This window comes from Zalophus californianus, chromosome 3 (genome assembly GCF_009762305.2).
Source record: "Zalophus californianus isolate mZalCal1 chromosome 3, mZalCal1.pri.v2, whole genome shotgun sequence".
NCBI lineage: Eukaryota > Metazoa > Chordata > Mammalia > Carnivora > Otariidae > Zalophus > Zalophus californianus.
The window spans coordinates 31,284,813-31,356,901 of record NC_045597.1 but is presented as its reverse complement, the minus strand read 5'-3'; positions in this window follow the sequence as shown (position 1 = coordinate 31,356,901).

Here is a 72,089-nt window from a genome sequence, read left to right as displayed (position 1 = left end):
GTCAATAAGAGCTTGAAATTATTTTCTTGAACATAGAATTTCATTACAGTGGTATTTGCGATAATGAACTACTCTGCTACAGAATAAGTTGTTTTTAATTGTTGGATGAATTTAAGAAAGAGATGTCATATAGCTTTCTACTTTATGAAGATTTTTTCATTATATTTGTATATATCACTTAAACCTCACAGTAACCCCAAAGAAGCTCTTTTTTGTTTGTTTTAATTCGCATATGGGAAAATGAAACTCAGGGAAGTGAAATGACTTCTTTATTATCATTGATTTCATAGTCATGCCAGATACTCTTCTGGGTAGGAAGAGACAACCATTGCCTTAAAAGAACTTACAGTCCTGGGGGAGTGGGGGGACAAATAAAGAGATAATTATACTACAGTGAATGGAATTGTACTTAATGCATGTGCAGGGTGCTGTGAATACGTGTGGGATGTGTCTTTCTGTCGGTTGTGCAGAAGTCTGTGGAACTTCAACCAAATGAATGGTTCCAAGGCTCGTTCTACCATAGCCGTCCTTTCTCTCCTTTATCTTTGATTCAGTCTTATCCCTAGTGGAAGTTGGTTCATAAACGTTAAGAAGGCATGTGAGAAATTAAACTTCAAAAGAAGAAAAGAGCTGGGTCTCGACAGTGTTGCATTTTGGTATTGTAGAGACTTCAACAGAAGGTTACCAAATGAAATGGGGGAGTGGCAAGGAGGGACGAGAGAGCAGGACCCCTCAGCAGCAGTACTCGTAAACAAACTGTAGGCTTCGTTGTCTTGGTCACCTGCTCAGGGAGACTCATCCAGTCTTCCAACACACACACACACACACGCACACACACAGGCGCGCACGCGCGCGCGCGCGCACGTGCGCACAATTTTGTGACTAAGAAAGGGTGAGGTGTGTACTTAATAGTTCCTCAAAACTTAAGTAGCTGATTCCGAAGACTTTTTTTCTCCTTTTTAATTCACAGCAACTCCCGGTTGAACTAGAGAGGCCTTTGCTTTCCAGGATGTCTTGACTGGAATAGAACATTCATGATAATGAAATTCTAGACAACAGAAAATGGATGTACTGTGGAGTTCTTTGGTAATGAGATTTGAAAATAGAATTTTAACTGGAGACTAATATTAGAATATCCCTGCGTAATATCTGACCTTTGTGGCTTGGAGCACCAGAGCTTCCTTCCCTTGCATATTTCCATTTCTAATATCCTGAAGTCATTTCCTGTGTGTCAATTTCATCACTGCCCCACTGTTTAAGCCCATGCATTCCCTCCAATGTGTGTTTTTTCACCGTCAACTTAGGACTGCAGAATTGAAGTCAATTTCAGGGTAATTTAAATTCCAGTGATCAAATGATCAAATTTTCTGGTTTCCTGGCCACTAGCCTTTCTTTCCTCATTTCCTTTCTTCCCTTTATTTTTTTAAGGAGCTAAAAGTTTCTTGGTACATAAATATTCTCAGCCTCACTCTGTTTATCTTGTGCCTAATTCCCCATATGGGGATGCTGCAGTGATTGTTGCCCCTTTCCATTATCTCCCTTTAAGTCATGGCTGAAGTTTTTGTCCTGTCTTAAGAATATGGATTTTCAACAAAATTGACAAATATCATATAAGATTTTCAAGTTTCATCAAATATTTACTATTTGTGAGTCTGTGGATTGTTTCTGCATGATATAAAAGTTCACCTTTCCTCATCAAAGTTACAATTTTTTGATCAATTTGTTAAAATCTATTTAACATACAAAAATATTTCATTTCCAGGGGACCTGGCTTAAGGCTAAAAAATTTTTTGGTATAATATATATTTAAAAAATATCTTTATTAAGGTCTAAGTTACATATTGTAAAATATGCACATTTTAAGAATAGAGTCAATGGGTTTTGGTAAATATATAAAGTGATGCAATTACTACCACAGTCAAAGATTTATAACACATTCATCACCCCCAAAAGTAATCCCTTTTCCCTTTGCAGTCAAAGTTCACACCCTATGCACAAACCCTGGAACCTCTGATCTACTTTTTTTTCCACTCTAATTTTGTCTTTTCTGTAATATCATATAATTGGAGTCATATAGCTTTGTCATCCTTGTAGCATGGTTTCCAAGGTTTCATTTCTCTAGTATCTCCATTTTACAGGTAAATACCTTGGAGAAAAATGGTATAAATACTACAGGAAATTTTGCTGAAGATACTGTTTTTATGTAAGTCAATAGATGTTTATCTGTATTTACAAATACATGGAACATATATAGACCTGGAAATAGAGATAATTTTGACCCACACATGTATTTGATTTATTCTTGGAATAGTCTTATCCACTCATTTCAGCAAATGCTGGTGGTGCAAAGCATTGTTCTAGTCTTGTATAGGATTAAAAGAGTAACAAAACACAGTATTTGTTCTTACAAAAATTTTGGTATAAACATAATTCTATAAAGCAGATGGGGTGGGTATAATGAGGTAGTACAAAGGAATGTATTGGTTACCTAAAAGAAGTAGGAGGAATTTGTTTGAGGTATTAGCACAGGTTTCATTAAATTGATCAGGTTTCATTAAACTGATGGTCTCTGGGTAGATGGCCTTGGTGGGAGAATAGAAGTCTGATGGGTAAAGATGGTGAAGATTGGCATGTGGGCAGAGAGAACTTCACAAAAAAAGCCAGGGAGGAATCAAAAGAGCAGAGAACACTGTGGAGACAAGCTTGGCTCAGTAAATATTTGTTGAGTGAATGAAAATTTCTTATTTATAAAGTTAAGTGCTAATAAAGCACAATTTAAACGGGTCTGTTATTAATAATCCATGTTGGTGGAGTTTGTTGAAATATAATTGTAAGAAACCTCACTTCACTGCCTGCACATGCAGCTTCTTGCTTGAATTGGGAGGGCCTCCCTGACCCATGCCTACCAACTGGCCTGATAGCCTCTTGTTTATCCTTCAAGGTTGAGTTTCGTTTCTGCCTTCCCAGGAAGCCTCCCTTGACTTTCTTCCCCAGTCAGCTGTTCTCTGTGCCTGCCTTTATCATGGTACTTATATTGAAAACATTGAATTATGTGTTGATCTCCACCACTTAACTGGTAGAAACTCAAGAGCAGAAATTTTGTTTCACTTGTCTGTGCATACGTAGTTCTTGGATCTGTCCGGTAGGTGCTCAACACATTCTACCTGCAGGACTGTGACGTGCTAAACTGAGCATTGAGTTGATCGCTTTCTTTCCTGCCTTTATATTATTCCTTCTTTCAATCTCTGTATAGAATTCTTAATTTTTAGCTGGGAACTGAACTGCCTGTACTCATTTCACAACTCTGCTTTTCTGTGTCCTCTCAGCCCATTATGGCCTTAGCCTATGTCTCCACAGACCCAAATTCAAAAAATATCTTTTCTTTTTTTTTTTTTTCTTTTTTTTTTATCTTCTTTTTTTTTTTTTTTTTTTTTTTAATTTTTTATTGTTATGTTAATCACCATATATTACATCATTAGTTTTTGGTGCAGTGTTCCATGATTCATTGTTTGTTCATAACACCCAGTGCTCCATGCAGAACGTGCCCTCCTCAATACCCATCACCAGGCTAACCCATCCCCCTACCCCCCTCCCCTCTAGAACCCTCAGTTTGTTTTTCAGAGTCCATCATCTCTCATGGTTCGTCTCCCCCTCTGACATACTCCCCTTTTCTTCCTCTCCTGTTATCTTCTTCTTTTTCTTTTTTCTTAAAATATGTTGCATTATTTGTTTCAGAAGTACAGATCTGTGATTCAACAGTCTTGCACAATTCACAGCGCTCACCATTCAAGCTCAAAGGCCTCCTTTGTTAGAGTGCGTCTCTGATACCCCACCAGAGAGTGTTCTGCCTACTCTGAATTTACATGATAATTTCCTATACCATTTTCATGATATTTTTATATTTTCTAAACCTGATCTAGAGGTGGAACTTGCATTTCATATACTTTCTATCTCCAAAGGGTTACAGGGTGCCCTCAGAATATACACATATTCCAGATGCATTCAGTGTTTTTTATTTTTTTTTATTGAGTGCTATTTGTCAGATACTACATTGGCTGCTAGCTCTTCAATAAGCATTTACTAAACAAATGGTTCACTCATCACTTGCTTTGGGGGAGAAACTGCAGAGCAACAAGTATAAATGAAAATGTAATTGGGAAGCAGAAAAATAAAAAGGAACAAATCAGAAATATATCCTCTAACAAATTATAGAATTTCACAAAATAATTTGAAACCTTGCTTTGTTTATGAAAATCTCCATGAAAATCTAGCAAGCCTGAAAGCAGTTTGAAAAAAATGATACCCCAGAAGAAATAATGTTTTCTAGGCATGGAAGGAGTTTTAGAGAGTTTTGTAGTTTCCTTTATGGTTATGAACATGTCTTTTGAGTAATTACATAGTGACTAATTTTATATTAAAGCTAACTACTTAACTTTAAATGTATTTGGTTCTATAGAACAAGTATAGACTAGGAGGCTTTGAATAGAAAGCTAAATGTGGGTTATAACAATAAGAAAAAAAATGAATTGTACTTGAAGTTCTTTCCTTTTATCTAAACAAATAATTAGCTTTTATGATTTCAGTGGCATTCAGTCTTCTTTCTTTCCTTACAAAGGCATTCACTCTGGTCACAGTTTTTCTGCTTTCTCTCTTGATCGCCTTGGAGACTCAAGCTGACACACCAGCTCTTAATCTGATTCTTCCTCTTTCTCTATCCCTGCAAAGCTGAATGTGGTCAAGGACCTTGTTGGAGCACATCTGAATGGGTTCTGCTTCCATAGTAAAGGGCTTTCATGTTAAATTTCACCAGGGTTTTAAAAAAAAATAAAATATAAGTATTTCATTTTAAAATTATTAAATGTTAACTGAATGTTTTGAGAAATAACATCATCTCGTTTGCCCCAGAGTGGGTCAGTCACCCTGAAGTATTCAGACTACCCACCCTTCAGGTTAAGGTACCTGAGCTGAAGCTACTCCCAGGATGGATAGGCAAGGCTCTGGAGAAAATGATCAGTTGGGGGCCGGTTCAGTTTGGTACAGCAATAATGATGCTTTTATCCATAGTTGTTGGAGGAATGGTGATACTTGGCTGGCAGAGTCTTTACTTACTGACTTATTTCCTCCTCTTTTCTAGGAGACACTGCAAAAGCTCAGACTGTCTGTATAATGCTTCCCCAGGCACAGTGAGTAGATTCATTACTATTTTCTCATTAACTTGTCTAACATTTTTTTGTCCCTTTAGCCAATGCCTACTTCCTCTGCTTTCCTCACTGAGGCCTCTTTCTTCTAACAATTCCTCTCAAAAATGGAAACAGTTTCCTATGTCAAATATCTACTATTTTCCTTTTTTTTTTTTTTTGATTGCTCGTGTTTGCTCTACTCTCTAAGCTCATTTTTAAAAGGCAGAGAACATGGGAAATATTCTTTGAGCTCTTCAATATTGACAAAGTCAGCACCTTGTAAATAGTTTTATCTTATGTACATTTGGAAAACTTCTGCCCAGGCATAGGAGCCCACTATATGTCCTGGGAAAATTCCAGAACGTGCTTGCCTTGTGCTGTGGATGTGCTTCCTAGAATGTATGTGCCCAAATGGGAATGATCGGTTAATGTTTGTTGAATGAATGAATGAGTGAATAAAGAATGAGAATGAGAGCTAGCCCTACTGAACACACAGGAAGGCCATTCATGTTTTATAACAGAATCTAGGATTGTAAATACTATTACCATCTGGCAGGCTATGTCCTGGTTATGTTAATATAGTTTTAGCAGCGGTAGTTTGAAGATAGAGCTTGCTCTGAACATGTGGTCAGCTGGGAATATGATTCTTAATGAAAGGCTATTCTGTGATTTTTGGGTCTCCTCTACAGTCTTTCTTTAAGAAAATCCTATTTTATGTGTTTTATTATTGTAAACTTCTTTATTTTTTTCATAACTAGGTTAGAAATATATTGTAAATAAAAAAGACACAGGAAGACTAAAGAAACACCACCTTTTACATAGTGAAATGATTACTATAATCAAGCTAATTAATATACCATCTCCTGACTTTAGTTACCATTTTTTTGTGTTATGAAAGCATCTGAAATCTATTGTATTAGTAGATTTTCAATATTTAATAAGTATTATTAACTGTAGTCCTTGTGCTGTGTATCGAATCTCTACACTTAGTCATCCTGCATAGATGCAGCTTTGACCAACATCTCCCCATTTCCCCCTCTCTCCAGTAATCATGTTTCTACTCTCTGCTTCTATGTATTCAACTCTTTTAGATTCCACATACAAGTGCGATCAGGTAGTTTTTTTTTTTTTTCTTTCTGTGTCTGGCTTATTTCACTTAGCACACCGTAGTAGTTATTTCACTGTGTGTGTACATGTGTGTGCTCATCATGTTCTAAGGCTTAAATATATGCAGTTTTCATTTTAAAAAGGTATATTTTATGATTCTATTTATATAAAACATTAGAAAAGGTAAAACTGTAATGATAGAAAGTAGATTGCTTGTCACCGGGTCCAGGGAGTGAAGGAAGAGATTGACTACAAAGAATATGAATGGACTTTTGGGGTGATGGAAATGTTCGATACTATGATGGCAGTGGTGACAGCATGCATATTTAAGGCTGTACACATAAAATTAGTGAATTTTATTATGTGTTATCTAACCCCAACAGAGCTGATTAAAAAAGTGAAAAAGCAAATAAATAAATACATCTCTGTTGTTTGAAGAAAAAATAAACATTGCCTTTGGAGGTTGGCACTGGAAGAGAATCTCATGGTACGGCTGCACTCTGAGGCTGTCACCATCCCCTTGAGATTAGTTGCTATCCCCGTGATAGCCTCCAGGGGCAAGTTTGTCCTTCAACTTTCCGGTCCCAATTTAGAGAAAGGACCTTGCTCTTGCTTTACTATAGCTTAGCTGAGACATGGTAGAATATTTTTTTAATATTGATTATGAAAAAAAATCGGGAACAAAAAGGAAAACAACCCTAGAACAACACTATGAATCTTCTGGATAACAACACGTTGCATCTTCTCTACATCAGAGATTGGCAAACTTTTTCTGTAAAGGACTAGGTAGTGAATACATTAGGCTTGTGGACCCTACTGTCTCTTTTGCAACTGTTTAACTTTGCAGTTGTAGTGAAAGCAGCTATAGACAGTGTATCAATAAATGGACTGTATTCCAACAAAGCATTAAGAAATCAGGCAGGGCCATATTTTGCCTGCAGGCTGTAGTTTTCTGACCCTTGCTCTGGATTGTTAGACCTGGTCCATTGCCATGGACAAAATAAGCTCTTGACAAGTTCTGCACCTCACTAGCTCCATCCCATGAGAGTTCCCCTTTGGATATATGCATTCCTCAACTTCCAAATGAATGAGAGAGGGTAAGGATGATAATCTCTTGATTGATTGGTTGATTTATCTGAGGTTCTGTCTCTTCCATGGTTCAATGACGTCAAACATTCAGGAGCTACTCACTCTCTACAGTCTGAAGTGGGCCCTACCTTTGTAACTCCTCCCCAAAACTTATAATTTTGTGAAAAAAATGATGCAAGAATTGCAACATCATTGTAAGATGTGAACACATCTAGTTAAGAATCAGAGACTCATTTCCTCATGAAATTTTTAGAAAAATAATACAATTATCCTTGTTACTATTAGATCTTTTGTTTATTCAAGGCAGAGCATGCACATATGGGCACATATTTGCTTTGGGTTTCTCAGTCAATCTTACATAATGTAGAAATAGTTTACTACCGAGGTCAGAAGCATGTATGGTACAGAGGGCTGAAAGGGGCTGGATTAAGGTTTGGGAAACTGGGGCTTATACATCACCTCTATATGTGTTCCACCTATATTTCCCACACTGGCTGGCTGTTATTAGGATTTTTCTCCACAAAGTTAGTCCTAAAAAGATCAGTTCTTTAGTAGAACAAACCAGGAAGCCAAATTGCCTCTGCTATCATTCTGAGCTGTCACTCCAAGTCAAAAGCTTGGGTCAGTTTGGGATGAAAGTCTCTGACTCCTCTCTGTGCTTTTTGAAGTTAAAACCAACTTAACAATGGTGGTGTCCTGACAGATTTTGGGACAGTGTCTGCAGCTGGTGCGTGTACCCATCTTATTCCAGACAAGCAGTAATTAGGTTAGCTCCCTGGAGGTTGTATGCCCACTTCATTTCTTAGATCTGCACGTCAGGTGTGGTCTCATGCATCTGTGTGTCCTGTCATTGCCTGGTTCTGCACATCTAATGCCTCCATGTGTCCCTTTGACATAGCTCCTTCATTGTGATTATTATTATTGGGGGGGAGGGCACTTTCTTGCTCTCTGGCACTGTAAGATGGCTTCAGGCTCATCTTGTATATTTACTGTCCCAGTCTCTGAAAGAGTTATTTCCTTTCCATTCCAAGGAGCACTGGTTCCTTGTATTGGAGAATACGGATGCATTTCGCAAGCTCCGGATGCAAGGTGTGACAAATATTTTTCACTTAGGATTAAAAATGTAGGGAGGGGGTCCCTCCTGAAACCTTCTGTTGAGCACTGTCTTTCCAATACCTTTGTTTAGGATGGAGGTTGGTGGTGGGAGGAAGATATGTACTCATAAGTTTTAAGGAGTTTTCCAAGAGGCACCACTGGTGTTGAGGAAAAGTCCTGCCCTTTGAAATTTCTCATTGCTGTCTATAGATGAAAAAGAAGGAAGGACAGTAACCCTGCAATCTCTGCCATCTTCTCCTTCCACTGACCTCTGAGTTTAGTAGGGTCACAAGTGTGGCAGTGGATGATGAGAGCTGTTTCATGAGATCACTTGGACTGAGTGTTTAAACTGAGATGCTGTGTGCAGCCTGCCAGGGTTTTATATATGAGTATCTGTCATGTGCATTTTGTACTTGAGAGGGTGTAGACTGGGGCTGATGATTGGATTCAGCCTCCTGATTTGGTGCTTAGTGTTGTGATTCCTTACAGGAATAAGGGGTGTAATAATATTATGGAAAAGGACTTGATGACTTACTATGTGGGATAAATGGAAAGAGAAGGAATGAAAAACAGTTTTCTGGCTAAATGTGGTTAGTGATACTTCAATAAAAAGTGGGACAGTAGGCATCGGTGCAAGTGTCTACAAGAAGGTTGGAAATGTGCATTTGAAACTCAGAAGAGATCTGGGTGAATGGATTCAGGAGGCATTTTTACAGGCATCATAATGAATTATTTTCTTCCAGGGGTCTGACATGTGCCTTGAAAATTTTAGTATGTGTGCTGGAAATAGTAATATATGGATGGATTTTACTTCAAAAGGGATACATGAGTTGAATATGAAGATACCTTAAAGAATAAAACTCAATTTATTCACTCATGTCCTTTTAGAATATATGAGCGTTAAAATCAAGATGTAAATTGCAGCAACAACAACAAAAAGATTGGTTCAGTGAACTGCCAGACTACAAAGTTATGAGCATGTGCTCTATGCTCATGTGAGAATTACTGTGATTGTGGGAGCTGTTAGTAAATTGCATATTTTAAAAAGTACAAATTACTTTTTCTTGATAAATGTGAAAGTTATTTCAGGGTTAGATTTGTATTTCACTTATAAGTTATTTTTCTTGAGAGATATAACTCTTACTTTGGGATTTTATCTTTGTTTCACTGAACAGTTTATAACTTAACTAGTAGTGCTTCTGGTAAGGGGAATGGATTAACTAATGTAATTATAACTATGCTGATTGTTCATGCCAGATGAACTCACTGTGAACTGGAGAGGGCCAAGCAAAGCCTTTTTGGCATCATATATACAAAATGTGGGAGGACAGTTTTGACATAAATCTATAAAAGAAATAACTAAAAAGTTAAATTAGAAATTGCACTTCTTTTATCCAGTCTTTGCTAACAAAGGATATGATTCTTCTTTATCCTTAAGCTTAGAGATGAAAAATAACATCACGTGGTTATTTTAATCTTCATTTTGTTGGTTAATGCTGAGATTAAACCTCTATATATTTTTATTCTTTTTGAAAAAAAATTGTACTTCTTTTAAAGGAGATTTAAAAATAAGTCCTATATTCCTGGGAAGGAATCTTCAAGATGGCTTTTATTTTTCTGTAAGGTCTCCCTGAACAGGATCAGGATGTGGTATGTAGTTCAATAAGCCTACTAAACCCACAGTGCAGGGAAACTGGTTGGTCTCTACTCTTTTTGTGCCCATCAACACCATTTCCTGATTAGTGGTGACAACACAGAGATGTGACCAATATGTGGTTATTGCTCTCTTCTTCTGAACAGATGGCAGACATAGCCTAATGATCATTGTAACTCTCATGTTTCCTATTGTTGACTCACAATTCTTTTATGTACAGTAATTCAGATGATTTGGATGGAAACATATAATATAACCTATTAGCTATCTTTGTACAAGAAGAAACACAAACTCATAAGAATACCAGTAGATTTGGAAACCACAGTTGGATTTATTAAAGCAGGAATATTCGAGAACCAGGTAGGTTCCCAGTATAAGCATTTGCTGATTGTGCCCTTGATTCAATTATTATAATTTATCTCTCTGCTATTAAGAACTCCTCTTTAAATATCAGCTCATTAGAGTTGAAAGTTCATTGGGGTTTTGCCAAAATCTTTTTAATCAGCTTTGTATCATCACCATTTTAGACAGTGTCCCATTCAAATCAGTTTTTGTCATGCTGCCTTCTGGTACAATGAGTTGGCCAAATCTTAAGCCCTAGGACAAAATCAAGCAGAATCTCTCAGTACATTAGTTATGCTTTGCACATCAATGAAGTCTTATACGCAAAGAAGAGAGGGGAAAAAATGGCAATTTGGTAGTGTTCTCTACTCCATGGATTCAACACCCTTTTCCCCCCTACCCAAATCAATAATATTCTCTGGCTCTTGACTGGGTAAGGCCTGAGGCACAGTGCCAAAGCGATCTAGAAGATTCTGTCTTTCCAAATGTGAGCTAATATTAATCTGAGGTCCAGTGGCCTGGGTTTTAATCTTTAGTCTTGGTCACACCATTAACCAGCTTTTACATGCCTGAATTTATTTATCTGTAAAATAAAAGAATATTTTTAAAAAGGATCTTAAATATATAATTTTACATGTGAGTTCCTTCTAGCTTCCTTTTCCTGTTCTCTCTTTTAAATAGAACATAAGCTTTGAACTACACAGAAATGCCTAGGCTTTAAACTGAGGGACAGTATGAGCATCTTCATGCCCTTCCTTCATGTTCATTGCAATATAACTGAATTGTTTTTATTTTTTTTCCACCTTTAAGTGGTACAGAAAAAGTTGGATATCCAGAGGTAAAGAAAAGACAAACATGAGAAAGCAAATATCCTAAAGACTAAGGAAAGGGCATGAACAAAAACATTTATAGAAGAATAAATACACATGGGCAGACATGTGGGAATGTGTTGAAGCTCAGTGGTAATACCAATTCATAAAATAATTTTTCAAGTACCAAAGTAACATGTATTTTAAAAAATAATAGTATGCTTAATGCTGATGAGATATGGGTGAGATTTATATTGCCAGTCAGTGTAATTTATTAGAATCCATATGGAAAATAATTTAGTAATATGTAACAAGGGTCTTTTGGGCCCATTGTTTTCCCCATTTAGGGTTTATATTAAGAGTCCATTCAGAAAGTTGAATGAATCTTTCTGTAAAAATATGTTATTAGTAAGAGTGAAATACTGAAAGCAACATAAATCAGTAGCAACAGAGAATTAAAGAAATTGTGTCAGTGGGATGCTATATGACATGGTTATTTGAAATGACATTAAAGAATAGTTAATGTTAACTGAACAAAAAATAGTTATGTCCATCCAAAGCATATCATGATTTTAATTTTATATATATATATATAATATATATAAATGGAAGACAATACATCAACATCAATCACTGTTAAGTGATTTTCTCTGAGGGCTGGGTGTAGAAATGTTTTCACATTTCTCCTTTAACTTCATTCTGTGTTCTTTAGTGTAGAAATGAAAATGAATTTCTTCAACAAGAATACTAAAATACACAAAAAGTAGTATTTAGGATTTTTAAATACAATTTCTAAATTTTTAAATTCATAATATGTCAAATTATGATGTGCCTAACAATTTCATTAAACATATTCTGTCTTGGGGTGCCTGGGTGGCTCAGTCGTTAAGCGTCTGCCTTCGGCTCAGGTCAGGATCCCGGGGTCCTGGGATCGAGCCCCGCATCGGACTCTCCGCTCCTTGGGAAGCCTGCTTCTCCCTCTCCCACTCCCCCTGCTTGTGTTCCCTCTCTCGCTGTGTCTCTCTCTGTCAAATAAATAAATAGAATCTTAAAAAAAAAATAAAATAAAATAAACATATTCTGTCAGATAATTTCCCAATTTCAAACTGCACTGACACAGAATGTGGTTTGTTACTACCAATTATATTGAGTTAAGAAAAGATATTCTGGGGAAAGGAGGAAATTTAAAATGTAAACAAAAAATTGCTATTTCTACTCAGAAAATAAATGAAAAGATCACAAAAGATGCTCTGTGTATTTTCCCAGTTATGGTTTTCTCTCTGGGAGTGAATGAATCATTTTGTCAGCAGGCATTAATTCTCTAAATCAGTTGGGATGACCTTTCATTGTCCTTTAGTGAAATACTGGTTCAGTGATCTAAAAGAGATAAAGTAGTATCCAGTGTGCCTGACATACTCACTAAGGTTTGATACTCCCTTATATAGTTTTTTAGGAGGAGCAGGAATATTATTTTGGGCCTGTCAACTTTTCCTTATTGCATGTTATTTTTTTTTAAGATTTTATTTATTAATTTGAGAGAGAGAGCATGAGCGGGAGGGGCAGAGGAGAGGGGGGAATAGGCTCCCCGCTGAGCGGGGAGCCTGATGTGGGGCTCAATCCCAGGACCCTGAGATCATGACCTGAGCCAAAGGCAGATGCTTAACAGACTGAGTCACCCAGGTGGCCCTGCCTATTTTTTTTTATTTTTATTTTTATTTTATTTTATTATTTTTTTAAGATTTTATTTATTTATTCATGAGAGACAGAAGAGAGAGAGAGAGAGAGAGGCAGAGGGAGAAGCAGGATCCCCTCTGAGCAGGGAGCCCGATGTGGGACCCGATCCCAGGACGCTGGGATCATGACCTGAGCTGAAGGCAGACGCTTAACCATCTGAGCCACCCAGGCGCCCTGCATATTATTTTTTTAAAGTTTTATTTATTTAAGTAATCTCTATCCCCAACATGGAGCTTGAGCTCATGACTGTGAGATTAAGAATTGCACACTCTTCTGACTGAGCCAGCTAGGTGACCCAGCTTTTCCTTGTTTTTAAAAACTATTTAAATAAATTTTGTATTTTTTAAACTAATATTTTCAATCAAAGCTGCCCCAATATTGTAAAATTTCACAAGTAGTCAAATTCTTAAAGCAAAAGTTTTGTCACTTTGTGTTGATTTCCAATTAAGCTCGTATTTGAGATATAAATGTTGTTTTTAAGGACATTACAAGTTAATTGAGGGTTTTCACCTCACTTCCCTTTCAATCATATGGAGTTGCTGCTTCTGGTTTTACAGTGACTCATTTTAACCACAACTAAATAAAACCAAGAACACTGTAGATCTGAACTATTACAATCTAATCTTGAGATTATTAAAAATACATGAACCAGATGGCAACCCTCCAGGGTACCTCATCTGATGCAGATATCAGATTAGAAGTTTTCTTTCATAAGCAGACTGTTTAATACCACACTTTATTTAGACCTCCATTAAAAAACTGTGCATTGCATATGAAATTGTCTAGAGGCCAATTACTTAAGGGCCTGCCCCAAAGTATAGGAAATAAAAAATGTATTAGCCAATCTGTAACAAACAGAAGTGCTCATTAAACTAATAATAGTACAAAAACAATACACAGTACCACCCATAAAATATGCATTGGCTTATGAAGACATCATTTCACCTCAGTGGAAGGCTTTTAATCACAATGCATTTTGAGCAGTTGTATTTTGGATGTGAATATTTCAGCCTAACAAGCTTATTAAGGATCTCATGTGTTGTAACAAATCCGTAAAGTAGCTAGAGGATATTTCAAGAGATTTGGGCTCTGTTTGAGTAGTTTTGTAGGGTTGAGGGGAGAGAGGGATCCAAGGCTACAAACTGAGTCCTTTGCAAAAATCAACACAGATCCTAGCAGAGTGGCAGGGAAAACTTGCCTCCTGACTTAATTCTTTTCTAACACACTAAATTATCCCAACTAAAACTGAAGTTCCTCTTTGTGAATGAGCAGCAGTCATGTTAGTCAGGGAGCCTTGGATTCAATCTGAGGATTATTTGTTTTACCTCATGTTTGTTAGTCTGCTTCCCATTGTGGGTCTGTTGTTGTTCAATAGGTTTCTTTTGGCCCTAATATAAAGAACTGTGATGGAAACTACTTGTCTCCTGTCTGTTGCTGTTGCCAGAACACAATGAGAACACATAGCCTTCCTTTCACTCACTGCCCAGACACTTAAAAAAAAAAAAATCAATTTGAACTGCGTCCGTGATGTCAGGTTTACATACACTTAAGAGAAGCAAAGCTTGCTCAAATTTCTCTAATTTTTACACTTAGTTAGGAAGTACCTTTTCAGTTAGTGTTTGAGTTGTTTCTTTAATATTTTATAAAATGAATGTTTATTGTAAAAAAACGTGAAAAAGTCCATGTCACACCACTGTTAACCCTTAGATAAATTTCATTTCATCCTTTAAGTATGTATATGTACTTATTGGCCTGGTCTATTCACTGATTAAAAAACATGTATTAATCATGGACAACGTGCTGTACATTTTGAAAAAGACTGAATAATGTGCGTGTGCGTGTGTGGGTATGCATGCTATCCTCAAGTGACTTACAGTTTGGTGCCTGGCTGGCTCAGTCCGTTGAGCACGTGACTCGAACTTGGGGTTATGAATTTGAGCCCCGTGTTGGGTGTAGAGATTGCTTAAAAATAAAATCTTTAAAAAAAAAGGAAAAAAGAAAATTCTATTTGAGTACTAACACTATATATATAACATATAGTTTATATAATATATATCTTAATTTCTTATTTCACAGTACAACACAATGAGCATTTTCCCCACTTCATTACAATTTTTGTGCCATTATCATTTAAAGTATTTCAGGGGTGACTGGGTGGCTTAGTTGGTTAAGCATCTGACTTCAGCTTAGGTCATGATCTCAGCATCTGGGATCGAGCCTCACGTCGAGCCCCATGTGGGGCTCCATGCTCAGCAGGGAATCTGCTTGTCCCTCTGCCCCTCCCTCTGCTTGTGCTCTCTCTCTTTTTTTCTCTCTCAAATAAATAAACAGATGGATAAAATCTTTTTAAAAAGGGTTCATAATATTTCATACTATGGGTGTTCTTTGTTTTATTTAGACATTTCCCTGATAATAAATATATGGGTTCTTTATTTTTAGTAATTATTAAATTGGTAGTTATATTGTTCTTTGTATTTTAGGATAAATTTCTAAGGGGAACTTTATGGATCAAAGCTCGTAAAATTTCAAGATTCAACACAGCTGATTATTTTCCAGAAAGTCTGTGGAAACTTATGCTATAGTCACAAAGTATATCAGAGTGACAATCATACTACTCACCCACCAACTTTGTTATTTAAAAAAAAAATTATTGCTAACATTTTTGGTTGAAAATAGTAAAACCTTGGGGTGCTTGGGTGGCTCAGTCAGTTAAGTATCTGCCTTCGGCTCAGGTTAAGATCCCAGAGTCCTGGGACTGGGCCCCGCATCCAGCTCCCTGCTCCACCGGGAGTCTGTTTCTCCCTCTCTTTGCCCCTCTGCCTGCTTGTGCGTGCTCTCTCTCTCTCTCTCAAATAAATAAATAAAATCTTTAAAAAAAGTAAACAGTAAATCCTTATAATAATTTACATCTTTTAGAAAGTTTATTTAAAATGTGTACATACATATAAAAGTGTGTAAATTTACATTTTGCATATATGTGTATATAAAATTTGTGTTAAATTTTAAGTAATTATTGTTGCTTTTGCTTAATATTTTTTTGGAATCCATGACATTGCAAGATTTCGTTCTTTTTTGTGGCTGAATAATATTCTTCTTCTTTAGCTATTCATCCATCAATGAACACTTGGTGTGCTTCCATATCTTGGCTATTGTAAACAATGCTGCTGTAAACATAAGGGTGCATGTATCCCTTTGAATTAGTGTTTTTGTATTCTTTGGGTAAACAACCCAGTTGTCTGATTGCTGGATGGTAGGTTAGTTCTATTTTTAACTTTCTGAGGAATCTCCATACTGCTTCCCGGAGTGGCTGCGTCAGTTTGCATCCCCACCAACAGTACACGAATGTTTTTTTCTCCACACTCACCAACATCTGTTGTTTCTTGCATTTTTGATTTTAGCCATTCTGACAGGTGAGGCGATATCTCATTGTAGTTTTAATTTGCATTTACCTGATGATAAGTGATGATGAGCATGTTTTCATGTGTCTGTTGGCCTCTGTATGTCTTCTCTGGAGGAACATAGTTCATGTCTTCTGCCCATTTTTAAATTGGTTACTTAGGGGGTTTTTTGGTGTTGAGTTTTATAAATTCTTTAGATATTTTGCATACTAACTCTTTATTGGATATGCCATTTGCAAATATCTTCTCCCAGTCCATATATTGCCTTTTAGTTTTGTTGATTGTTTCCTTTGCTGTGCAGAAGCTTTTTATTTTGATGAAGTCCCAATAGTTTATTTTTGCTTTTGTTTCCCTTGCCTTAGGAGACAAATCTAGGAAGAAGTTGCTACAGCCAGTGTCAAGGAAGTTAGTACCTATATTCTCTCCTAGGATTTTTATGGTTTCAGGTCTCACATGTAGGTCTTTAATCCATTTTGAATTTATTTTTGTATATGGTATAAAAAAGTGATCCAGTTTCATTCTTTCACATGTTGCTGTCCAGTTTTTCCACTACCATTTATTGAAGAGACTGGCCTTTTTCCACTGGCCCAATTTCCAGGATATTCTTTCCTGCTTTGTCAATAATTGTGGGTTTATTTCAGATTTTCTGTACTATCTCATTGATCTATGTGTCTGTTTTTGTGCCAATACTGTACTAATTTGATGACTGCAGCTTTTAATATAACTTGAAGTCCAGAATTATGATGCCTCCAGCTTTGCTTTTCTTTTTCAAGATTGCATTGGCTCTTTGGGGTCATTTAGGATTGTTCTAGTTCTGTGAAAACTGCTGTTAGTATTTTGATAGGGCTTGCATTATAAATGTGTAGCTTGCTTTAGGTAGTACAGACATTTTAGCAGTATTTGTTCTAATCCATGAGCATGGAATATCTTCCCATTTCTTTGTGTTGTCTTCAGTTTCTTCCATCAGTGGCATGTAGTTTTCAGAGTTAAGATCTTTTACCTCTTTGGTTAGGTTTATTCCTAGGTATTTTATTATTTTTGGATGCAATTATAAATGGGATATGTAGAGGCTGCTTTTAGGCAGTCAACTTGAACAATGGAAACCTGAGTCAGGTAGAAGACCCCACAACAATCTCCTGTCTCAATACAAATAGGCCTATTAGGCGACCCACCTCGAAATATCCATAAGCCCTAGCTGACCAATGGGTTACTTACACCCAGAAATTCCATTTGTTCTCATACTTCTTCACCTTCCCCCTTTTAACTAAAGCCCCCCACCAATGTCTCATGGCAGACAGTCTCTACTTTGCTGTCCTGCCCGCTGCTTCCTTGTAGTGTATTCAATAAACTTCTATCTCCTTTGTCTGCCTTGGGTGAATTCTTAAATCACCCACACCGCTGGCTTCCACCTGATTGGGGTGTCCCCGATCTGATTGGGAGCCCCCCACAGGATTGTTTTCTTAATTTCTCTGCTGCTTTATTATTGCTGTATAGAATTGCAAGAGATTTTTGCACATTGATTTTGTACCCTGCCACCCTTACTGAATTCGTTTATCAGTTTTGGCAGTTTTTTGGTGGAGCCTTTAGGGTTTTCTATAGTATCATATTGTCTGCAAATTGTGAAAGTTTTATTTCTTCCTTACTGATCTGGTTGCCCTTTATTGCTTTTTGTTGTCTGATTGCTATGGCTAGGACTTCCAGTACTATGTTGAATAAAAGTGGTGAGTGTGGACACCCTTATCTTGTTCCTGACCTTAATGGAAAGGCTCTCAGTTTTTCCCATTGAGGATGATGTTGGCTGGGTGGGTTTTCATATATGGCCTTTATTATGTTGATATATGATCCCTCTAAACCTACTTTGTTAAGGGTTTTTATCATGAACAAATGTATTTTGTCAAATGCTTTTCCTGCATCTATTGAAATGATCATATGATTCTTATCCTTTCTCTTATTGATGTGATGTATCACATTGATTTGTGAATATTGAACCACCTTGCAACCCAGGAATAAATCCCACTTGATCGTGGTGAATGATTTTTTTAATGTAATGTTGGATTTTGTTTGCTAGTGTTTTATGGAGGATTTTTGCATTTATATTCATCGGAGATACTGACCTATATAGCTTTTGTGTGTGTGTGTGGTGTCTTTATCTGGTTTTGGTATCAGGACAATGCTGGCCTTAGAATAAATTTGGAAGTTTTCCTTCATTTTCTGTTTTTTGGAAGAGTTTGAGGAGAATAGGAATTAACTCTTCTTTTTTATTTCTTTTTGCATATTTTAAATTTTATTATGTTAATCACCATATATTATAGTGTTCCATGATTCATTGTTTGCATATAACACCCAGTGCTCCATGCAGTATGTGCCCTCTTTAATACCCATCACCAGGCTAACCCATCTCCCCACCCCACCTCCCCTCTAGAACCCTCAGTTTGTTTCTCAGAGTGCATAGTCTCTCATGGTTCATCTTTAAATGTTTGGTAGAATTCCCCTGTGAAGCCATCTTGTCCTGGATTTTTGTTTGATGGAATTTATTTGATTCAGTTTCTTTGCTCTTAATTGATCTGTTCAATACATTAAATGAAACAATAACTTTTTTTTATGTTAGTCACCATATAGTACATCATTAGTTTTTGATGTAGTGTTCCATGATTCATTGTTTGCGTATAACACCCAGTGCTCCATGCAGTATGTGCCCTCTTTAATACCCATCACCAGGCTAACCCATCCCCCTGCCCCCTCCCCTCTAAAACCCTCAATTTGTTTCTCAAAGTCCATAGTCTCTCATGATTCATCTCCCCCTCCAATTCCCCCCCCCTTCATTTTTCCCTTCCTGCTATCTTCTTTTTTTTTTTTTTAACATAAAATGTATTATTTGTTTCAGAGGTACAGGTCTGTGATTCAACAGTCTTACACAATTGACAGCGCTCACCATAGCACATACCCTCCCCAATGTCTATCACCCAGCCACCCCATCCCTCCCTCCCCCCCACCACATGTTCTTTATCCATTCATCTGTCGATGGACATCTTGGCTCTTTCCATAGTTTGGCTATTGTGGACATTGCTGCTATAAACATTGGGATGCGTATACCCCTTTGGATCCCTACATTTGTATCTTTGGGGTAAATACCCAGTAATGCAATTGCTGGGTCACATGGTAGCTCTATTTTCAACTATTTGAGGAACCTCCATACTGTTTTCCAGAGGGACTGCACCAGCTTGCATTCCCACCAGCAGTGTAGGAGGGTTCCCCTTTCTCTGCATCCCTACCAACATCTGTCGTTTCCTGACTTGTTAATTTTAGCCATTCTGACTGGTGTGAGGTGATATCTCATTGAGGTTTTGATTTGGATTTCCCTGATGCCGAGCGATGTTGAGCACTTTTTCATGTGTCTGTTGGCCATTTGAATGTCTTCTTTGGAAAATTATCTGTTCATGTCTTCTGCCCATTTCTTGATTGGATCATTTGTTCTTTGGGTTGTTGAGTTTAATAAGTTCTTTATAGATTTTGGATACTAGTCCTTTATCTGATATGTCATTTGGAAATATCTTCTCCCATTCTGTCGGTTGTCTTTTGGTTTTGTTGACTGTTTCTTTGCTGTGCAAAAGCTTTTTATCTTGATGAAGTCCCAATAGTTCATTTTTGCCCTTGCTTCCCTTGCCTTTGGTGATGTTTCTAGGAAGAAGTTGCTGTGGGTGAGGTCGAAGAGGTTGCTGCCTGTGTTCTCCTTTAGGATTTTGATGGACTCCTGTCTCACATTTAGGTCTTTCAACCATTTTGAGTCTATTTTTGTGTGTGGTGTAAGGAAATGGTCCAGTGAAACAATAACTTTTGATATTCAGTGGTTTTCTAATATCTAATTTTCATTTTTTTGGATTGAAGAAATATCTCATGTTGCTGTCAGTTTCCTTATGACTTCAAACAAATAAATGAACTTTCTTTTGTAATGATACTTAAATGAAAAGACAATATACTTTTCTAGTTGTTGACATTTCATTATTACCACTGTTCACATATTATATTTTAGAAACCATTTTTCTTCTTTTTTCTTTTTGATACTTAAGAGAAATTGCATTTGCCCACATTCCCACATTGTGGCCAAAAAGAGGAGAAACAAATATAAAAATTTTATTCTAAGCTCAATTTTGGAGAAAGTAATTTCTTAAAGACAAACAAAGATTTTCTTCACTGATTAATATTATACAGGGTGGGCTAATTCTGTAAAAGTTTTGGCAATATATTAATAATGTGGTTTTTACTTACTTTTCTAGCACAAAATCCTGTAGATTGTTTAACCAAACAAAAAGAATTGTCTTCAATGGAGCATAATTTTTCTTTTTCTGTCTATCTTTTCTCTCACTGCCTATCTCTGTCTCTCTCTCTCTCTCTCCAAGGATTCTCTTGTTCTTCAGAAATTCAGCCAGAAGAACAGGTTTCAGGTGGTAAGAGCTAAAGTCTGTACTACCAAGCACAGCAATAATGTATCCTTAATATTCTGAAAAAATAAGCCATTTGCCCTATGTTGTCAATTCTATGGCAGCAAATAAAATGATATGGTAATTGTTATTATAACATTCTTGAATTTTTCTAAGGATCATGATAGCTTATTATTAAAGTAAACTGTACATTAATGTTAAATGGTTCCATAAGGGATGCATCAATCAAAATAGAGATTATACCTTTTTATTTATTCATTTTAAAGAGAGGTGGGGGGAGGAGTAGAGGGAGAGGGAAAAGCAGACACCATATTGAGTGTGGAGTCCAACATGGGGCTTGATCCCATGATCCTGAGATTATGATCTGAGCTGAAATCAAGAGTTGGATGCTCAACTGACTGAGCCACTTAGGTGCCCCAATATATTTCTATGTTTAAATACAAATTTGTTAAACAAATTCAAACAATACTTACATATAAAGTAAAAAGGCAGTATTATTTTAAGTTTCAACCTCACCTTCAATCACTCCCTTCCCTATATGTAACCACTGTTAAAATTTAGCATGTATCCTTCTACAACTTTTTCATAGAATATAGATATAGGTAAAGAGGAAGATACAGATATAACTATATAGTTCTAGGATTTTAAAAGAATGTGAGGTCATACCATATCTGTTTTTCTATAAATTGTTTTTTACTTAAAATATGTCTTTTTTAAAAATTTAATTTAATTTTATTATGTTATGTTAGTCACCATACAGTACATCATTAGTTTTTGATGCAGTGTTCCATGATTCATTGTTTGCATATAACACCCAGTGCTCCATGCAGAACGTGCCCTCCTTAATACCCGTCACCAGGCTAACCCACCCCCCCACCCCCCTCCCTCTAAAACCCTCAGTTTGTTTCTCAGAGTCCATAGTCTCTCATGGTTCATCTTCCCCTCTGATTTCCCCCCCTTCATTTTTCCCTTCCTTCTCCTAATGTCCTCCGTGCTGTTCCTTATGTTCCACAAATAAGTGAAACCATAGGATAATTGACTTTCTCTGCTTGACTTATTTCACTTAGCATCATCTCCTCCAGTCCCATCCATGTTGATGTAAAAGTTGGGTATTCATCCTTTCTGATGGCTGAGTAATATTCCACTGTATATATGGACCACATCTTCTTTATCCATTCCTCTGTTGAAGGGTATCTCAGCTCTTTCCACAGTTTGGCTATTGTGGACATTGCCGCTATGAACATTGGGGTGCATATGGCCCTTCTTTTCACTACATCTGTGTCTTTGGGGTAAATACCCAGGAGTGCAATTGCTGGGTCATAGGGTAGCTCTGTTTTTAATTTTTTGAGGCACCTCCACACTGTTTTCCAAAGTGGCTATACCAGCTTTCATTCTCACCAACAGTGTAAGAGGGTTCCCCTTTCTCCACAACCTCTCAACATTTGTTGTTTCTTGCCTTGTCAATTTTTGCCATTCTAACTGGTGTAAGGTGGTATCTCAATGTGGTTTTGATTTGAATTTCCCTGATGGCTAATGATGAACATTTTTTCATGTGTCTCTTAGCCATTTGTATGTCTTCTTTTGAGAAGTGTCTGTTCATGTCTTCTGCTCATTTTTTGACTTATTTGTTTTTTGGGTGTTGATTTTGAGAAGTTCTTTATAGATCTTGGATATCAGCCCTTTGTAGTGTCATTTGCAAAATATGTCTTGATGATATTTGCAAGTCTATACATTTTAATTGCTAGTTTTTCTTTTTAAGGATTACCATTTTTATTTAAACCATCCCCTACTAGAGTGGACATCTGTATACACACAGTCTCTGTGAGGAATTGGGATACAGAGAAGCATAAATTCAAATAGAAGCATCAGTCAAATCAGTATAATAGAGCCCAGAAGAAGCTTTGAACCTATTCTCTGTGGAGATGTATTCTACTTTCATACTTTAGCAATCCTTATTCCTTTCTTTTCACATCCTCTGAAATCATAACTTGTCTTCTGTCCTGTTTTCTTCCAGATACATTCCATAACATATTTGGTCACTTTTCTCAGGTTGCAACGATTTTTATGATGTCCCTCATTCTGTCAGAGGACTTTCACAAATCTCAAGTCATCTGTTAGTCTTTACCTTCTGAAGCTTTCATTTCCAGAAGGCAACTTGAGTCATGATAAACCTTACACTTTTCATACTCAGCCTGATGCATTTCCTTCTTTCTTTTCAAAGGAGGTCCAACATTATCACTTGCATACTTTTGATATCCAGTAGTGTTGATACTATTTGCCAGAACACAAAGTAAATGGCAGAAAAAGAGGCCACAGCTGAGTAAACAACCCTTGTTGCAGAATATACTTGACACTGGGTAAAATGATAGAGCATTCTTGGCTGTGATGTTTCTAATTTTAGTTGAGATTCTCAACAGAATATGCTTCACCAATTCTCACTGACTGAGAACTCAAGGCATGGAAAAAACACAAATACACATTCATTGACACATACATATTTATTGCAAAGGATTACAATACACATACTTATATGTATAATGTCTCAGTAAAGTACTTCAAAGATAAAAGTAGCATAAGTTAGTGTTTTGTGGGCATGGTCAGTGTATTATATGGATCAGTGCATGCACACGTAGATATGTTTGTAGCATAGTTTTCTAAGTGAAAATGCTGTGTAAGAAGTGATGAGGGGCTTACCAGATTGGTATTACAAATAGAAACTAATCTTTTTAGTGCTCAGCTCACTACTTCTGCATAACATACCAACAACCTTCCAATCAAATATTTTAACCCTTCAGGGGACATATAAGAAGTGTATGATATAAATCTGACCTCCAAGGATATTATCATCTACATGTAAACACTTTACATTTTAAAAAACTTAGATAAAAATGTTATTTTAGATGGTATTGAGCATGAAATTATAATAGAAATTTAGAGAGGTGAAAAATTGAAAGGGCTCTTGGATCAAAAAGACTTTTGTTTGGGGATATTAAATTTGTAATCTAGCCTGTTATAGACAGATCTCTTAAAGAGACTACCTGGAAAATATAGACAAAATTAAAGATGTGCTATGGTGAGCACTGTGAATTGTGTAAGACTGTTGAATCACAGACCTGTACCTCTGAAACAAATAATACATTATATGTTAAAAAAAAAAAGAAGATAGCAGGAAGGGAAAAATGAAGGGGGGGATATCGGAGGGGGAGATGAACCACGAGAGACTATGGACTCTGAGAAACAAACTGAGGATTCTAGATGGGACAGGGGTGGGGGGATGGGTTAGTGTGGTGATGGGTATTAAAGAGGGCACGTACTGAATGGAGCACTGGGTGTTATACACAAACAATGAATCATGGAACACTACATCAAAAACTAATGATGTATGGTGATTAACGTAACATAATAAAAAATGGTAAATAAAAAAAAAATAAAATAAAGAAAAATGTCTGTCAGAACATATCAGAGGGCTTCCCAGTCAGCAAGGACTCAAGCAGCCAAGAGCACAAATGAAGAAAAGGGTAAAGCAGAATAAATATTTGGTACCACTTTTCCTTTCAAAGCATTTGCCCATTCTAATGGAGATTGTTAAGATTCTTAGAAGCTGAGAAAAACTTCTGTCAGTCTCGGGGTCTATAGGGTCAGACACTACAGTCCAGGGACTACCAAGAAGGAGGGGCTTAGTATACACCCAAGTCTTCCAGTTGGTATTAGTGAGGGACTATAAGAGAGACCTTTTGTAAAGAACAGGTTTCACAAAGCCTGAAGCTTTGCTTTGAAGCATCTCAATATCAGATGGATTATATTCTATCATAACTGCCTGCCAGGAAGTCCATCCAGAGACTCAAATTGGCTCCACAGTCTTTCATATGAGATTTCTGACTTTCAGTCACAAATTACTACACATGGGAAGAAAGGAGATTGCATAATTAATAACTGTGGAAAACAGACCTAGATCCACAGGAGATCCAGACATTAAAGTCAATGAACAAGGACTTTAAGATAACTGTGCACCCCAGTTACTGCAGTTAACTGGTTCACTAGGGCATGGGTGCAGACTTACACAGCCAGATTCACTAGTTTTTATCACCTGCTGGTAGGCTCTTTCAGGCCACTTGAGTTTACTTTTTTTTTTGCTTTAGGTGCCATTTTCTCTGTGAATTTCCACTTAAAATAGCACTTCTTTTGTATGCATGTTTAAAACTTGCACCTGAAAATACCTTTCTGGAAACCGACAGTTCATCTCCAATTCTTTATTTCCCAGCACTCTCAGATGACTTCCTTCCAAATCTCTAATCCCTTTTCTCCCATTAAAATCATAGAGTCAGCAGGGATCTTAGGGGAGATGGATACTGCCACCATTTTAATTGGAAATAACCTTGGGAATTTCTGGGTGTCATACATACAAGTGTAGAAGAGTAGAGACTGGGGATCCTGGATACTTTTCAAGTTTGTATCTTGGTAATAACTTTGTCATATTTGGGCAGTGATCCTCAGTCCCATAACACAGCTGGGAATCAGAGCAGGTGATATTTCTCCTATAGACCATGGTGTTGGACACCTTCACTGCTCTTCTGAACCCACCTTCAGTTGAAGATTTAAAGGTCTTGCTGGTGAATGGTTGAACTTGTCTCTTCAGACAGAACATCATGTTATTTTCACTTATGTAAGTGTTTTAGACAACTAAGAATTATTTTGAAATATCTGTGATCTGCACAGAATTCCTTATGTAGAGGTCTGCTGGTAGTAGGAAGGGGGGGATCTAAAGTCACCTTCATAAGAGAAACCATGTACTTCATATATATTTTTACTGTGTAACAGGCCTTCCCCTCTTTGTCTGGTATCAGTAATTCTACAGCCCCCATTCCTAATCCCTCACTGCTCTAGTGAAGTGGTCAATAAAGCTATCTTGTCTTTATGGCCAAAGGAATGGGCTTATGGTCAAGGGTTGGCAAAGCTGGGTAGTTAGAATTCTCTTTTATAGATACATCATCCCCTCCCCTACACACATACCACTGAAGCAGGAAGTGGTAAAAGAAATTTTCTTTTTTTTTTTTTATTATGGGGTTGGTAACTGGAATTGTTTATGACCATATTTTGCCTCCTGTCCCTCTTATAGACAGAGAGAGACAGAGAGGCCATTTGGTCATTTGACCTCTGACTAGGTTTGACTGAGACCGGTTCTAGTTCTGAATCCCCAGTCATGTGAACCAGTACAGAACTTTTTTTCATAAGGCAGGTTTGATTTGTATTTCTGAAACTTGAACTTAAAGTTCTGTATCAAGCAGTGAATTATTTTATGTTAAAATGGTTTATAATTTTGAAAATTATTATTTAAAAGGGATTATTTGAATTTTTTGAAGCATTAACATATTTACTTATTTGTACCCTTTTATATATTCTTTAAATATTAAAAATATCTGAGGGAAATAAAGCTACATTAGAAATATTGGGCAGCTAACTCTTGACTGAAATGAGTTAATCTGAAACTGTGAGAGTTATTCATTTAATTTTCAAGATCAAGAGGTGATGTGTTAATTTATTTAGAACATAGGAGGGCCATCGCTACACATGGGAAAACATATTTGGAGGATTATTAGAAATTACCCAAGTTTGAAAAAAATGTTTCCAAAATTAATTAAATATAATCTGTTACACTGAATAGTTTGAACCTTTCTTCTATTTACTTCTCAAATAGTAAATATCTTTTGGTTGACCACAGATATTGTAATTAGCAGTTACAGTGTAATAGGTTGATTCTCTCTATTGCCTTCTAGATATATCACTTGCCCCAATTCTCAAGGATTTCAGACCGGTGTGTTTTTGAGGTGTTCACTTTCATAATTTTCTATCTCGTTCCTCACTGTCAAAATCCCAGCAGTCCCTTCTACTTCTGTCTATATGCTAGCCTTCAGCAATCTTCTAGTACCTTCTTTTTAAAAAAAAAGATTTAATTTTTTGAGAGAGTGAGTGAGTGAGCTAGAGCATGAGCTGGGGGAGAGGGAGAGGGAAAGGGAGAAGCAGAGTCCTCTGTTGAGCAGGGAGCCTGACACAGGGCTCGGTCCCAGGACCCTAGGATCATGGCCTGAGCCAAAGGCAGATGCTTAACTGACTGAACCACTCAGGCACCCCTCCTAGTATCTAGTACCTAGTACCTTCATCTCTCTCATCATTCTTCTGTAGGTCTCACATGAACTTGGTAACATCTATTTTGGCCACCCAATAGTTTCTTTGACTGATTTCCTGATTCTGGAACATGAAGCTGGTAGACAAGAATCCCTGAATAAATGAAAGGGCCATGCACTTTCCTTTTAATGATGAAAAGAATTGCTACCTGTTTTCACATGGCTAAAACTGGCAGTAGAGGCCTCTGATAATGTTGAAAAATATATTCAGATCAGTAGGAAAGAGAATATTTCAACACATTGTAGAAATAGAAGACATTATCAATATTTTTTCTTTGAATAAAGGAAGACTTATAGAGAGTTCTTTTATTCCTTTTTTTTGTTTTGATTTGAAAGGTCCTAAAACTAAGGGCTTGTTTATTGTATTTGTAAAAGGTTAAAAACACATGAGCATTTTCCCCAAATGGAGTCATCAGTAATTCAAGAACAAAGTACAGAAGTTTATAGAATATATAAATTTGCCAAGCCAAAAGATAACACAATCTAGAAACTCACCAGGGAAAAACTAAAACGACAAATTAGGTTTATCATCACCTGCAAACGTGCAGTGTTAGTGAACACTTGACTTCATTCTTCTAAAACATAAATAGTGAAAAATCTTTTGCACAGCAAAAGAAACAGTCAACAAAACCAAAAGACAACCGACAGAATGGGAGAAGATATTTGCAAATGACATATCAGATAAAGGGCTAGTATCCAAAAATCTATAAAGAACTTATTAAACTCAACACCCAAAGAACAAATGATCCAATCAAGAAATGGGCAGAAGATATGAACAGACATTTTTCCAAAGAAGACATTCAAATGGCCAACAGACACATGAAAAAGTGCTCAACATCGCTCAGCATCAGAGAAATCCAAATCAAAACCTCAATGAGATATCACCTCACACCAGTCAGAATGGCTAAAATTAACAAGTCAGGAAACGACAGATGTTGGTAGGGATGCGGAGAAAGAGGAACCCTCCTACACTGTTGGTGGGAATGCAAGCTGGTGCAGTCCCTCTGGAAAACAGTATGGAGGTTCCTCAAATAGTTGAAAATAGAGCTACCATGTGACCCAGCAATTGTACTACTGGGTATTTACCCCAAAGATACAAATGTAGGGATCCAAAGGGGTATACGCATCCCAATGTTTATAGCAGCAATGTCCACAATAGCCAAACTATGGAAAGAGCCAAGATGTCCATCGACAGATGAATGAATAAAGAAGATGTGGTATACACACACACACACACACACACACACACACACACACACACACAAACAATGGAATATTATGCAGCCATCAAAAGGAATGAAATCTTGCCATTTGCAACAGCGTGGATGAACTGGAGGGTTTTATGCTGAGCGAAATAAGTCAATCAGAGAAAGACATGTATCATATGACCTCACTGATATGAGGGATTCTCAATCTCAGGAAACAAACTGAGGGTTGCTGGAGTGGTGGGCGGTGGGAGGGATGGGGTGGCTGGGTGATGGACACTGGGGAGGGTATGTGCTATGGTGAGTGCTGTGAATTGTGTAAGACTGTTGAATCACAGACCTGTACCTCTGAAACAAATAATACATCATATGTTAAAAAAAAAAAAAGATAACAGGAAGAGAAAAATGAAGGGGGGGAATCAGAGGGGGAGACAATCCATGAGAGACTATGGACTCTGAGAAACAAACAGGGTTCTAGAGGGGAGGGGGTGGGTATTAAAGAGGGCACGTACTGAATGGAGCACTGGGTGTTATACGCAAACAATGAATCATGGAACACTACATCAAAAACATGATGTAATGTATGGTGATTAACATAACATAATAAAAAAATAAAATATAAATAGTGTTTTAGTTAGCTGAAGACATTGATATATGGAAGGTGTTAGGGAAATTATGCCAGTTGAATAATTATTTAATAAGTTATTGAACAAGTTATTATTGGACATGGACTATATCCACAGCACATTCCAGGTGGTGTGGGGGAAGTGCTAGTCAAGTTACAGCATGTTGTTGCTGTGCCCATGGGACATCCTTCCATTAAGTTACAATTGTTTCCTGTCAAAGAAAAAGGTACCACACTTTGAAGTGATGGTCATGTATTTTTTTTGTTGTTGATTTCTAAATGGAGCACTAGAGATAGTAGAGAGAAGCAGGACAGTGGTATAGCAATGTAGGCAAAGACAAAGACTTTCTCTAAGATGTGTCTGATGAAAAGAAGTCTTAATAGAAAAAGAGTTTGAGTTTTGGGTGATCAGAGAAGGCCCAGAGGATTTTTAGATTTGCCTTTTGCTTAAAATAGCAAAATATCTTATTCTTCATAACACTAGAGATACAGAGCAGGTTTATGAATAGAAACAAAAGAAATTATTCACTTTCTGCTCTCTCTTTTGTTGTTGGCTGTGTTTGATTAACCTCTCATATGAAGGTGTATATTTGTAGTTAGAAGGGGAGTTCTCTGCAAGAACAGTGTGTTCTGATCTACACATGTTCAAAGGGTCACGTATTCTCAGAGGTTCTTCTGGGCAAGAAAGAATATGAGAAAAGAAAGATTGAATATAAGAAAGTAGTATTTGGTGTATTTTCAGCAATGCCAGGTAGATTAAATATCCTTAAATAGCTTTAGCACAAAATACAGGAAGATGTTGGATGATATGTAATGTACATTCTTTAAATGCAAAACTGAGCCCAGAAGAAATACATGAGATTTACAGGGGCCAATGGTAAACAAGAACTTGAAAATGAAAATGAAAATGAAAATAGAGAAAAAAATTCTGATAGAGGCTGTTCTGCTGAATTTGTGGATAGCATTATAGATCTTAGCAATCAAGAGACCTGAGTCATAATGGCTACCTGAAGGGGGGTGGTAAGATATGGGGCTCCTAAAAAAAGGGAGTTCAAATTAAAACATCCAAAGTTGTAGATTTCTTAAGGGACTACATCCTTATATAATATGTCTGTCCCTGGCTAATAAGATGATAGGCAAGCTTGCCTGTCTTGGCTTTTCCTTTGGAGGGATTTTAAAGAAATCTGCTCTGGTAATTTGTCACTGTAGTTCCATCTTCACATGGATTTGGACTTGGATTTATGTACTCATGTGATCTTAGCAAAAACTAAATATTAATATTTAAAAATGGGTCTTGATTGGGGCGCCTGGGTGGCTCAGTCGTTAAGCGTCTGCCTTCGGCTCAGGTCATGGTCCTAGGCTCCTGGGATCAAGCCCCACATCGGGCTCTCTGCTTGGCCAGAAGCCTGCTTTTCCTGCTTGTGTTCCCTCTCTCGCTGTGTCTCTATCAAATAAATAAAATCTTTAAAAAAAAATGGGTCTTGATTGACAATACTCTTGTAATACCTAGCAAAAGCAAATATAAAATCTCTCTAGGGAATTCACTCTAACTCAGGTCCTTCAAGTTTCCCACTGATGAAATTTCATCAAACATGAGTTTACGATCTAAAATTAAATATACAAAAGGAAACAATCATTTATTAGCTGTAAGCATTGGAGACAACAAGTAGCATATTTAGAATACAATGAACTTAAAGTAATGGTTTTTTTTGTATATCAATGATAAAATAAGTAATTTTGAAATAATGAAAATGACCATAGATACAATAAAAACATGAAACAGAATATACAATCAGAAGATCTTCCGATTTGCAAGAGAATAGTAGTATTTGAATATTTGAGGCAATTACCAAGCATGATGAAAAGTCATATATAGAACACTGCATCCAATAATTAGAGAATGTACACATTTTTTCTCATGTACACATGAAACTTTGGCAAAAACTAACCACACTGCAGATTTATAGAACAAGTTTCAACCAATTTCAAATAATTTATATCAGACAAGCAACATTCTCTAACTACAAGGCAATTAAGTTAGAAATCAGTATAAATAAAAACAAATCAGTATAAGAAAGACTAAAAGCTAATAGAAAGTGAGTTTCTAAATGGGGAGAGGCAGGAAGACATGGTTAGTGGCATGAGGCAGGTTTGCTTTCCTACATAGACTTGCTTCACATCACTACTCTTCAGTTTATGACTTTTCACACAAGGGGTCTTGGAAAGTTATGGCACTTTTTTTCATTCATTCATTCATTCATTCATTCATTCATTTACATATAATGTACTTTTTGTTTCAGGGGTACAGGTCTGTGATTCATCAGTCTTACACAATTCACAGCGCTCACCACAGCACATACCCTCCCCAGTGTCCATCACCCAGCCACCCCATCCCTCCCACTCCCCTCTACTCTAGCAACCCTCAGTTTGTTTCCTGAGACTAAGAGTCTCTTATGGTTCGTCTCCCTCTCTGGTTTTGTCTTGTTGCATTTTTCCTTCCCTTTCCCTATGATCCTCTGTCTTGTTTCTCAAATTCCTCATATCAGTGATATCATATGATAATTGTCTTTTTCTGATTGACTTATTTCGCTTAGCGTAATAACCTCTAGTTCCATCCACGTTGTTGCAAATGGGAAGATTTCATTTTTTGATGGCTCCATAATATTCCATTGTGTATATATGCCACATCTTCTTTATCCATTCATCTGTTGATGGACGTCTAGCCTCTTTCCATAGTTTGGCTATTGTGGACACTGCTGCTATAAACATGGGGTGCACAAGTTATGGCACTTTTTGAATGACTTCTTTTTTGATATAATGACATTTTCACCCAAAATCATACTAAAGAAATGTACTATAAGAAGGGCTGTTTCTGCATTATCGCTTCCAAAACACAATCACCAGTTTACTTCATACAACAGTTCCTTGCTAGGGAGAAATTTGAATTGTGTATCATGTTTGGGTGACCCTAAAACATTTTAAGTATGTTTATTTAGCAACAGGGTGTAGACTATCAATGATCCCAGTAGTGAAGGGGCTAATAAAACAATGAAACAGAGTGGGATTTCCCTTGTTGTTTGTTACCTTACATTCCCTACTTTCCATACTAGTTTATTAATTAATATAATTTTGGATGATCCCCTCAAGTCGTCTAGAAATAGTCACATAAGTAACAAATGTTATTTTTGTCTTTTTTTTCCTGCATGCACTTTATTTTTGCTTCATGTCTTACTGTACTGATCATTGCTTCCAAACAATATTAAATAATAGTGATACTAAGTATTGTTACTTGACTCATGGATTTAATGACCATGTTTCTAGTGAAAAATTTTAGTAATTTTAATAATAGTTGTTTGAAAAATGTTCTCAGTTTAGTTATCAGTTGTCTTTTTGTGGGCATGTGTATGTATATGTCTGTGTTTTCCTTAATTTTGAACTATGTCAAACATACAGAACAGTTAAGTGAATAATGTATATTCCTACTATCCAGCTGAATAAATTCTTAACATGTTGCCATATTTGTTTCAAAACATTTTTAAGCAAAACACTACAGCTGCATTTGCAGCCCCCTCTACCTTGCCCCACAACACTACTAGGTACCACTATCTCATAGTTTGTTTCTGTAAATTACTTTAGACTCTTACAACATATGCATGTATCCATACATTATGAATAGCATTGTTATTCATATTTTTAAACTTGATTCTCCCTGTCATTTTGCAGCTTGCCTTTTTCATCCATATTATGGCATATAGATATAGGGATCATATATATATGATATTTCATTCTAGCTTATTCATTTTAACTGGTATCTATACTTATATTTTTATACTTCTAAAATACTTATTTATCTCCTTGTTGACGTACAACAAGGGAAATCCCACTCTGTTTCATTGTTTTATTAGCCCCTTTACTACTGGGGTCATCAACATCTCACCTATTTCCTCTCTTTTTGCTGTTATAGTCAATGCTGATGTGAACATATATGGTAGGTATACATGAGAGTTTCTCTAGAGTGTATGTCTAGAATACTGGAGCAAAGTGTGAGCATCTTCACCTGCATTTGATATTGCTAAATTTCTCTTCAAAGTGGCTGTGTGATTCACATCCCACCAGCAGAATATGAGTTTTCTCCTTCCATGCCCTTAAAAATTCTAGGTATTGTCCCAGGTACACATTTGTGTCTATTTATTTATTTATTTTTTAAGATTTTATTTATTTATTCGAGAGAGAAAGAATGAGAGATAGAGAGCATGAGAGGGGTGAGGGTCAGAGGGAGAAGCAGACTCCCCGCTGAGCAGGGAGCCCAATGCGGGACTCGATCCCAGGACTCCAGGATCATGACCTGAGCTGAAGGCAGTCACTTAACCAACTGAGCCACCCAGGCGCCCCATTTTTGTCTATTTAAAGGAGGGAAAATGGTGCTTTAATTTACATTGACCAGATTACTAGTGAGTAGAGCATATTTTCAGGTGTTTATTGGCCATCCAGGTTTCTTGATTCTGTGAATTCATATCCTTTCCCCGTATGACTTCTTCTTACTGACATGTAGGCGTTATTTATCAATTTTAGGTATGACTCCTTCTCAGATATAAACATTAAATTTGTAATTTCCTAATCTGTGGTGTGTCTTTTTCCTTTGATGATAGTGTAGAACAAAAGATTTAAAGTTTAATGGAGTCGAATTGAACTATTCTTTCCAGTTTGTGTTTTTAGTGTCTGGCTTAGAAAATCCTTCCTTACTATTTTCTTCATGAGGATGTTTTTCTATATTTTCTTCTAAAACTGCTTTAAGCATTAGGGTTTTTATAGCCTGGAATTAACTTCTATGTAGAGTATAATTTAGGAATCCATACTTTTCCATACAGATAACTTATTACTCTAGTAATTGCTATTTATTGACTACTCCACATTTCTCTCAATATGTATAGCCACTTCTAATATATACCAAGTTTCCATATTTGAATGGGTTGCTTTTGAGCTCTCTAGTTTGTTCCATTGATCTGCTGTCTGTCCCTGTGCCATTGGTACCATACTGTCTTAATTATTATACTGTCATAATTTCTGATATCTTGATATCAGATATCTTGAGTATAAGGTCTTCCCACTTGGTTCTTCTTCAAATTTTTGTAGATATTCTTTAGTCATTGCTCTCACACATGAATTTAGGGTGAATTGCATCAAGCCCTATGGAAATGCAATGTTGGGGTCATCAGTTGTCTTGATTTTGACTTCATTTTTAGACATCATTGGCAATTTATTTTTAGTAAATCATTCACTGTGTAGTGACAGTTTTAAAACATTTTATTTTTGTAATGTTTTCTCCTCCATTATGAGATTAGTTCATAGATTTTGTTTTTGTTCTTGATTGATTAGCTTATAGTTTCAGCATTTTATTAAATTTTCAAAGGACTAGCTTTTAGATTTATTAATTCTACTGTGTGTATTTCTGTTGTAATTTTTAGGAATTCTTTCCCCTAGTTTCCACTAGGATTGATTCTTTGTATCTTTATAAAATTTGAAGTTGAAAGCTGAGTTCATTTTATTCTTCTCCCTCACCCCTCAATAATAAATACATGTAACTCAAGGCATTTCTATTTGAACATACCATTGTCCTCATACTTGGACTTTGATATATTGTGTTCTTCTTTTATTCTTTTTTTTTTCTTATGTTCAATTAGCCAACATATATTACATCATTAGTTTTGATGTAGTGTTCAACAATTCATTAGTTGTGTATAATACCCAGTGCTCATCACAACACGTGCCCTCCTGAATAACCATTACCCAGTTACTCCCCTCCCTTCTGTAACCCTCAGTTTGTTTCCCCAGAGTCCAGAGTCTCTCATGGTTTGTCTCCCTTCCTTATTTTTAATTGCTTAAAAAAATAATTGGTGCTATTTTTCTTATTGTATTTTTACTTGACCCAGAGTCATTTAGGAGAGTGCTCTTTAATTAAAAAGATGTATTTTTGTGGTTTAAATTGATATTATTAGTTTATGTTTTTTGGTCAACTATAATCAGGCAATGTGGCCAGTAAAATTTCTGCCTTTTGAACTTAATATATTTTCCTCATGACCTAAAATATCTGTCAATTCTGGCATAATGTAGTATCCTGCATTTTCAAAATCTAGTTTCTTTTTTTTTTTAAAGATTTTATTTATTTATTTGAGAGAGAGAATGAGAGACAGAGAGCATGAGAGGGAGGAGGGTGAGAAGGAGAAGCAGACTCTCCGCTGAGCAGGGAGCCCGATGTGGGACTTGATCCAGGGACTCCAGGATCATGACCTGAGCCGAAGGCAGTCGCCTAACCAACTGAGCCACCCAGGCGCCCCCAAAATCTAGTTTCTAATGTGCGACCATGGCATAACCAAAACCAGTCAGTATGATTTGAATAACATTTCTTAATCATTTGTAAACTATTCAGTTTATGTTAGGAAACCCTGTGCCGTGGAGAAACACACTAATTCTGTTAGATATTTAATCAGGGTGAATATAGCTGGTGAATATAGCTGGTGAAGCTGGTTTATGATTGTACAAGAAAAATGCTACAATTTTTTTTTTAGGCACAGAACAATCTTATTTTCAGCCAATCATTTGTTGGACAGTTAGGGTTAGTCAAGATGGGCTCATTTTATAATCAGAAAGGAGATGAAGGTATTAAGGTAGGATTAAACTACTCTGCCCAAGAAGATGAGGTTAATTTGGGATTTTTCACAGTTAACTAAAGGAAAAGATATTTGTAAGGAAGGAAGCAAAAGTTATGAGAGAGGGTTCAACAAGTTAGAATTCCCAAATGACTTAGCAGTTACACTCCTACACATATACACAAAAGAATTAGAAACAGGTTTTCAAAGAAAATGTGTATACAAATGTCCATAGCAGTACTGTTCAGAATAGGCCAAAAATAGAAACAACCCAAATGTCTATCAGTGGGTGTGTGGGTAAACAGGATGTGGTCTAGACACTCAATGAAATATTATTCAGCCATGAAAAGGAATGAAGTACTGATACATGCTACAACATAGATGAACCTTGAAAACGTGCTAAGTCAAAGAAGCCAGATTCAAAAGGCCACATGTGTATAATTCCATCTATATAAAACATCTATAATAGGCAGATCCATAGAGAAGAAAGCAGATTTGTGGTTGCCAGGGGCTGTGGGGGAGGAAAATGGGGAGTGATTGCTTAACAGATGTGGGTTTTCTATTTGGAGGGATGAAAAAGTTCTAGAAGTAGGTAGTGGTGGTGGTTGTACAACATTGTGAATATACTTGATACCACCGAACACTTTAAAAAAGCGAATTTTGCATTGTGTTACACTGAAATTGTATACTTTAATTTAAAATAGCATATTTTGCATTATGTCTATTTTATCACAATACAAATTTAAAAGAAAAAGTTGCTGAGTTGAAAGTGATTTCAGTCTGGACACTGGTTTATCTTGAGAAACTTTTTCTCCCTGTAATTTAATACAGACACTGGTTTATCTTTTTTTTTTTTTAAAGATTTTATTTATTTGTTAGAGAATGAGAGAGAGAGAAAGCACATGAGATGGGGGGAGAGTCAGAGGGAGAAGCAGACTCTCTGCTGAGCAGGGAGCCCGATGCGGGACTCGATCCGGAGACTCCAGGATCATGACCTGAGCCGAAGGCAGTCGCTTAACCAACTGAGCCACCCAGGTGCCCAGACACTGGTTTATCTTGAGAAACTTTTTCTCCCTGTAATTTAATTCAGACAGGCCCAGTTTAAAAAACTAAAATGACCCATTTATTATTTTAAAAAAGTTATGGCTCTGAAACAAATAATACATTATATGTTAAATAAAAAAAAAAAGAAGATGGTAGGAAGGGAAAAATGAAGGAGGTGGAAATTGGAGGGGGAGACGAACCATGAGAGACTATGGACTCTCAGAAACAAGCTGAGGGTTCTAGAGAGGAGAGGGGTGGGGGGATGGGTTAGCCTGCTGATGGGTATTAAAGAGGGCACATATTGAATGGAGCACTGGGTGTTATATGCAAACAATGAATCATGGATCACTATATCAAAAACTAAAGATGTAATGTATGGTGATTAACATAACATAATAAAAAAAGCAAAAAACATAAAAAAAAGTATGGCAAAGGAAGATGGGGCCTTCCTCTGGCTATCAAAGAGAGGACTAGTCTGTGAAAATCCTCCTAATGAGGACTATTTCTGGAAGGAAAAACAAGAAATCAACAGTAATGATTACCACTGGGGAAATAAACCAGAGGGCTTGTTGGGAGGAATTGCTTTGTCTCCACACCCTTTTGCACATTTTGCAATGTGAATATATTCCCTATTAAAAACTGATTGAAAAATTTCTAGTGGTTACAATAGAAAAGAGACGTTAAAAAACAGAAGTCTAATGTTTACTTCTCAGTGTCTCTTGCTGTGAAATAACCTCTTTATTCTCTAAGCTTCAGTAAAGCCTTTTACACACCAGTGTCTATAAGGTTGTCTGTTTTTTATTTTATTTTATTTTTTAATCAGAGAAAAGGAATGTGAGCTACTCTTGGCCCAGGTGATTAAATAGAAGGGAATAACCATAGAAGTGGAATAAGACCTAGAATAATAATTCATCAGAAGTAGGAGAATTAAATTAAAGTTAGATTTTCCCCATATATAGGATGGGGGCTCAAGCTTTTTAATAGAAATAATCATTAAATATTAATATTCACTTAATTTGATTTTAGTTAGTAGTACACATAGAAAAGAAGAAGCTGCATGAGTTGTGGATACCCAAACTGGAATTTAGTTACTTATATTATAAAGTGGTAAAACTGACTTCTGTGTATAGTTTGAAAAAAATCTATAAAGATAATAGCAAGGGATGAATTTCAGGTGTATTTGAACAGTGATAGTATTATTGGGATAACTTTCTAAGGTGAGTAATTACAAATGACAGATTATTAGTTCTGCAATAAAATAGGTGATTAAACCAAGAAAATGATTCCTGAGTATATTTCCAGCACTTTCGATGTATAGAATAGCTTAATAATTAGTTAAGTATCTATTCTTTCCAACTGCATAGTAAACAAAGTTGATGTTTCTATTTACGTACTTAATGGGTTTTCCCAGTGTCAGACACAGAGCACATCTTGAAAAATAATTTTTTATTAAAGGATACAACTTTTTTATTAGATGCCAGACTGCAGGAGAGAGGGAGCATGTCCATGTAGACAACTGCTTAATCTCTTGATTATAAGATTGAATGGGTCTGATGTTATGAGAATTTATCCATATTTCTAAATGAAAGGGGAAGAGAGTTCTGAATTCCTGAAGGGAGAAACCACTGACTTACTGATGCTCACATTAAAATGGATATTTTTCTTAATAACTTGAAAATTATTTTAATGGGTATCAAAGTATCATTTCTAACCATAAAAGACTCTGAAGTGATCATATATTTATTTAACATTTTTGGAAAATTATGGACCAGATACTAATGGGGAGATGCAAAGATGAAAAAGATATGATCCATGCTTTCAAAGTGTTCACAAAGGAATGACAGAAACAAACATACAAACAAATCTTTTACTTATTTATTTACTTTATTTTTTCAGGGAGCCCGATGTAGGGTTCGATCCTTGGACCCTAGGATCATGACCTGGGCAGAAGGTAGATGCTTAACCAGCTGAGCCCCCCAGGCACCCCAAACATATAAACAAATCTTTATCAATTCCATAATACACAATCTATGTACAGTGGAAACATGAGCATAATATCTAGAATAACTATAGTAATGCCAGAATAACTATAACTATTACTTATGAATTATAACTGTATTGCATCATAAATAGAATTTGTATATGCATACTTTTTCCCAATAGGCCAATCCAGTGAAAATTTTAGACATCATTTTTCTTCTAGTAATGCACTATCCACATGTATTATATGTATAACTAGGCTCATAAAATTATTGATTAAGGTTCTTGTAGAAAAGTATAATAGGTTATTATGTAAAATATATAGAAATAGATGTTTTTATAATAGATTTTTGACATTTTGGGTGTGTTAGAAATTCTAGAGTTAGCTTAAATAAGTGCTTGCTAATATAGACCCTGTTGTTAGTTTAAGATTCTGAATTTGCCTGTGATGATTTATTTCAAATTTTACCATTTATATATTACCTGTGTTGCCTTGGATACCATATCAGTCGTGAAGCCTCTATACTAAGCTGAAAAGTGTTTTACTTTAGGATTGTGATTTTAGTTTTTTTTCCCCTCTTCATTTGCTCTTTAGTTTGAAATAAAACACAATGAGTTATAGACTACTTGCAAAGGAACCCTAGGATTTCTTAGCTTTTAGTGATTATAATAGTCACCTAGAATCTGTAATCAGTGGGGTTAAATCACATTGGTCTTTGTAGTGTTAGACCATAAATGCTTTCCACTTTGCTGAAACATTTATGACCTGCTTTCATTTTCTAATACTTTCCTTCCTCTGTGCAATTTGAGATGTTTTAGTATTATTTTGTTTCTGGATTGAATTCTGTTAATATTTTTCTGAAAAATGTAAGAAGCTATAGTGCCTAGTTATGAGGTCATTGCTATTGCCTTCCTGAAATTTAACTAGCTTCATGAAAATTAACAAAATATATTTTATATATAAAGGAAAGTAACTTGTAACATGTCATACTTTCAGTGTGCATTTTTTATCAAAAAATATCTCATATTCTAGTATAAAATAATGTCACAGTTATTTGGCAGGTAGCCTACACATATATATGTGTGTGTATTTTATTAGGAATTTAATTCTCCAGCTACCCATGTAGTGTAGTATTAAATTATGATATAAAGTATCATCTTAGAAAACAATCATATATGACTGCTTTTTCCCATCCTAGAATATTTTGAGTATTTGCTTCTTAAACATTTATTTATATATTTATTTTTAGAGAGAGTGTGTGCAGGGAGGGGCAGAAGGAGAGGGAGAGAATCTTAAGCAGACTGCTCTGAGTGAGGAGCCTGACACAGGACTTGATCTCATGACCCTGAGATCATGTCCTGAGCCGATATCAAGAGTTGGTCACTTAACTGGCTGAGCCACCCAGGGGCCCCGCTTCTTAAACATTTAGTGAAGAAAACAAGAGACACATAAGTATCCTTCAGTTAGCTCCATCAAAGGCATTAATGAGTAGTAATTGTTGGATTATGAAATATTGATGTTTTTTAAAAAAACTCTCTAAGGAACAAAGTTCTTGGGTCATTTGAGAAGTATCAATAACAGCATGACCTCTCATATTTTCTACTTAGACTTTCTTTTTTTTAATTTTTTTTCCTTTAAATTTTTTGTTGTTATGTTAATCACCATACATTACATCATTAGTTTTTGGTGTAGTGTTCCATGATTCCTTGTTTGTGTATAACACCCAGTGCTCCATGCAGAACGTGCCCTCTTCAATACCCATCACCAGGCTAACCCATTCCCCCACCTCTCTCCCCTCTAGAACCCTGAGCTTGTTTTTCAGAGTCCATTGTCTCTCATGGGTCGTCTCCCCCTCCGATTTCCCCCCTTCATTCTTCCCCTCCTGCTATCTTCTTCTTCTTTTTTTTTTTTTTCTTAACATATATTGCATTATTTGTGTCAGAGGTACAGATCTGTGATTCAACAGTCTTGCACAATTCATAGCGCTCACCATAGCACATACCCTCCCCAATGTCTATCACCCAGCCACCCCATCCCTCCCACCCCACCCCCACTCCAGCAACCCTCAGTTTGTTTCCTGAGATTAAGAATTCCTCATATCAGTAAGGTCATATGATACATGTCTTTCTCTGATTGACTTATTTCACTCAGCATAACACCCTCCAGTTCCATCCACATCGTTGCAAATGGCAAGATCTCATTCCTTTTGATGGCTGCATAAATATTCCATTGTGTGTGTGTGTGTGTGTGTGTGTGTGTGTGTGTGTGTGTGTGTGTATACCACATCTTCTTTATCCATTCATCTGTCGATGGACATCTTGGCTCTTTCCACAGTTTGGCTATTGTGGACATTGCTGCTATTAACATCGGGGTGCACATACCCCTTCAGATCCCTACATTTGTATCTTTGGGGTAAATACCCAGTAGTGCAATTGCTGGATCATAGGGTAGCTCTATTTTCAACTTTTTGAGGAACCTCCATACTGTTTTCCAGAGGGGCTGCACCAGCTTGCATTCCCACCAACAGTGTTGGAGGGTTCCCCTTTCTCTGCATCCTCACCAACATCTGTCGTTTCCTGCCTTGTTAATTTTAGCCATTCTGACTGGTGTGAGGTGGTTTGTCATTGAGGTTTTGATTTGGATTTCCCTGATGCCGAGCGATGTTGAGCACTTTTTCATGTATCTGTTGACCATTTGGATGTCTTCTTTGGAAAAATGTCTGTTCATATCTTCTGCCCATTTCTTGGTTGGATTATTTGTTCTTTGGGTGTTCTACTTAGACTTTCAAATGTGACATTACTACTAGTGTGACTTGAGGACAGCAACATCAGCCTAACCTGGGAGTTTACATGGAACGTAGAATCTCAGGCCACACCCCAGACCTACTGGATTATAATCTACACTTTAACAAGGTTTCTGGGTACTCTGAAAGCATATTAAAGTTTGAAAAGCATTGTTTAGTTGGTAGTCTTAAGTAAGGCATCATCCATGAAAAGGAAAATAAAAAAAAACAAGGTTAGTCTCTTATTATTATATTTTTTCATTATTTTATACTTGTTTTACATAAAAAAATTTTTTTAAAGTCTTAGAATATGAAAGCAAGACATTTGTGGGTAGATGCTTTAGAGCCTTGTTTCATAATTCCAGTATTTGGGTCATCTGGGTATTGATATCTCTTGATTGTCTTTTTCCTTGAGAACTGGTCATATTTTCCAGGATCTCTGTATGTCTAGTAAATTTGGATTGCATCCTGAACATTTGAAAATTATGCTGTGACTCTAGGTTCTGCTAATATTCCTCCATATAATGTGTGTGTGTGTGTGTGTGTGCGTGTGTGTGTTGTATTGTATCTTATTAAACCATCAACTTAGGTTCAGAACATATTCTGTCAAGCTTTCTGTGGGCAGTGTTTCCAATATAAATTTAGTTTTTACAACATTTGCTGTGCTGTTTGTGTCTGTACAGCATCTCAGGGTGTGAGCATTGCTTTATATTATAGATCAGTTTTCAAAGACTTTGGTCTGCTGCTTTGCATCTGTTTGATGTGCAGCTTGAGGATGAGCCAGGATTGTGACAGTTGATAGGGAATCCCCTTCACCGGCTCCCTCCACCCTAGGATCTTCCCATGCTCTCCTGTTCCAAGGGGCACCATTTCACCAACCTATGGCTATAAAACTAGAGTTTCACTCAGAATTTTAGCTTCCTGTACTTTCATGCAGTTTTGTATGACTTTACTGTCAGGGAAAAATGACAAGAAAAAGAACAAGTAGGAGGAACTTCCCCCATACTCTTTGGAACACAGGGCCCCTTGGTTCCCTCTGGCCACAGAGATGTTTTTGTCTTTGGGGTTTAAGGCATCCATGTTGCTTTAGCAGCAATGCAGCTTTGTGAGTGGGACAGGCTTGAGGCAGGGCTGAGGGGAAAGAATAAAAAACAAACCATCAAAAACCATGTGAGGGGATTACCCATTCACTCTCTGAGTCACAGAGTTCCCCTTTTTCAAAGGGAAATCTCTTGAAATTTTCACAGTCTACCTGTTGTGCAATTTTGCCTTCCAAGAGATAAAGGGGGAAAAAGAGAGACAGACAGACAGACTGTGACCTTGCCTTGTACTGGTGGTTGTTCTTTAAGTTTTGACTTGCCTTCCAAATTCTACTCCTTTCTTTTCTTTTCTATTTTTTAAGCTTTTATTTTTTTAAATAAAAGCTTAAAGGTGGGAGTAGGGGTAGGGGCATAGGGAGAGGGAGAAGCAGACTCCATCTAAGCAGGGAGCCTGACGTGAGGCTCGATCCCAGGACCCTGAAATCATGACCTCAGGCAGATGCTTAACCAGCTGAGCCACCCAGGTTCCTATTGCTTTTCAAAACCTCCCTGTAGTTGCTTTTTCTATACTGTCCAAAGCTTTTAAATGAAGTGGTTGGAAGAGATTCGATTTAGTGGGCTTACTTCATCTAGACTGAAACCAAAAGTCCATGGGAAACTTCAAAACTTCTGATCAATTCCTTTAATAGATATAAGAGTATATTTTTTTTGTTTCTGCAGCTTTGTGGGCAGTTATTGCAGTGTTTTCAGGCTTCAGAAATTTTTGTCAAGATGTTAGCTGTGAGACTTTTTATTACTGTTTTGACTAAAATGTGTCTTTTTTCCCCCCATTGGCTGCTATTAAGATTTTGTCTTTGAATTTTTTTTCCCAGCAGTTCAACTATGATGTTGTATTATGTATTTTTCTTTGCTACCACTCTGTTTGGATTTCATAGTATTTCTCATATCTGTGGCCCTTTGTTTTTATTTTTGGAAAATTCTCAGAAATTGACTCTTCAAATTTGGCTTCTGGTCTGTACTCTCTCTCCCTTCTTCTTTCTGGGTGTCAACTTCATATATGTTAGGCCTAGTCACCTTATCCCATATGTCTTTTAAGTTCTTTTTCCTTCTAGTTTTGTATCTATACTTTCTTTGAGTTTCAGAATGGGTTTTTTAAATGGACTTATCTTCCAGCTCACCACCAGTCTTCTCTTCAGCTATGTTTAATCAGTTGGGAAATTTATCTATTGAGTTCTTACTTTCAGCCGGTTTTATTATGTTCAAGAATTTTCATTTGGTTATTTTAAGAATTACAGTTCTTTGGTAAAATTTTCTATGTTCTCATTTATTTTCTTAACATATATTTATTGTATTTAAAATCTAATATCTAATAACTCCAATAACTGAAAAGCTTCTTAGACCCTTTCTGTTAGCCTTTCTTGCTCTTCATCCAGTAACTTGGTATTCTGGTAATTTTTTATTAAATCCGGTCGAATGTGTAAAAATTGTAAAGGCTTTGGATGATGCTATCTATTTCTATAGGCAGTTTCCTTTAGATTTTGCTATAGAAGGAGACGATCACTATACTGTCTTGGGTTGAATTAATTCAACTTGACTTTCAATATTTGTGAGGCTTGATATATTTATGATTTTTAAATACTCTAAGTTACTGTTCTTGATGAGTTCCAACTTAAAGCTGAGGTATTTACTTGGGCTATTTTACCTTATTAGGCTCTATCAATATTATTTTCCCCCAATCCATGACACTGCTGATAGCTCAATTTCTGGTTTTGAAATGAGGGGAAAAATAATATGGGATGTTGTTATGTCAATGAGTTTCTCTTTGCTGTTCATCAGGAAGTTATCCTGCCTGCCATGGTAGCTTCCTAATGTTTTAGGTAGATGGCTTTTATATTTTATCCACGTGTGTGTTTGTGTGTGTGTGTGTGTGTGTGTGTGTGTGTGTGTGTGTGTGTGTGTACAGATCATTCTATCCCAAATTGGTCTGTCTCTGCCAGAAATAGAAATCCTATAAAGGATTATATTTTGATAATTTCATACTTATATTTTGCTCTATAATAAGCATATTAGTGTGGACATATGTATTTGTATATATGTATAATTGTCTATGGATATGTGCATGTTTGTGTTATTGATATGTTTTATGTTCTAATGCCAAAATTGGTTATATTCTCTTCAACTTTTTTACATACTTTACTCTCTGTGAACTTAATAAACCATTCACCATAGAAACACTTGTTCCTTTAGCAGCTCTTCCTTAGTATCCTCAAAATCACATTTTTCCACATGAGCTTGGTAATAGGCATAAAGGCATAAGGCATAAAGTTTTTAAGACCCAGTGGAGCAATGTTATGAGATTGTCCAATGAGAACTATTATTCATCAGAGTTACTTTGATTTACCCTAATTACTATACCCAATATTTATTTTCTTTAGTGATTCTATAGTTTTATAGATACCTAGACATCTCCTAAGTCACCTTTGTGATTGATCTATAATCAATATCAGCTTGTTTATGTATCATTTCATATTTTTCCTTAACCAGAATATGTCAACTGAAACAGACTTGTTGGGCTATCCATTCTGCACCTCTCAACCCCGTATCATACTGGCAGAGGTAGCGAACATTCTTATATTCAGTTTTATTTGTGACAATCTTATGATTCAACCAATCACAGAATTCATGTGAGACCAAAGCCAGGCACTGATTGTGCCCAGGAAAATACTGCATACATGGCCATCATTGCAGCTAGTCAGATATTTTAAACTTAAGGATTTAATTAAAGTATTTTTCCTTTAAATATTTTGATGTCAGGAGAGTTGGGCAGTGGAGTTTCACCTATGTTTTATTTTTTTCCTAATTTATTGAAGTGTGATTGGCAAATAAAAATTGTATATATTTAGATTGCATGATGTGATTTTTTAAGGTGTAAAATGTGATGATTTATACACATTATAATATATATACATTGTATATATACACTATATGTATAATATATACATTCTGTATATATATATATAGAATCATTACCACAACCAAGTTAATTAACACATGATCATCTCACATAATTACCTTTTTTTGTGTGGTGAGATCACTTAAAATCTGTTTTAATAATCCCTATCAAGTTCTAAAGGCTTTTTCACAGAATTGTTCACAGATTGTTCATAGAAGAACAGTCCTAAAAGTCCTGGAATACCAAAAGACCTCAAATAGCCAAAAAAGTCTCACCTGTTTTAGAATGAAGCAATAGTGATGATGTTTAATTAGACATGTTATAATTTCAGCAAATTCTCCCAAGTTTCTGTTGATATTGGATAAAATTAAATTGAATAAATGAACATAATGTTGGTATAGTTTTTGAATATTATGCATCATACCCTGAAGAAATGCATTAAGTATTTTGAATGCATGCCAAATATGTAAATGAGTAACCACTAAGCTTATTTGAATATATTTGTCAGAGTCATAATTTTTTTTATAAGAGTAGCCTTTAAGGTTATTTTCTCCAATGGTTATTTTTGATTTTGTGTCTCCTACTCACAGCTGTGCCATTATCAGTTGGAATCAGTACATAAACTTAATGTATATCCATGCTTCTGATGACAGAGTAAATCTGTCATCCAAGTTTATGTTAGGCAATGTCATTGTCTCACTATTGAGAATGACACATAATGGATCTATGAGCTTTATTCCATTTGAAGGTTATCATTTGGAGAAAATAGGTTTAGTGACATTTATCAAGGCAACAAAAACTTAAATGATGCACAATGTTTGTGTCAACAAGACTGGTTTGGAGGTTAAAGAATCACTGGACAGAGGAAGGAAAGCTTTGGTAGAAGGAGGGTATCCTCGGAAAACAATGGAAGAAATTTTGGAGGACAGAATTATGTATTGATGATTGGTCCTCTGGCCAGACCCATCATTAAGTTGGGTCTAAGTCCTGGGGAGAGACAGAACATGCATAGATGCTGAAAGAGTGGGTTGGAATTTATAATCCTTGTGAAAATTGGAATTGCAAGGTGGCATTTTGTGATAAAATGTGATACCTAAGGTGTTGTGACTAGAAGAGAGTTCTAGAATGAATTCTCAAAGTAGCAGGCAGCTTCAGTGTCATGAGATGCAGTCATCCACAACAAAAGGCAGCAATCTAGGTGGAAAGTAGTACAATACTGAAGAGTGCCTTTACCTAACCTCAAGGACAATACCGAGGAAATGAACCTGGAGCAAAAAGTGAGGGAAAATAGTCAACCACCTGTAGCTTCCTAGAACCACAGACTTGACCTCATTTCTTTGTAGATTGTTACTAGTTAGAAACATTTCGGCTGCAAGTGCAAAACTATATTTTGAGTTAACTCAAGGAAGAGTACAGACATTAATGGCTCACAAAAGTACAGAAAGGCAGGTGTACCTGGCTTCAAGGGAACTCTCAAGAGACCTCTGTATCCAATAACTGAAAAAGTTGCTTTTTTTCCTACTTCCTTTCCACCCCTCTCCATTCTTATCCCTACTGTCATGTATTTAGTTACATTTAAAAAATAATCTGTTAATGTTTTTTAAATAAAATAATACATATATGTCTTTGTCCTCAGCAATTTCACCTTTGGGAAATCTATTTTATAAAAATAAATAAATAAGTAGATAATAAAGAAAGCTCACACACACACACACACACACACACACACACACACACACACATAATGTGAATGCATTAAAAAATGCAAGTGTGTTGGGGCACCTGGGTGGCTCAGTTGGTTAAGCATCCAACTCTTGATTTTGGCTTGGGTCATGATCTCAGGGTCCTAAGATCGAACCCCAAGTCAAGCTCTGCACTCAGCAGGGAGTCAGCCTCTCTCTCTCTCTCTCTCTCTCTCCCTCTCCCTCTGCCCCCATCCACTTGTGCTCTTTCTCTCAATAAAATAAATAAATAAAATCTTATGCGAGTGTATGTATATATATTTAAATATGCCTAAAAAAAGCTCTAGAAGGCTATATACATGAAACTATTAATGGCAGCCACTCTGGGAAAGCAATGTCTTGGTGTAGGCAGGGAGAGGAACATTTCTTTTTTATGTTCTGTAGTTCTGCTTTGCTTAACTGTATTGCAACAAAATAATTTTTCTATTTCTTGTGCAATTTTAAACTGTAAGAAAGAGACCTTACAGAAAACATAACGAAAATGGTTTAAGAAGGAAGTAGAAATCATAATTCAAAAATTTCATTGCATGAACATTTCTAGGTCAAGTTTTTACCAAACATATACTGTAAAAAGTGTGGATGAGTACCAAGTAGCCTCACTGGTTGTCATGGTGACATTATCTAATTTTTTTCATATTCTCTGTTCAGCTAATCACTGATGCTACAGGAGTCTTGCCTGTAGCTAGTTTGGGCTTTGGGAAGTGATTGAAAGACAAATTCATGGAAAGACAAATGCATCCAGAAATAAAATATGACTGCTTCTCTCTCCATGTTTTTTCTTCTTCCTTTTAGCCATTGTTAGAAGGATTAACTTGGTCTATAATGACAGAGACATCCATGGCTTCCCAAAAGCCGACTTTAGCACAATGTTTTAAAATGATAAAAATGAGTGGAAAGTACATGGCTCTCGAGAATTAGATGACCTGGTTTTTAGTCCTGATTCTTACACTTATGAAGTGTCTATCATTTTATCATTTACCTAGAACTCTACAGTTTATAAACTGCTTTCAAGTAAACTGTTCTATTTAATCCTCATAACAACTCTGTGAGATGCATGAGACTATCACCCCCATTTTAAAGATAAGAGATCTCATTCTAGAAAGGTTAAATTACTTGCCCAAGGTGAAAACTGGTTTATAACTGGAATTGCAAGAGAAATGACACAAACCTAGTTTTCCAGACTCCAAGCTCAAAGCTTGCTTTAAGATACCATTGCCTAGCAAGCCATGCCTTTTACAAACAACACTTAAGGCAAAATATGTGGCATGCTAAAAAGTAATAGGGTGAATATGTAAGATATTGATATACATAAAAATAAGATAAAGATCCAAGTAGAATTCAAGACAAGAATATCAAATGGGACAGAGGGTAGTAAGATGTCCTGATTAAAAAAATATATCAATTTCCAAATACAGAAAAGTTTTTTATTAGGAATAGAAGGCTGCTTTCATAACTTGAGAATATCTAAAATTATAGGCTATTATTATATTTAAAATGAGACACTGAAAACTTTCTAATTAAACTCACACAGAAGATGAGGGTTTCTGGTATGGCTGTTGTTGCCTAAAATTGTCCTGGAAGGTCTTGACCAGTGATTTTTCAACTCAACATTCAGTTGTCATTGTGCACTCTGATAATTTGGAGAGTTTTTCCCAATACCAGTGTTTGGGTCCAAACTCAGGCATCCTGATTAAATTGTTCTTAAGAACTGGCATACTTGAGCTCCCAAGATGTGGAGTGAAAAGGAAACTAGACAGATGAACACTGTGGAACTTTTTTCCTCACTTTTTTTGTGGGGGAAGATACTAGCTAAATATAAGATAAAATCTTAGTCATAATTTCATGGAAATATCTCTCATTTGTGGGATATATATCAATTTTAAAACATTTTAGTCATCATATTTTATTCTTACTACAATCTTAATTATGCCCCAATTTTATACATACTGACACAATGCCCTCTTCTCCAAACTTATTTAAAAATTGTTTTTGCAACATTTTATGGATGCAAGTCTTAGCTGAGAGGATGAAAAACATTCAGATATAGCAATAATGCTACCCTCTATTGTTGGAGAATAGCAACCAAAAAAAGTCAAGAATTAGTTATAATTAGTCATGAAAAATTAGAAATTATAGATTGCAAAGATGATTGGAGATACAGAGTTTCATTATTTCCTTATCTTATAGATTTAAATTTAATATTACCATTACTCATTACCTGGAAACCACAGAGACATTGCCAAACATTAGATTCACAACAAATGATAAGACATCATGAAAAGACAAAGAAATATGGCTGCAGAACTGAGAAATATGAAAGATTTGGAGAAAAAGGAAAGCTATAAGGTGCTGGATATGTCAAACATGATCTCTCTGCAAGAACTTTAAGTGGCCACAATAGGAGAAAAATTTCAAAGTGGATGTTAGTAAAGAACCTTGGTAATTTCAATTTGCCAATTAACACTACAAGCAGAACACCAGAATACTTTTTTCTTTCTTTCTTTCTTTCTTTCTTTCTTTCTTTCTTTCTTTCTTTCTTTCTTTCTTTCTTTCTTTCTTTCTTTCTTTCTTTCTTTCTTTCTTTCTTTCTTTCTTTCTTTTTCTTTCTTTCTTCTTTCTTTCTTTCTTTCTTTCTTTCTTTTTCTTTCTTTCTTTCTTTCTTTCTTTCTTTTTCTTTCTTTCTTTCTTTCTTTCTTTTTCTTTCTTTCTTTCTCTTCCTTCCTTCCTTTCTCTTTCTTTCTTTCTTTCTTTCTTTCTTTCTTTCTTTCTTTCTTTCTTTCTTTCTTCCTTCCTTCCTTCCTTCCTTCCTTCCTTCCTTCCTTCCTTCCTTCCTTCCTTCCTTCCTTCCTTTTTCTCTTTCTTTTTCTTTTTCTTTTTTTCTTTCTTCTCTTTATCAACACCATGACTTTCTAAATTGTAAGGAGAAATAATGTAGTATGTATGTGGAAAAGACCAAGAATAGCAAGAAATTGCCAGTCTTGTTCCCTGATCCATTGGAGATTCATATGATTGAATTTTTTACAAGAACATGGGACCACTGAAAACTCATTTCACTCTGATTCCAGACTTCAAGTCTGTTGCAACCTTTAGGCATCTTTATAAAGAAGCTATTTAAAGGGTTCAGATGAAGTTGTAGAATTGATGTCAGCTATAGGCTTTGGAAATTTTAAGTGGTGTTGACAGGAAGGAGAAACCTACATCTCTGTAAGTTAAAATTTTACGAGATCTTGTAAAATAAGGGACAAGGTGAAATTATCTCATAAATGTGCAAACAATAATGCCCTTCTTGGTACTGAACATGATTTATTGTTTGAATAGAGATGCCTCAATTTCTAATACAGTGGATGCCAGCAATGAAGAGAATTGATTAGATTCAAGCAGAAACATTGGAATATGAGGTTTGGGGAATAATGAGTTATCTGGCTTTGAAGATGGCAATTTCTAGGTTCTGAGGTTGAAGATCGCTGTAAAGCCTTTACGACAGATATATTTTTACAGTTTTCCTTCTTGCTATATAGTGATATTTTATTGAAATAGCAGTATATATTAGAGTGCATTCGTATTTTTGTGTTGCCTACTGTGTATTACTATTAAAAGAAATATAAAATATTTGCTCTTAGTGCATGCTAGAGCATGAATCAGAAATCCTACAAATTCATTATTTCCTAGGTGCCTTGTACCATTTTTACCAGACTATTTGTTTATATGCACATTCTGTGGTTATCTGCATAGAAATTAAAATTGTGACTAAAATTCAGCACCCCTTTTTCTCCAGACCATAAGTGTGAATTTTTATTTATAAGAAAATGCTGATTTGCTTTTACTATGTGCCAATATTTACTGAAATCTGTATATTTGTTTTTATATAAGTTGATTCTCATTATTCATAGTGTTAGGTTCTGTAAAATCAGCTCAAACCCTGAATGAATGAATAATCAACCATGGCTTCTAGAGGAAATATAGTTTTAGGTGCCTGCAAGCCTCTTTTCACATTTTTTAGCAACTAATCAATACATAACTTTGTTTTATGTTTGTTTCTGTGTAGGGATACTTTATTTAATATATATTGGGGGTTTCCCTAGCTTTATTGGAATATAAATGACAAATAACATTGTGTAAGTTTAAGGTGTACAATGTGATAATTTATTATTTATATATAGTGAAATGATTACTACAATAAAATTAGTTAACACATCCATCTGCTCATGATAATTGTCATTCGTGTGTGTGTGTGTGTGTGTGTGTGTTGTGTATATGTATGTGTGTTGGAACATTTAAGATCTGCTCTCTTAGCAAATATCAAGTATCAATACAGTATTGTTAACTGTAGTCACCATGCTGTACATTACATCCCCAGAACTTTTTCATCTTATAACTGAAAGTTCGTACCCTTTGACTAACCTCCCCCTACTTGCCCTAACACCCAGTAGATTGGTAACCTCAGTTTATTCTCTGTTTCCATGAGTTTGACTTTTTTTGATTCCACATATAAGTGTCATCATATAGTATTTGTCTTCCTCTGTCTGACTTATTTCACTTAGCAAAATGGCCTCAAGTTCCATTCATATTGTTGAAAATGGCAGGATATCCTTTTTTTTCTGTATCCATTCTTCTGTTGTTGAACATTTAGGTTGTCTCCATGTTTTGGCTGTTGTGAATAATGCTGAGTGAATATGAGGGTGAAGATATCTCTTTAACATAATGATTTTATTTCCTTCAGATATATACCCAGAGGTGAGATTCTGAATCACATAGTAGTTTTATTTTTAATTTTTTGAGGAAACTCCATACTGTTTTCCATATGGCTATACCCATTTACATTTCTACCAACAGTGCACAAAGGTTCCCGTTTCTCCACATTCTTTCATATATATTGTTGATTCACATTGAACTTGTGGCCAACAACATTATAACCCATGCCTGAATGAAGCATACCTAACATAGATATTTTCCCCATGAGGCATATCACAGCCTTCTTGCATTTAGGAACACTAGATAATACTTCAGCACCACATTTGGAAGCCATTTTAAACAGCAAAGTCATCCAAAAACAGCACAAAAATGCTAAAACATGACACTAAGTAGACCAAGAAAAGAATGTTGGAGTATGAGAGCTGATACAAAAAGACAGATCTTCACCTTGTTCAACCTCAGCTGGGAACATGCATGTGAGGTGACTGAAATTTTTGCCACTCTATGCATGCCCATACATGGAGGTGTGTTCACAAATATGGAATCTGTGAATAAAGAAGACCGACTTTATGTCATTAGTACTTACAAAAATAGTCGAATATTACTGCATATCCAGAATTCATCAACCAACAAATCCACTCTTTGTCCTTTTTCATTGAGGTGAAATTCACATAACATAAAATTTATCAAGTTTAATTCAGGAGCATTTAGTACATTCCTTTAGTATTGTGCAACCATTACCTCTGCTTAGTTCCAAAACATTTTCAATACAATAAAGTCCTGTACCCATTAAGAAGTAATACTCCATTCTTTTTCTCCCCAACCTTTTGCAACTTCTAATCTGCTTTATGTTCTATAGATTACCCATTCTGATGTTTTATATAAATGGAATGATGCAGTATATGACCTTTGTGTCTGACTTCTTTTATTTGGCATAGAATTTTCAAGGTTCATCCATGTTGTAGCATGTATCAGTGCTTTATTACTTTTTTATGGCTGAATAATATTCCACTGTCACATCCATTCTTAACTATCAATATGTTATGATGAAAAGTACTTTTTCTCCCCCCAAAATTACTATATGTTTATCAGTCTCTTGGACAGAGGGGATACCATAAAAAAATTTGAGATATTTTGAATTTAATTGATAGGACCTAGAAGACAAGACATCAGATGGAAGACTTAAGGTAGGAAAATCCTTTTGAAGAATATATTTCCAAAGACCAGGGGAAAAAAATTGTTCTTGTTTGCATGTTCCCCTGGAAGCCTGTCAGTTTTCTTTCCATTAGGTATTTCTAGTTGCTTAATATTTGGTTATTTTCAGTTTTGTTCTTTGGCTATTCAGATGGTCCTTTCTAGGATTTCCGTAGTGTGTCTTCTGGTCTCACAATCCTTATTTTTTTATTATTTTTTTCATTATGTTATGTTAATCACCATACATTACATCATTAGTTTTTGATGTAGTGATCCATGATTCATTGTTTTTGTATAACACCCAGTGCTCCATGCAGTACGTGCCCTCCTTAATACCCATCACCCGGCTAGCCCATCTCCCCACCCCCTTCCCCTCTAAAACCCTCACTTTGTTTCTCAGAGTCCATAGACTCTCATCGTTCCTCTCTCCCTCCGATTTCCCCCCTTCATTTCTCCCTTCCTTCTCCTAATGTCCTCCATGCTATTCCTTGTTCCACAAATAAGTGAAACCATATGATAATAAACTTTCTCCGCTTGACTTATTTCACTTAGAATCATCTCCTCCAGGCCCATCCATGTTGATGTAAAAGTCAGGTATTCATCCTTTCTGATGGCTGAGTAATATTCCATTGTATATATGGACCCCATCTTCTTTATCCATTCATCTGTGGAAGGGCATCTCGGCTCTTTCCACAGTTTGGCTATTGCAGACATTGCTGCTATGAATGTTGGGGTGCATGTGCCCCTTCTTTTCACTACATCTGTGTCTTTGCGGTAAATACCCAGGAGTGCAATTGCTGGGTCATAGGGTAGCTCTATTTTTTATTTTTTGAGGGACTGCCACACTGTTTTCTGAAGTGGCTGTACCAACTTGCATTCCCACCAACAGTGTAAAAGGGTTCCCCTTTCTCCACAACCTCTCCAACATTTGTTGTTTCTTGCCTTGTCAATTTTTGCCATTCTAACTGGTGTAAGATGGTATCTCAGTGTGGTTTTGATTTGAATTTTCCTGATGGCTAATGATAATGAACATTTTTTCATGTGTCTTAGCCATTTGTATGTCTTCTTTTGAGAAGTGTCTGTTCATGTCTTCTGCCCATTTTTTGACTTGATTATTTGTTTTTTGGGTGTTGAGTTTGAGAAGTTCTTTATAGATCTTGGATATCAGCCCTTTATCTGTAGTCTCACTGTCTTTAGTAAGTTTAAGTGGTGTGAGTTTTTGTCTCTACCTTAAGCTCTACAGGCTGGAATTCTGAAAGTAAAGATCACAAAGAAGAAAAAGTATTTGGTTTAAAAAATTAAGGCTGTAGCATAAAAATGTCTGGTTAAGATTTCTCTCTCTTTTTTTTTTAAGATTTTATTTATTTGAGAGAGAGAGAGCACGAGCTGGGTGGAGGGGTAGACAGAGAGGGAGAAGCAGACTCCGCACTGAGCAAGGAGCCTGATGCAGGGGTTGATGTGGGGCTGGATCCCAGGACACTGAGGTCATGACCTGAGCTGAAGGCAGACGCTTAACCAACTAAACCAACAGGCACCCCTGGTTAAGATTTCTTAAAGGTAACAAATACAACCTAAATCAAACAAGGCCAAAGTTCTTAAAAATTCATAATAATAAAAAGTAGAGATTCATATGGAGAAATACCTTGCTTTTCTTAAATCCATAAAATTAACTAATAGGAGAAATAATGAGTTGCAGTGTTTTTATGCTAATATAAAATAGATATTTCTTATTGAAAATTCATTAGGTTGTGGTAAATTTATAGTGATATTTTGAGAGTAGAAGCCAGTCTGGAATAATCACTCAAATCACCTGACATAAACATATAATCTGTGAAATCAAATTCCTCTACCAGACACAAAGGGAACAGGTTAATATTAATATATCATATGTGGCTGTGTTATAAGGAAATGGTGGTCCTCATCCCTGTATAACACAAAGGAAATATCAGTGAATCTACTAATAGGTGTTTGACTTTTTGACTTATGCAAGCAGGGGTCTGTCTAGAGTGAAAGAGATTAGTGAGGAAGTAGGGAAGGGAGTCTAAAACTTTATACTTATTTTATCCTCTATATCAAAAGTGGAATAGAGGCTTTCCTCCCTCCTTTCAAATCACTGGCTCCACACACACATTTATTCTGATTATTCCCAAAGATAAACACTTAATAAAGTATGCCCCATTTCAAAATTTCCCATAAGTGGTTGGTTTCTGTTGACCCAACATTGATAAATATTGCTAGGAGATTTTTCCAGTAATAATTCTCAGTGACATAAATCAAATATAAAACATTACCTATTCCTTCCTTATGTCCAGAGAAATTAAAAGTAAGGTTTTTGTTCTGCAAAAGCCCAAACCTGTGCACACAAACAGCCATTCCCAGCAACTGACTTTAATTGCAATATGCTTCATGTCAGCAGCATTTGGAAAATGCATTTTATCAAAGACAACTTACACAAAGACATCTGGAAGGTGACAAAAACAATCAAATTTCAAGAGCTGAGAATGTGAGAAATACTAGTGGGCACTAATGTTGACTTTTTTCCATTTATTGTTCTGGCAATGATTTGAGATAATTATTTAGCGTGAGGAGTGGAAAAGAGATTTGGAAGGGAGGGGGATTGACACTAGTTACTAGGAAATTTTTAAATATCTGTGTGGGTGTGTACACACATGTGCTCCTTGGTAGAACTGGGAAAGAGGCTAGTTTTATGAAATCTGGAACTAATTTGCTTCACTATTTAAAAATGTAGTTATGGTATATTGAGTGAAAATAGTTTAGAGTCCATATTATTGTAATTTCCTTTTTACAGTATCCTAGAGAACTGTCATTGACTCTGTCCTTGAACCATCAACTGAAAAGGGGATCAGCATGCCACATGAACCCATTCTATCATTGAACACTTCTAAATGACAGATAGTTCTTAGATTCTTCCATATTTTAGTCTTCCTTTTGATTTTTGGAGCAACAGGAACAGATAGTTTCCTGCTTGATATCCTTATATATTTGAAATAATTATTCTATCTCACTGTGGGCCTCTCTTCTGCTCGATAGAGTTCCTAGTTCCTTCACTTGTTTCTCTTAATCAAAGATGTCCATATCTGTCATTAACCTGATGGAATTTCTCAGAACATACTTTACTTTGTGCCTTATAAAATGAGGCTCAGAATTGAAAATAATGTTCTAATATGATATAAGCAGTTCAGAGCAGTAAGACTCTTCTCTACCTTCCATGATTTGGACTCTATAATTCTATTCATGTAGCCCAAAATTAAAGCAGCATTCTATTAGCCATTACACTATTGGTTTATGGGAAGCTTGTGGTCAATAAATGTTAGTTGAAGTACTCGGAAACCAGATCTTTCCCTTCTCTCCCTATCCATTTAAAAGTTTATCTTGTTTTGCATCCTTTTGGATGGCTACTATCAAAATAATAGAAAATAATAAGTGTCAGTGAAGATACAGAGAAACTGGAACCCCTATACACTGTTGCTGGGAATGTAAAATGGTGCATAATGGTGTAGCCATTATAGAAAACAGTATGAAGTTTCTTCAAAAAGTTCAAAATAGGATTACCATATGACCCAGCAGTCTCACTTCTGGGTACCTCTTCAGAATAACTCAAAGCAAGATCTCAAAGAGATATTTGCACACTCTTGCAGTATTATGCACAATAGGCAAGGAGTGGAAGCAATGCAAAGGTCCGTAAACATATGGAAAAAGAAAGTGTGGTATATGTATACAATGGAATCTTTTTTTAGCCTTAAAAAGGAAGAATTCTGACACATGCTACAACATGGAAGAACCTTGAAGACATTGTGCTTGATCAAATATGCTAGTTGGAAAAGACAAATACTGTGTGATTCTACTTATGTGAGGTATCTAGGGTAGTTCAACTCATAGAAACTGAGAGGATGGGAAATGGAAAATTAAATTAATTTTAGGCTCATGTTTTAGCTGTTAGAAAACAATGACTTAATTTTACTTGAAAATGCTTTATATACAGTGTAGTTACATTGAATTAAGAAAAGCTCTCTTCTCATATGCTCTACACCTATGCTTACAAAAACATACCTAAATGAAAAAACATAATAGAAACAATGCTATTTTAATTTTTAGAAAGTTTAAAACATCTATCCTTTAAACCTAATATTGAGTTAAAAGAATTGCATACTATTAAGGAATGAGAGACTTGCTTAAAGGGAGAAAATGTAGTTCTGCATAAAAAAATGCACATCAGGTGTACATTTGCTCTATCTTGTGATAGTTATTAACTAGTTTCTCGATGATTTTTAGGGATGTATTAAAGTATTGGGCTTAAAATAATCTGTGTGATATCCTCTCTATTCTTTATGTTTAGCACTCTTAAAAGAAAACAAATTACAAATTTTAACTTTTTATTTTGGTGTGTTTATAGACCCATTTTTTCTTGCCATTAATGTGATGCCAATAAAGCTGTTTAGATGATGATGGAATGCTCAAGGGATGGGTAGAGTCAATTCCAAGGATTAGTTAAGTAGGTTATCTTCATACTGTTTACCAAGCAGATTGGCTGCTTATTGACTGTTGTCTGGCTAAAGCATTTTTTTTCAGCCTACAAATTTTTAGATTGCTGAAAATGAAACTGAGGGTCTTAGAATGTTTAACATTTGCAGATGTTTTTCCTAATGAATTCACTTAGGAACCATAGATCATCATGATAACTTAATATATAACACCTTTCTAATTTATAAAATTAAATCACTTGAGATCTATAAACCGTTATGCTATATAATCAGAGTGAGGTCTCCCTTACATAGGGAACCATTAAAACAGTTGAAATTTAAGTTTGGCTTTCTCTCTAGCTCCTAAACTTTAACATTAGGAAAGGTAAGAATTACATTATTTTTCATTAGGAAATATAACCTTGGCCTCTGTTAAACAAATGGTTCACATGAGTTCAAGAAATTCATACTAAAATGCATAATTGAGTTTTGGTTTTTAAAGAAAATGTAAAACTTACAATGCAGGATTTTGATACAGAAGTTGTAACTTAAACATGTAAAAGGGAAAATTGTGATATTGTACAGCATTTCAAGATAAAATTTAAAGAGAAGTCAAAGAAAAGGCGGAGAATGTAACAGAGGGTCTTCTTTCTCATCTATTCTACCTGCCAAACTACAGGCTCATAGACACTGGGAGAGATCAACAAGTCAAGAGTAAGCAAGCATTAAAATTTCTTTGGTTTCATTCTAGTTCATTAACTTGGAATTTTACAGTATGTTGGGAAGACCCTGTGAATTTGCTTATTCAAGGCTAAGGTACAGGGATGATGTTCAACACCCTCCACATTTGTTGTAAATCTCTGCTAACAAAAATGACTTGAAAGTTGTTTGTAAATACAAATGCTAGATAAAATTATTTGCGGTCAGTTAACCCATCAAAAAACTCTAGGACCAAATAGGTGCCCTGTCAATACTTGGATGGATACATCTGTCTGACCCCCAGTGAAATGGACTGATGTGTCTTAAGCACTCTGGTTTTCTCAGTCTCTGTTTTTTTTTTTTTTTTTTTCAGTCCTCAATGGTATCCTCATACCTTTTCTAGCCCTTTGAAATACTCTCTGCTCTATCAAAAATGTCATCCCATGAAGGCAGTGGTTCATTCTATTTTGTAGAAAGATAAAATATCCAGAGGACACTTTGTAATGCAACATTGTCCCAGAAGGTACAGACTTTAAGCACAGCATCTAGGCACTAAAGAGATGTAGCGTATACCACTGGCCTAGATTGTCTGAAGAAGCTCTAGTAACACATATTCTTTTACTTTATCCCCCTAAGCACATACTGGATCTCATAGGGAAATGTGTTGCAATTTTTTTTTAATTTTGGAATATCTGTTTCCCACCTGCTTTGCTAAATGATGATTTGGTCTAAGTATCAAACATAGAACCAGAGGCCAAATAGTGACTATTGCTCAATCCCATTCTAACAAGGAAATTTTTTACAAGCATACTTTTGTAATTACTTTTCATCTAATTAGCTAAGATGAAGTAACAGTCAATCATTGTCTAACAGCTTTCTTGCTATATGACTGAGTACAGTCATCTATAGTGAAGTAGATTAGAATCAATCAGTCATCACAATTTATGCTGAATTTATTCAGTTATACTGATTTGTTATGTTCAAGTTTTGTTACACTAAACTTATCACTTAAAAATGGTACTTTGTGAAGATTAACACAAGAAAATTGAGGAGAAATACCTTTATTTGCACTTGGCTCAGATTGAGTGATATTTAACATCTTGGGCCATGTGTGTGATCTATCACAAATCACTGTTATTTTCCAAAGAACATTTATGTAGGCCCTCTAAAATGAACATGGGCTTCAATATTAAAAATCTTTGATGTTCTTTCATAGAAGCAAAGAGTAGAATGGCGGTTGGCAGGGGCTGGAAGGTGGGGGGAACTGGGGAGATGTTGGTCTAACACTTATAACACTTTCAGTTATAAGATGAGTAAGTTCTGGGAATACAATGTACAGCATAGTGTCTATAGTTGATAACAATGTATTGTATACTTGAAATTTGCTAAGAGAGTAGAGTTGAAGTGTTCTAGCTACACACACAAAATGGTAACTATGTGAAGTGATAGGTGTATTAATTATCTTGATTACACTAATCATTTCACAATGTAGTCATATATAAAGTCATCATGTTGTACACAAATGTATATAACTTTTATTTGTCAGTTACGCATCAATAAAGTTAGAAAAGATGTTTGGTGTTCTTACTATAAACTCATAGGAGTCATACTTTGGAAAATTGTTTTAATGGTAATATATAGCTCATATATGAAACAGAAATATGGTAATATTTAAATAGAATTTTTTTCTGAATTTCTGAGTATATAGCATTTTGCTAGAACATTTGATAAAAATTCCCAAAGGGGATCCTCAACAGAAGAAAGAACAGTGTATGTGTATCCATTTCATCACCATAAAGTATTGATTTAAGATTACTCAAGGACAGATAACCAGTGTAATAATAAATGATTAAGCAGCAGCTTTAATAAATTCTGTGAGGTAAAGTGAGTATACATCAGGTGAGTAAATTTGAGACATATCTCTATGGTCTTAGGAGAACTTAGCCTGGCCATAAATAGTAGGGGGGAGAATTTACAGAAGGACCATCAACAAACTGCAATGATTAATGATTAATGACAACTTATGTTGAATGATAATTGGTAGATGAGAAGAGGAATTCCTTAAAGTTCCATATTTCCCATTATTTTGGTTAATTATAGGTAAGATTAATCCCCAAGATAATATTGAAATCTGTGTGAACCTTGTTTAAGCTAGGGGCAGTTTTGCACTCTGTGAGACATTTGGCAATATCTAGAGATGTGTTCAGTTGTCACAAATGAGGGGAGTGGGCAGAGGCCAGGGATGCTGCTAACTATCCTACAGTGCACAGGACAGCCCCCTACAACAAATTGTCTGGCTTCAACTATCATTAGTACTGAGATGAGACCCTGCTTTAGAGCTAACAAAACCTCTGCAGGATGGGCCGAGAAATGAAGCAAATGAATCTGAGGGCAAAGAAGAGTATTTAAGGAAGTTTGACTTTGAATCATGGCATCTATGAAACGAACCAAAAGGGAAGATAGGCAGGGAAACTGAAATGCTGTCAGATACTGAATAGCTGTTAGCAATGAAACTTCAAAGGTAATTCAGGGACATAGCCAGAAACCAAGTAAATTAAATATGCTTGAGTATAAAATGATCACAGACCATGACCCAAGCCGAAGGCAGACACTTAACCCACTGAGCCATGCAGGCATCCCTCAGCAGTGGCAGTTTGGATTGCATAACAAATTCTACTGAAATTCAGGGGCCGTCTGCTTCAGTGAAATCCCTAGAGGTCCAGTGGTGTGGGGCATATCATGATAATCCTTCTAAGATAAAGGACAGATTGTTGCATCTGGCCCCTCCTGCAACCAAGAAAGAGGCACAATGCCTAGTGGGTCTCTTAGGGTTTTAGAGGTAATATAGTCTTCATTTGGGTGTTTTACTACAGTACATTTACCAAGTGACCTGAAGTGCTGTTAGTTGTGGGTGGGGCCCAGAACATAAAAGGTCCAGGCTGCTGTGCAAGCTCTCTGCCACTTGAGCCATTGGATCCTACAGATCCAATGGTGTTTGAAGTATCAATGACATATAAGGATGCTGTTTGCGGCCTTTGCCAGGCTCCTATAGATAAATCACAATATAGCGCATTAGGATTTTGGAACAAAGCTCTTTCATCCTTCAAAGAAACTGCTCTCCTTTTAAGAAACAGGTCTTGGCCTGCTGCTGAGTCTTAAGTCTTAAGTCAGAATACTTAAGCATGAGCCACCAAGTTACCATGCAACATGAGCTGCCCATCATGAACTAGGTGTTACCTGGCCCTCCAAGCCACAAAGTTGGGCATGTACAGAAGTACTCTATTATTAATTGGAAGTGGTATATGTGTGATCAGGTCTGAGGAGGCTCTGGGGGCACAAATAAGTTATGTGAAGAAGTGACCCAAATGCCCCCTGTCTTCTCACCTGCACCCAGGACTTCATGGGGAGTTCCCCATAATTAGCTGACAGAGGAGGAGAAGACTTGGGCTTAGTCTATACATGGTTCAGCATGATATGCAGGCATCACCCAGAAAATGGACAGCTTCAGCACCGCAGTCCTTTTCTGGGACATCCCTGAAGGACAGAGATGAAGGGAAATCCTCGCAGTGGTCAGAACTTTGAGCAGTGTACCTGATTGTGCATTTTGCTTGGAAGGAGAAATGTGTGATTATATATTGATTCAAGGACTATAGCTGAAGGTTTGGCTGATGGTCAGGGACTTGGAAGGAACATGATTAGAAAATTGGTGATAAGGAAATCTGGGGAAGAAATATGTGGATAGACTTCTCTGGGCAAAAAAACGTGAAGGTATTTGTGTTCCATGTGAATGCATATCAAAGTGTGACATCAGCGGAGGAGTATTTTAATAATCAAGTGAATCCACCTCCTTCCCAGTCACCCCTATAATGCCCAATGGGCTCATGAACAAAGTGGCCATGGTGGCAGGGAAGGAGGTTATGTATGAGCTTAGCAATATGAACCTCTACTCATACTCATCCAGGCCAACCTGGCTATAACCAATGCTGAGTGTAAGTCTGCCAGCAGTGGAGACCAACACTGAGTCCTGATATGGCACCATTCCCTGGGGTGATCAGCCAGCTACTGTGTGTCAGGTTGATTACATTGGATTGCTTCCATCATGGAAGAGGTAGTATTTTGTTTTTACTGGAATAGACACTTTGGATATGGATTTGTCTTCCTCATACACAGTGCTACTGCCCAAACAACCACCTGTGGACTTACAGAATGCCTTGTCCGCCATGATGGTATTCCAAACAGCATTTCTCCTCATGAAGGAACTCAATTCATGGTAAAAGAAGTACGGAAATGGGCCTTTGTTCATAGAATTCACTAGTCTTACCATGTTCCCCACCAGCCTGAAACAGTGCTTCATAAAATGATGGAATGGCCTTTTGAAGTCTCAGTTACATTATCAGCTAGATGATAATACTTTGCAGGGCTGTATATGTTCTGAATCAGTGTCCAATATATGTGCAGTTTTTCCCATAGCCAGAACTCATGGGTTCTTTGTTTTCTTCCTCTCTTATTCCCTTACCATGTAATAAAAGCTATATTGACCTCATATCACAGTATTTAGAATTGTTAATTTTATATCTTAAGGACTTTGCCTCTGGGGAACGTGTTACTACACTTCCGGTTGTATGTAGGATAGTTGTCATGTTGGGTAGAATTATGATGTTGTTATTGTTTTATTTGAAGATTAAGTATGGTTTAAAGAGATGCAGATGGGTACCAAGTTGACAAGGAATGGACTAGTTATGGCTAATTTTATGTGTCAACTTGACTGGTTCATGAGGTGCCCAGATATTTGGTTAAACATTATTCTGGATGTGTCTATGAGGGTGTTTCTGAACGAGATTATATGTATAGGTGAACTGAGTAGAGCAGATTGCCCTTCCCAGTATAGGTGGGCCTCAGCCAATCCACCAAGGGCCTGAATAGAACAAAAAGACTGAATAAGGGAGAATTAGTTCTCTCTTTCTGACTGTCTTTGAGCGGGACATCAGTCTTCTGCCTTTAGACTCTGACTCAAACTAGAGCTATACCATTGGTTCTCTTGGGGCTCCAACTTACCAACTTTGGATCTTGGGACTTCTCAACCTCCATAACCACACGAGACAATTCCTGTTGGTTCTATTTCTCTGGAGGACCTAAGCTACCTCCTTTTTCTCTCCCTTCATTTGTTTCCTCCCTTTTTTCTTTTTTTTTTCTTCCCTCCCTCCCTCTCTTCCATTTGTATGCTTTAGTTCATAGTACATTATAATTTTTCTTTTTTGTTTTAATTTTCTCCATTTCTGATTCTCATTTCAATCCAATCCCTACCATGAGTATACATGTTAATGTTTTTGATATAGGCTCTTAAATATGCCTTTATCTTATAAACTTATTAGTAATTTTGATTGTATATGTGACATTTTAATTTTTTTCTTCCTCTTTTTTAAATTTATTTTTATTGTTATGTTAATCACCATACGTTGCAGCATTAGATTTTGATGTAGTGTTCCATGATTCATTGTTTGCGTACAACACCCAGTGCTCCATGCAGTACATGCCCTCCTTAATACCCATCACCAGGCTAACCCATTCCCCCACCCCCCGCAGAACCCTCAGTTTGTTTCTCAGAGTCCATAGTCTCTCATGGTTCGTCTCCCTTCCAATTTCCCCCCTTCATTTTTCCCTTCCTACTATCTTCTTTTTAACATTTTTATATTTATATTTATTTTTTATTGTAGTAAAAAGACATAACACAAAATTTACCATCTTAATAATTTTTAAGTGTACATTTCAGTGTATTCACACTGTTGTGACACAGATCTCCAGAACTTTTACATCTTGCAAATCTGAAACTCTACACCCCTTAACAACAACTCCCGTTTTTTTCCTATCCCCTGATAATTACCATTTTACTTTCTGTTTTTGTGTTTGACTACTTTGGATTTTGTATATGTGTCTTGGTTAACATAAATTATATTGTACACTAAAGCTTGTTCTATTCCTTTATTCATTTAACACTCTTGGTAAAATCTAGCCAAATCACTGTGTGTCTCTGTATGATTGCTTCTAACTGTTATATTTTATATTTATAGTTTGCTTAATATTTCAGAGCTGTACCCAATCAACTTTTTTTTTTCCTGCAGTGAGTATACCTAGGTCTCAAACTCTCTGTTATCCCAACAACTACCCAATAAACATCCTCAGACATGTCCTGTTATAGATACCCAGGAATGTGATCATGCTTAGGACATTTGATACTTAATTTTATCAGATTGATTTCCAAAATGACTATACCCAGATTTTATTTCATTCAGCAGTGCATAAATATTCTCTTCTCCCCAAATCCTCACCAAAAATTTGATCTTATCCAACTTTCTAATTTTGTCTATTTGTATAGTTGTAAAGAGATATTTCTTTCTGCTTTTAATGAATATCTTGGACTACTAATGAATTTGAGTATTATTAGATATTTAGACTTCTGTAGCTTTCTATGAATTGATTATTTTTGGACTTTGCTTACTTTTAAAAATGAATTTACTGTCTTTTTCTTGTTTTATCAGAATTATTTGTATAAGTTAGAGACTAATTCATGGTTGATCTTGGACCTTTTAACATATCTTCTTTCTGGCTACTATTTTTTTACTCCATGGAGTGAAAATCCATGGGATTCTTCATTAAACAGGAAACCTTTATTTTTATTTATGCAATATATATCACTTTTGGCTTCCTATAAGGGAAAGATTGCTTAAAAACAGGTCAAAAATAATTGTTTTTCTCTTAAAAAAAATAGTTCTACCTGTTACTGCTTCAGTACCAGCCTTACTGTTTTTAAGCAATCTTTCCAATTTTTAATTCACAATGATATTCTCTTATATTGTTCTTCAATTACATATGTATTTATGCCTTCACATTAGGTCTCTATACCATTTGTATTCCATCTTTGTATAGAGTATGCAATAGGGATACAACCTTGTTTTTCTTCACACAATGAGCAAGTTTTCCTAATACAACCTACCAAATTATCATCATTTCATCTCATTGTGTTGAGGTGCCATCCCTATATATTTCAGTTCCTCGTGGGCCTAGTTCTGGACTTCATATTCTGTTCCATCTTTTTTTTTCTATTTGCCTATTGCTGTGGCAGAATCACACTTACGAGAAATGCTGTGATTCTGATGCTCGTGAGAGAACTGGGGGAAGGAGACAACAGCCAATGCTTGTTCACCATCTTGTCAGGACACATCATGCTTTCTCTTTTAAATCAATTTAAGGCTCTAGACAGGCATTATATGCAAGAGGAAAGCCAAAAATAAAAGATATTATGAGGAGAGAGTGGCAATTCTTAGTGACTTACAATATTCTAGCCTTCAGATTCATACATAGGGTCTTTTGATGACAAAGGATACTTTTCTTGAGGTCGATCTTCAAATTACTTAGTAAATTAAACTCTTCTTAGATAGATACAGCTTGCTCACAATGCCTCTCAGGTCTACAACTCATTTCTATTCCTACCATTACAGCACTAATTCTCACCCCTAGTATCCATAACATGATCTTATAATAGTCACTTAAATTTTTACTTTAATCATGCCTCTTGGCTCAATTCTACCCTATAACATGTTATCAGATTGATTTGCAACAAATCTTGGATATCATGGGATATAGTCACTGGATCTCCACGGACTACTGTGTACAGCCCCAATTCCTAGGCCAGCATTCAAATGCCCTATGGCCCTAATCAATCCTCAAGCTCATTTCTCACTGCCTATGTATATCTAATAGTCTTCAGTTAAACTATACTCTTGCTGTTCTCTAAGTTTACTCTGTGGCTTCCCACTTCTGGGTTTTAAACATCACAGAATTTTTTTTTTAAAGATTTTATTTATTTATTTGACAGAGAAACACAGAGAGGGAACACAAGCAGGGGGAGTGGGAGAGGGAGAAGCAGGCTTCCTGCTAAGCAGGGAGCCCAATGAGGGGCTCGATCCCAGGATCCTGGGATCATGACCTGAGCCGAAGGCAGACGCTTAACGACTGAGCCACCCAGGTGCCCCGACATCACAGAATTTTAGAACTAAAAGCAAACTTGGAGATGCTCTAGCTCAACCCTCATTATACAGAAGTGAGGACTGAGGACCATGTGATTATTATGCACTCACACTTACATCCCAGACTCGCAGTCCATGCTATTTCCACCACACTGAATTTGTCTTGCTCATGCCCTTTCTTCTGCCTCTAACGTTTTCCCCAACAACCCCTTCCTCCCTAATCTGCCTGTCAAAATTCTGCCCTTCCTGAAGGAATTGGGTGTTACTTCTCCATTAAAGCTTTCCCTGATCTTAGTCAAAGTGAACTCTTCCTTTTCTGGTTTAATATGAAACTCTGTACCTCTCTTCATGAACTTATACTCAGCCCTGTACTGTGGTATGTGTGTCGGGTTATCTCCCTCCTCCTAAAATCTCTGTGTTCTGTAAGAAGAAGCTATGTCATCCTTTTGGTGCTTAGCACATTGAAATCACTAGAATATTATTTGAGTGAAGGCACAGAAGTGACTGAATAATGAGTCACTCAACAGTGATTGACAGCTGATCTTTCCAAAGTATATGTGTTCTGGGGTGAAAGAGAGAGGCCTGGAAAAATTTTATCTTTTTTTTTTTTCTTTAGCCCAAACTAAACATCTTGAAAGTTTGCCATGAATTTCCACTTCTGTTATTTGACAACTAGCCTTGCATCATCATAAAATGAGGGTGGCAACAGCTCATTGTTTTTTTTCCAAATGTTAAACTAATCACACAGCTTTTAGAGGAATCATCAGAAAGAATCTAATGAGAATCAAAAAGCTGAAGAGTCATTTGATATTTTTGTTCTTATTTTCTTGTTTTTCCCCGAGTCATGGGTGTTGTCAAGGTGTGTTGATGTGAGCGTCAGGAGTTAGAGAGCCAAGAGAGAGAAATGAATATGGAAAAAAATATATGATTATTAGGTTTATTAAAGAAAAACAGACTGTATGATAGTGGGTATTAGAAGATTCTTGCTAGGACAGAAAGCAAAAGTAGTTAAAAGACATTTATAAAATTCTAAGTAAAAACGCAAAAACCAAAGTATTCTCTGTGATGAGCTGGCTGGAGGTCCAGCAGAATGCTTAAGGCTGGTACTGAAGCAGTAACAGGTAGAACTATTTTTTTTAAGGGAAAAACAATTATTTTTGGCTATATTCTAGGTTCCAGTCTTTCTGGGAGAAAGACACCAGATGAATTAATTATTAAGGAGAGATACATTTTAGTAATTTAAGAATTTTAACTTGTTAGAATTTGGAGAATGGGCAAAAGGTGAATTACTATCTCCCTGATTTATAGGAGGTTGGCACAATGTAAATCAGGGCAGAAAACACTATAGCAGGTTTAGTTTCTTTGAATTTTTCTTTTTTCTTATTGGTTGAAGTACCATTGACTTAATAATGGATTTGTTGATGTTTAAGAAAAAATAACATATTTCAGTGAATCAGAATAACTTCCAAGTACTGTCTTGAACAAAACTCATTAGATTTAATGGCAGTGCCACTGTTGTAGTTTGTTCTACTGTTATATCTTTGAAAAAGAAAAAAATAGTGAATACTAATAGATTTCTAGATACATTTTCTACTCACAATCAAATACTGTTGTTATATCTACTTAGTAGAGAAAATGTAACCTTAAAAAACAACAAACAACTTGGGTTCACATTTTCTAAAAGAAACTAATTAAAATCACATTTCAAAGCAAAAAAGTACAATGGCTAAGAGTTTACTTTATTGAATTAGATCCTGGATCAACTCTTAATTCATTATCTACTCTGCTTGAAGTGAAGAAGGCCTCTTAATCATTCTAAGACTGTGTACTCATTTATAAAACGGACACTGTACGAGGTTCTTATAAGGATTAAATGTAATATATAATACAAAGCATTCAGTATGGTGTCTGGAACATGCTAAATTCTTGATAAATGGTATCTACTGTTAGCAGTGGTACCATTCAATCATCATTGTTGTCATCCATAGCATTACAATAGCCAAAGTTTAGGACAGACAAAAATTAAGGTGATTCATATCAATGTCCTGTCTAGACATACAATTGGTTCCAGCAATCACTGGGATTATGCATGGATGACCCATCCATTTTGATGTCCAAATCATACAAAATTGTGCAAAATTAAATTGCTTCTAAAAATATAATCAAATTATAGCTGTAAATAATAAAATATCCAGCAGCTACTTTTAGAAATGCAAATCTGATTTTGTTTACTCTCCTGCTTAAAGCCCTCCAATGACTTCCACTGTACTTTGAATAAATTGAGACACTTTAAAATGCCCTTCAGGGCTCTACAAGATCTAGCTCCTGCCTCACTTCCTTCTCTTTCCCCTCTCCCCTGACTCACTCTATTGACCAGGTACACTTGCCTTTTGTTTTAGGAGATCAATAAATATTTTATGAATTAATAAATGTGTAAATGAAAGAAATATGCTGAGATCTGGTCAGTTCATTTTACCCTAATTCGTACCTTAACCTTAAAGACCTTATCTCTTTTATTAAGTAAAGAAAATCAAAGTCATTGTTTTCTAGGTAGTATTTTTTTTTTTCTATACAGTTGACCCTTGAATAACATGGGTTTGAACTGCACAAATCCACTTATATGTAGATTTTTTATGTTACATTATTGTAAATGTATTTTCTCTTCCTTATGATTTTCTTAACGTTTTCTTTTTTTAGCTTGTTTTATTGTAGTAATAGAGATATGATATATACAACATACAAAATACGTGTTAATTGACTTTGTTATCAGTAAGGCTTCTGGTCAGCAGTGGGCTATTAGAAGTTAAGTTTTTGGGGAGTCAGAAATTGTACATGGATTTTTTTTTTTTTACTGTGTAGGGGTTGGGGCCTCTAACCTCCACATTGTTCAAGGACCAACTGTATTTTCTACTTACAAATTTATTTTAATATGAAAATTAATTGTAAAGTTACTGTAGGAAAAGACCTATTTTGTACATCTGCATGCTTTTAGCTCAAATACCAAATATCTAAAAAGTTGATCATGATGCCTTTTCTAAGGTCAAAGTTGTTATGCATGCAGTCCTGGGGACAAGTTCTAACAGCGTTTTTTATAAAACTAATCTCACAGTAGTTCGATAATTCAAGACACAGAGCCTATTTATATTTTTCTCTTCTGATATACTAGATATTTACACTGGATGTAGTTTGGAGCATAGCAGCAGAACATGCATTTCCATAAATTGGTCCACTTGAGGGATTTTAAAGGTTGCTTTTCTACCTTTTCTATATTGCTGGTTTCAGAGGGTCAAAAGATTCAGAGTTCAAAACAGTGATCTCCTGGGAGCTATGGATTTGTCACCATGTCAACAAGGACAATAAATCAGTAAACAAGGACAGAAGAAAGGATTGTCTCTTATTGTTCCCAAGCAAGAAAGGTATCAACAAAACTCAACTTTCAAAGTAGATAGATAATTCTATTGTAAAGGTGACTAAGTTTCATAATTTCTGGCATTTTATTTTCTTGACCTAAAAATTGAAACAGTTAGATGATAGAATATTAGTTTTGAGGAAGATGATTACTTAACTGCTCTAAATTGCAATGCCATCTATTAATATCAGTTTCTAACCTTAATATACAGATTACTCAAGGTCAGAGTAAGTACAAGTTAAGGTTAATTACTTTTCATCATCTGTGTTGGTTGAAGCATAAGAAATGGAAGAGACATTTAAATTAACAAATAAAAAGGTTAAGAGGAGTATCTTTAAAAAGGTTTTACATTTGAGTAGTCAGTAAACAAATCTCAGAAGTATGGTCACCCAAAGCAGCAAGGAGTTGTGAATTCTGCCTCTCACTTCATTAAGCCCCCTGCTGACTGATGTTGGGATTGGGCTGCCTCACAAGGCATACAGGAAAGCTGTACCATCCATGCAGACCTGAGACATGTGACAGGGATGAGGTTGGAATAACTGCTGGCATCAGAGCTCTGAGGAGCATTTATCACATTGTATTGTAATGTACCATTTACATTTTGCTACCTCAGTCTAGATTGTGAGGTCCATGTGGGAGGAGACCAGATATTATCATCTTTTTAATAGTAAATGCTTATTCATAGTGCCTGGTATTTAGAAGTTGCCAAAAATATCTTGCGGAATGGATGAAAAAAATGACTGAAAAAATAAATTCTATCCTGGCAGCATTCTGTCTACTTCTGCCCAGTCTTCTTTGATGATAAAGTTATTAAAGGATATGCATTTGTCTTTGATGAGACTAACTAGTTTAGAATGGCTTGTAAAAAAAAAAAAAAAAAAACAAAAACCAAAAACCAAAACAAAAAACCTTTGTTTTCCTTAACACTTTTTTTCTAAATCTGACATGCATAAATTAAACTAATTATTCTTTTAGGTGACAGTTGTCAAAGAAAAATAGCACCTGATGGAGTTAAATAGGCAAGAAAGATTTAAGACTATTGTAATAAGGGAAAGAGATTGAGATTAACTGCCTTGAAACAAAAGACAGGAGAGTTGAGCACTTTAAAAAAAAATATATTTATTTACTTGACAGAGAGAGAGAGTACAAGCAGGGGGAGCTGCAGGCAGAGGCAGAGGGAGAAGCAGGCTCCCCACTGAGCAGGGAGCCTGACACGGGGCTGGATCCTAGGACCCTGGGATCATGACCTCAGCCGAAGGCAGATGCTTAATGACTGAACGAGCCACCCAGGCGCCCCACTTGAGCACTTTTGTTAGCTAGTGAAAAAGCATGGGAAAATGTTAGGTGGCTGGTTGGTAAGTGTGATTAGGCCATCTGTGTTTACTAATTGGCACTTATTGAAGTTAGGCTCTCTACTGTACCACAGAAATTGTGATATGGGAGCTTTATGTTTCTTAATGATTACATTTCAAAGGGATACCTTCCAAGGCCATGGAAAAGGCACTCCTGGGTTGTAAAACTGACAGGAAGGTTTATATCTTAAAGCGGCAGAGAAAGAATTTATAATTACATGCTTTTAAAGTAAATGCTTTAAGGAAAAGGAGGTCGGGGCTTATTGTCAGGAAGAAAACTGTCTAAAGTTTTGTCAAGCTGAGTGGAACGTTTAGGAAATCTTGGTCATACTCTACATTATAACTTAGTGGAAAAAGTTTAACCACACATGAAAATGTTTACCTTATTCATCTTGATTTTACTATTTTTTAAATTTCAAGGGATTTTCAAAAATAATGGTATAACAAATTTTGTTATGTGTACTTGAATTCACTTCATCTTTACAACCATTATTTTGTTTTTCTCAATTTTTTTTTAAAGAATTTCATCTTCCTTCTGAAGACCAAAACTTGATCATTATAATTGCTTTTAATTGTAATTTTTCTAGCTTTGGTATACTTTTTATTGAGAAACAAGAGGCAGAATGATACTCAGAATCCAAAATATGGTTGCAGCAAAAATTCCATTCATAGATTTGAATAATGTATTATGTATTAATCCAACAACTCTGTGTTGAGAAGTGATTATATTTGAGGCATTGCCTAAAGTGCCATAGGAAGAAAGAAGTGGATTCTGTTACTCCTGAGGATCTTTCCATTTGACAAAGGGTATAGAAAATGTTCTCTAGTATCCATGTAGTAAGTGTAACAAAAGAGGTAGGGAATCACTGTGTATGTATATTTGCCCCAGAGAGACACAGATCTCTTTTGAGATGATTTCATGAAGAAGACGATACTTCAGTGGAATCTGGAAAGATCAACATATCTATTTGTGGAAGACATTTGTTCCAGGTAAAACAAATGTTTGAGGCTGTGTAAGAGGGAAGGAGAGTGAAAGTGTGTTTGATATTTGCTGAGTTCGCAAGTAGAAAAATAAATTTATTTAAACCCTTAGTTATGTTTCTTAAGCTATAAAAAGTTGGGGTGTTATATCGCTGAAAGTTTATTCTATTACTTCATCAGCCATATAGACTGAATCCCAAGGATGATTT